This window comes from Medicago sativa, chromosome 1 (assembly GCF_051527215.1).
Source record: "Medicago sativa cultivar Bolivia chromosome 1, Bolivia_mono, whole genome shotgun sequence".
NCBI classification, from domain to species: Eukaryota; Viridiplantae; Streptophyta; class Magnoliopsida; order Fabales; family Fabaceae; genus Medicago; species Medicago sativa.
In genome coordinates this window covers 66,233,179-66,305,267 of record NC_140749.1, presented here as the reverse complement: position 1 = coordinate 66,305,267, position 72,089 = coordinate 66,233,179, and the positions used below count along the sequence as shown (strand labels likewise).

The 72,089-nt window shown below is 33.3% G+C and overlaps 3 protein-coding genes, 2 long non-coding RNA genes and 1 pseudogene across 8 annotated transcripts; 3 read left to right on the top strand and 3 right to left on the bottom strand.

Annotated features, from left to right (window-relative positions):
* Nucleotides 1-5,018: 5,018 nt before the first annotated feature.
* On the top strand, nucleotides 5,019-7,021 carry WDR5B (Transducin/WD40 repeat-like superfamily protein). The gene is made up of 2 exons (XM_085729319.1): nucleotides 5,019-5,813; nucleotides 6,536-7,021. The coding sequence occupies exons 1-2, from the start codon at nucleotides 5,154-5,156 to the stop codon at nucleotides 6,824-6,826; spliced, it is 951 nt and encodes a 316-aa protein (XP_085585445.1). The 5' UTR covers nucleotides 5,019-5,153; the 3' UTR covers nucleotides 6,827-7,021.
* Nucleotides 7,022-19,159: 12,138 nt separating this feature from the next.
* On the top strand, nucleotides 19,160-20,675 carry LOC146956527 (uncharacterized). 3 transcript variants are annotated; one of them, XR_015016530.1, is made up of 3 exons: nucleotides 19,160-19,321; nucleotides 19,849-19,960; nucleotides 20,134-20,675. It is a non-coding gene; the product is annotated as an uncharacterized LOC146956527 (long non-coding RNA). The 3 variants fall into 3 exon arrangements; XR_015016533.1 differs by having other exon boundaries at nucleotides 20,110-20,675; XR_015016521.1 differs by having other exon boundaries at nucleotides 19,849-20,675.
* A 757-nt stretch (nucleotides 20,676-21,432) lies between these two features.
* LOC146956526 (protein FAR1-RELATED SEQUENCE 6-like) lies at nucleotides 21,433-25,323 on the bottom strand (annotated as a pseudogene).
* Nucleotides 25,324-26,491: 1,168 nt separating this feature from the next.
* LOC146956525 (uncharacterized) lies at nucleotides 26,492-36,976 on the top strand. Of its 2 annotated transcripts, none has more exons than XM_085729328.1 (9): nucleotides 26,492-26,603; nucleotides 26,707-29,686; nucleotides 30,139-30,277; nucleotides 30,382-30,464; nucleotides 30,765-31,000; nucleotides 32,247-32,333; nucleotides 34,173-34,272; nucleotides 35,006-35,219; nucleotides 35,328-36,976. In XM_085729328.1, exons 2-9 carry the CDS (start codon nucleotides 26,885-26,887, stop codon nucleotides 36,506-36,508), a joined length of 4,842 nt encoding a protein of 1,613 aa, XP_085585454.1. In that variant the 5' UTR covers nucleotides 26,492-26,603; nucleotides 26,707-26,884; the 3' UTR covers nucleotides 36,509-36,976. The 2 variants fall into 2 exon arrangements, with proteins under 2 accessions (XP_085585454.1, XP_085585450.1); XM_085729324.1 differs by having other exon boundaries at nucleotides 30,136-30,277.
* A 6,687-nt stretch (nucleotides 36,977-43,663) lies between these two features.
* On the bottom strand, nucleotides 43,664-44,755 carry LOC146956524 (transcription repressor OFP16-like). The gene has a single exon (XM_085729316.1). It carries the CDS (start codon nucleotides 44,669-44,671, stop codon nucleotides 43,949-43,951), a length of 723 nt encoding a protein of 240 aa, XP_085585442.1. The 5' UTR covers nucleotides 44,672-44,755; the 3' UTR covers nucleotides 43,664-43,948.
* Nucleotides 44,756-64,907: 20,152 nt separating this feature from the next.
* On the bottom strand, nucleotides 64,908-66,576 carry LOC146956523 (uncharacterized). Its single transcript, XR_015020227.1, has 2 exons — nucleotides 66,473-66,576; nucleotides 64,908-66,328 (listed from the first exon to the last, which is right to left on the bottom strand). It is a non-coding gene; the product is annotated as an uncharacterized LOC146956523 (long non-coding RNA).
* Between the last annotated feature and the right edge of the window lie 5,513 nt (nucleotides 66,577-72,089).

Genomic DNA, 72,089 nt, shown 5'->3' with positions numbered 1-72,089 from the left:
ATATGACTATTATCAATATGATTGTAATTATAACAAAATATATTTAATAATTCCACCAACCAAACATTGCACAATTGTACCGATGATTAGAGCTGTAAAAAATGGGCCGGGCTAATGGACCGGCCCATTAGCCCACAATTTTGGGCCGGGCCTAAAAAACTAGCCCAAAAACACACTCGGGATTTATTTGGCCAAGCCCATTTGGCCCATGCAAAAATTGGGTCGGGCTGGCCCATCGGGCTTCGGGTCGGGCCATTATTACTATTTAATTTGATTTTTGTTAAAAAAATATATATATTTTGAAAAAAATTATCAATTATTTTAAAATTTATTAATAAAAAAATATTTAAATAAATAAAAATGAATGAATTTAGCTTAAAGTTTTAAATTTTTTTTTTGAATCGGCAAAATATTATTAACCAACAAGCCCGTGCAAGACGCACTAATAAGCTCGGGTGGAGAAAAAATACAAAGAAGGGGAAATCGGTTGTCATACAAACTCCGGCTCGAACAAAAACCCCTTTAAAAAACCCCTTTAAAAATTTTAAAGTTTTAAATTTTATAAATTATTAATTTGATTTAATTGAATGAATAATCTAGAGTTTCATTAATATTCAATGTTAATGTAAAAATTATTTACACTTTTATGTCCATCTAATCATATTTTAGCAAAAAAATAGTGGTGAGTGACTAATATATTAAAAATACATAAAAAAGATTGAATAAATTTTAAAAGTAAAAAATAAACGGGACGGGCCGGGCTGGCCCATGGCCCACACAGGCCGGGCCCTAGAATCTGCGGCCCAATTATAAATGGACTGGGTCGGGCTGGCCCATTTATGTAGTCGGGCCTCTCGGCCCAGGCGGGGCCAGCCCATTTGACACCTCTACCGATGATATGTGAGTTACAATCATACAAATTAAGAATGATTATATTTTTTTTTAGAATAAAACTGTCAAAAAGTTTAAATTTTAAATACTCTCACATCGGAGTAGACAGCGAGAAACCAATTGATGACTATATATATATAGTTTTTAATTTCAAATATTCTGAAATTTAATTTAATATAATAAAAAATTTAACATTTTCACATGAACAATCCAGATTGTACGAGGTGCGCTTTTGTGCAATGAAGCGCACATGAAGTCCCCTGTCTTGCTTTGAACGATGAGCATAATGGGTTAATGGGCTATCATGTATTGAGTCGGCTTTGCGGGCTAATGTCCAATCCATAATGAAAATTGCTCCTCCCAACAAAAAACGCTCATGTCCAACTGAATGGACGGAATTACCCTCGCGTGACTTAAGTCACGCTAGGTACTTTTAGCGTGAGTTAACTCACGCATGTTAGCTTTTCAAAAAAAAAAAAAAAAACTCACGCCTGTTATAAGCCAGCGTGACTTAACTCACGCTCTTTTTCCAACCTTCATCATTTTTCACACCATCATTTCACACTCTCTCCTCCTCTTCTACAACAATAATGTTTTTTCAACGTTGGTCTTTCATAGAAAGAGGCCTCTTTGAAATTTTCAGGGATTGTATGAACGGTCAATGGAGATGGCAATGCACTGCAAAGAAGTGCGGTTTGTCTGGGTGTCATGTTTGTTTGATTGGGTGCAAGGTTGACTATCAAGGTCTCTTCCGCGTTAGACAAGAAACATACATTACCCCAATCCCCTTCTCCCCCACCATCTATTTCTCCTTCCCATTCCCTTTACCCCATCACGCTGCACCACTAGAGGTTTAATTTTACCCCACTATAAGTTTAGCTTTAACCCACTAAAGGTTTAGCTTTACCCCCCATCGCCTCTATCTTCTTCTGAAGCATATTTAGTTTTACCCCAATCCCCCTTCCATAGACAAGAAACATATCTTATTGTAAATGTATCGATATAATAATAAAATGAGATTTTATGTGTATCAATTTTGTTCTTTTATTTATTTTTGTTTATATTTGCATTTATTTTATGATTCTGGCATCTAAAAAATATAATGTCTTTGAAGACTAATTAAACCCAGCGTGAATTCGAATAAAGTTGCGAATTGAATAAATTCGAATAAAGTGGCACAAGTACAAAAAATCAATTCAAAAAATACACCTTTTTATTTAGTTTTAATTTCATTTACATTACATTACATTCTCCTTAAATATATGTGGTATCATGATGATGTTGAGTTTAAGTTTAAGTTTTGAAAGTTTACTGAAAATCTTGGCATTGAAGTGACTTATACTTGGTGTAAAGATTTGCAGCGTCCTTTGAAAACTCAAAAGAATGGATATAACACATGTTGCATTCTACCTAATGAGTTGTACAAATTTTTCCATCAAATTCCCTCATATAAGATGAGCAGTGACAAACATGAATGCATTCCAAGAGGTTGCTTTGAACTTAATCCTACTGTCCTGCCAACTGACAAGTTTCAATTGACAGAGGAGCATGATCAAGTGCAAAACAACATTTTAGAGGTGCATTCCCTTATGTCCCACTCATCTTATATGAAGGAATTTGATGAAATTTTTTTTGTACAACCATTAGGTAGAATTCAACATATGTTTTATCCATTCTTTTGACTTTTCAAAGAGGCTTGCAAATCTTTACATTTAGTATAAGACACTTCAATACCAACATCTTCAGCAAACTAACAAGAATTAAACTTAAATTCCAACAAAATAAAGACACTACATAATAATGAGGCTACCTAAACATAATTTTCTTGCAGAATCAAACTTTTTGAGAATATCTTCAGGCGATCTCAGCAACGTAGCTTCCATCTCATTCCTAAAGAACATGTGTTCCTGATAATATCTGGAGAACATGCTCCTCACGCAGTAATCGTCTGTCATCATTATCTTTTCGGTCTGCAAATAATCGGGACATGCATACTGAAGGTCCTCCACCCCTCCTTGTGTCTATGGGATTGAGTCCTTGATTGATTTCGTTCAGTTGATCCTTCAGATTCTTTAGCGTGACATCGACCCGGACCTTGAACAAGTGAGGGTTTCCACCGTTGAAACGTACTTGAGCTTTGAACAAATTGTCCATTGTTTCAGATCTACACCATAAGAAATTAAACAATCAATGAAAAACTCATTCAAACATTTTATCAAACACTTAGAGTGTAAATTATACATAAACCTTAAAACTCATAACTACAACATAAACATGCAAACATCTAAACAATTAAGCAATATAAGTCATTTATATGTAAACATTGTATCATTTCTTGCAAAAAAAAAACAAAATTTAAACAAATCCTAAAACTAAAAAAAATCTAATTTAAGAGGAAAAATCTAACATATAAACATAAAAGGTTAATGGTGTTTGATTGTGAAAACTTACTTGTTATTGGAGTGTTGTTGGATTTGAACTTGAAGAAATTAGGGATTTGGCTGATTTGAGAGTGTTTTTGGAGATTTGAGATGAGAAATGAGGAAATGAGTTGTTGTCTGACCTTTAAAAGGACACTCAGCGTTGGCCTTCAGCATGACTTAACTCACGCTGCCTGAGTTAAGTTATGCTGGTTTAACATGTGCGTGACTTAACTCACATTGATGGCATTTTCGGAAGTTTGGTTGAGATTTAGCAAAACTAGTTGAAAGAGCATTTTTCATCCAGAATAGATCCATATATTAGGATTTATATGATTTACACAATATTTGTATTTGAATGGGTATACACAATTTCATATTACTCATCTATCAATAATCAAACAAATATATGACACACATGGTTTTAAATCATAGATATATATATATATTCATACAGTTAAACGAGTAGACAGAAAGATATCATACAACCTGATCCTATTATCTGTTGGAATTTTAGTTGTGTAGCCAATGGATCACATATATAAATTATAGCATATTCACAATAACATCAACAAAGATAGATCATTGAAAGATATACCTTTTAAGATTCGAGAGATTGTCGATGAAAACAAGTATGAGAGGAGTGTCTACCGCATCACTGTTTAGTTTTACATTTAGGTTTTCACCTTATGCAGCACTGCGTTGAATCATCTAATGGACGACGTTTAAATAGTTAAACGATTGAGGGTAAAACCTCACACCGGGCTTAACTAATTAGTCCAGCCCATCACTACCCATTTAAAAATAGTAGTCCAATTAAATTATTTATTAATAGTTAGTGCTTAATAACAATTGGCCATAATTTATAATATTAATAATGTTTAATAATTGATTTTGTCAACCCATAGTTGATTAATTAAAATAATTATTCCAACATATATGTCTTCGCTCAAGAGATGAATTTGGTTTAATTATGGGAATGAGGACACACTGGTTCGAATAAGTAATGTTGACGATGCAAAAAAAAAAGATTGGATTTGCACTGGATCGAATATAATCTATCAAATGAGCCGAATAAACACCGCAAAAAGACAAAAAAACAAACTAATGTTGCACTAAGACGACAAACAACATAATGTTGTAGTAAGACGACGAAATAATAAAAGAAAAAATAAATATTTAGGGAGATCAGTCAATCACTTATTTAAATAAAAAAGGAACAAAACGATTAAGAAAAGTGGTTTTTGTTCAAAAGTTGACCTTTAATCACTTTCCTCTATGGAAGAAGAACTAGGTTAGTTAGCTTAAGGACGACAACAAGAAAGACAGTCGTTTTACTTTATTCTTTTGATTATTAATGAAATACATTACTCCCTTTGCATTATATTATGTCTCTTTAAAGAAAAATATTTACATATTATTTTTTTTTAAGGAATATTTACATATTATTATTTTCTTTTTTGACAAAATAAATATTGATATTTATTCTTAATTTTTTTTTCATTATATGTCATTTTACGATAAAATAAAATATTAGTGTTTCTTTTGTACCAATATTATTTTCTTTTTTGACAAAATAAATATTGATATTTATTCTTAATTTTTTTTCATTATATGTCATTTTACGATAAAATAAAATATTAGTGTTTTTCTTTTGTACCAAAAAAAAAAATACTTATAGCCGAGGATATAGTTGTAATACTACCTACTACAAGAAAAGAAAACAACCATATGTAAGTTCTGTTTGGACTTTGGAACTTCGATTGAAATTAAACATTTAAGGGAATTGAAAACACAGAAGAAGAAGAAGAAGAAGAGACGAACATAGCGGCAAAGGAATCAATGGCGACGAGTACGACGAGTAGCAACAGCACCCCACCATACAAACCTTACCGTCACCACAAAACCCTAACAACCCACACGCGCGCCGTTTCCTGCGTCAAATTCTCCAACGACGGAAACCTCCTCGCTTCCGCTTCCCTCGACAAAACCCTTATCATCTACTCCTCCACCACTCTCTCCCTCCTCCACCGCCTCACCGGCCACTCCGAAGGCATCAACGACATCGCCTGGTCCTCCGATTCCCACTACATCTGCTCCGCCTCGGACGACAAAACCCTCCGTATCTGGGACGCTAACACCGGCGACTGCGTCAAAACGCTTCGTGGTCACGCACACAATGTTTTCTGCGTCAATTTTAATCCACAATCCAATTACATCGTTTCGGGTTCGTTTGATGAGACGGTTAGGGTTTGGGAAGTGAAGACTGGGAAGTCTGTTCATGTTATTAAAGCTCATGCTATGCCTGTTACTTCTGTTGATTTTAATCGCGACGGTTCGCTTATTGTTTCCGGGAGTCATGATGGGTCTTGTAAGATTTGGGATACAAATTCGGGTGCTTTGTTGAAGACTTTGATTGATGATAAGGTTCCTGCTGTTTCGTTTGCGAAATTTTCGCCTAATGGGAAATTCATACTTGTTGCTACTCTTAATGATACACTTGTGAGTTCTCTGTTTCTTTCTGAGATTTATATGATGGATTTATGATCATATTCTCATAGCTTAGTTTGTGCTTTTAAACTTTTACTTCATATAGATTGGAAATTTAGAAAATTTGTGGATGAGTTTGATCATTCTACTGTAATGCGTTTTTCTGAATAGAATGGAGTTTATTTTTCCATAGATAAGGGATTGGTATTTGGTAGGTATGATGTTTTGATTAACAACTTAATTAAGCTCTTATTGTAGAAGAGCTTCTTTGTAAGTTGTTTCTACAATTGAATAGAGAACTAGGATAAATTCGTATTAACATATGTGTAAAGGTGAGTTTGGCAGAATCATGCGGTGAGCTACCATGGTTTTGCAGAACCTATATACAGTGAGCTGCTGCGATTTTGCAAAAACTATAAGTTTTGCAGCTCTCCGTGATTCCAAACACATAATTGTTTCTGAGTTATTTTGGGAGCTGGATATTTCGTAAATTATTCTTATAAGCTCTTCCAAAAGTACATAAGATGAGCCTAAAGCAGCTCTTTCAGACATGTCATTAGTCACAAATCCTGCCAAAATTCTGTGGGTTGGAAACTATGATCTTGTCTAAGGTTTCGTTGTGTTGATGCAATGGTTGCTTCTGTTTTTTGTGTATTTTTACTAGCAGTGTTAGTTTGGTTGATTGTGGGTTTTCTTTGGTAATTTCCTTAACAATATGAAATTTCTTGATGCAGAAACTATGGAACTATGCAGCTGGGAGGTCTTTGAAAATGTACTCAGGCCATGTGAATAGAGTCTACTGCTTAACTTCCACATTCTCCGTGACAAATGGGAGATATATTGTTAGTGGTTCAGAAGATCGCTGCCTTTATTTGTGGGATCTTCAGCAGAAAAACATGATTCAGAAACTTGAAGGCCATACAGATACTGTAATATCAGTTTCCTGTCATCCAACAGAGAACAAAATTGCTTCTGCTGGTCTTGATGGTGATAGAACTGTGAGGATTTGGGTACAGGATTCTTGAATGATAGCAAAATTTTAGGGGGATATTGTCCTCTTATGGCATACAATCTGAGGTTGTCCCCAATTAATATGCTTCTTTTTTGAGTCTGAGGTTGTCCCCAGTTATTATGCTTCTTTTTTGAGAGTTGATGCATTATAGGGGTGCGATTGTTACAACACTATACGTTAATAATTAGAAGAACTTACATTATTTGCATTTTAGGGTCTATAATTATTACTTTAGAAAATAACACTGCACCAAAAATGCAATGCAAGTAGTTATGAGACTTCAGACAGGTATGGTCTATTTCAGACCCAAAAGTTCTGATCTGCAGAAAACAGAGATGGTTAGAAATAAATTTATTTCATCCATTGAGATCTGATGCACTGAAAAACTGCGATGATTAAAAATGAATTCACTTTCATCAAACTGGGTATTGGTTGCATTTGTGACAGAAAAAACCAGTGACAAAGAAATAGCCAAATCAAACAGATCCAGGAAACATTTCAACCTCCCCAATTTTTGCCAGGACAAAGAGAATAGACCAAATTACAGATCCAAATTTATTCTACTTTATTTATATCTTAATAATAACAAAATCAAGTTCAAGAAAAAATTTCAAATACCAAAAGGAAAGGAAAATTAAACAAAAAAGTAATCTCGTTATTGTTTAATTGCAATCTTGAACGTGTGATTTTGGTCCCCAATCTATTTTAAAGTGATTTTGGCCTTTTTTCTTCCGTTTTGGATTGATAGAACGGGGTGGAATATATCATAATAAAATGCAGAGAAATTGAACCAAATATAAATTATATTTTATGATGTGACAACGTTTCCGTTTCATTATTTCTCGTTGATGTCAGCACAAGAAAATGTGGAGACACAAACTCAACATAAAAAATAAATTGAAAAAACATGAACATCACAGAGCCTGAAAGTAATCATGTTCATTATAAATTGAAACTGCGGCAAAATTCTATGGTTTGAGTAGTTAATAGCAACTCGTAATCTTCAATATTTAGATTGTCATACGGTCTTTGTAAGTTCGCATAAGTACTATTGATCCCGCAAATCGCGCAGCACGAAGCAATTTCACATTGAAGTCTCGTTTCCATAAGGGTCCTTCTAAGTTCGCATAAGTTCTTCATGGATTTTTGAATTGATGAAATCGTTGAGGTTTTGAAAGAATGTATTTGAAAAGAATAGGAAAAATAGGGATAAAAGGGTAATATGTTAATTGTGAAGCTTCATTTCATTGCATATAGGGAAAGGAAAATCGAAGGTGCGCTTCACAATATTCAACAATGCAAACAATAAGACCATTATGTTTCATTTCACTCCATTCATTATTTTTGTAAATCAAACAATGTAATCTTTCAAATTAAGCACTTCATTTCTTTCCATTCAATCAAATACATTAATCCCAACATAGTCGTTGTGATTTGGTAGTTTCCTCCTAATTTTCTTTCAAATTTATCTTCATATGACCTTTTTTGTTGACGTGAAACTCAACTCTCGTAGTCAATATCACTTTTATTTGAAATTAAAGATTAAAAATTGAATAAATAATTGCTAAAAGTTTGAAACTAAATATTGATTTCATTCGCTCTCAATTGTACAAGTTGATTTTTGCAAATTTTTTTTTTAAATCTAGGAAAAGAAAAAAAAAGTCATGTTGGCTATGAAAATTAAGTGTCACATCAATAGCCTATTATAATTTGACCTCGGGCTATGGTATTGGCTATGCCATTAGGAACAACCACGGTTTCATGCTCTTTGAACCAACCATTACAGGGGAAAACTTTATGAAGAAACGGTTTAATACAACAGTTCAAACTATAATAAGTATTTGATTAAGATATTTGATTTATATTATATCACAATAGAAATTATAAAGAATCAAGGCAAAGAAACAGAGCCGAGCAAACACAAAAATTAAGATATATAAGAGATTTGGGTTAATACGTGAAGTTAAAGAAAATCAATTGGTTTACCTCAAATTGAATATCGGTTTCTTGTAAAGGAGAGTAAGAATGGGAGGAGAATAGAAGAATTGATCCCTTATATGAAGGATAAGTTCAAAAGGCAGGTCTTTATATACAATTCAAAACATAGTAAAAAAGTTCTATGAAAATGCTTTATGAATGTAATATTGTATTCAAAAGTTCTTAGAAGTGGTAGGAAGAAGAGAGGATGACTTTATTGTCCGTCGAATACTCAAATTAATGAAGTTCTTAGGTCGAGGGTTCTCGACGACTACTGGAAAATGAGGAGGACATCACTCATACCTTGAGAGACTGGCTAGGAGACTATCGAGGCCATGCTTTGTCAAGTTCAGTGGCGTATCCAGCACCCTGGACCAGAGGGTGCAAATTTTTTAACTTGTTAATTTACACCCACCTAAAAACACCGAGGTGTAAATTAGCAAGTTATGTCCATTTAATGTAATGTGTAAAATAACGTTAGAGTTAGTGTATAGAAATTAAACTCTTTTTCTTATTAATTTATAATTTAAACTACTAAATTTACATAAATTGTGCTACTTTTATCCAATAAAAAATTGAAAATTCAAGTATTTATCACTAAAAATTCAGAAGAGTAATATCATTTAATTTTATTTTTTTTACAAAAGTATTATCATTTACATTATATGCAATTAATCATATCATAAGAAAAAGAATAAAAGTAGAACTAGAGAATAGAGTAAAAAGATTCCTCTAAAAAAAGAATAAAAAGATTTTTTTTTAATAATATATATTATATAATTTATTTGTGAAGTTGTGACAAATGTGTTTGACTAGTGTAATGGATGATTAATTGTAGTAGCAGCCCCATCTTTATGTGTTTTTGGCTTTTAAGTGAAAATAAAAATCATCCAAATAGTAAAATAACTAACAACAGTTTAAAAGTCGCACTAGTATGCCAATCAATATCAGAGCATATGCGCACAAGTCAGGCCTAGTTTTTGGTGAGGTGCAAAACAAAAGTACCAGGGTGTGCAAATAGCCATAACTGTAGTATAATTGGTGTAAAATTTAGAAATCCAGGTGTGCAGGTGCACACCCTCAAGACCAGCTAGCTCCGCCCCTCAAGTTGGAGAAGATTGAAAGTCTTACCATCATGCACACCCTATCTATAGTCATATATAATTATCACAATTAATCCAAAATATTTTCTTATAGAAAACATGGTATGAAGAGCATTACTATGTTGTCATTTCCTCATAAGATGTTGTCCGTCTTCTTTGTCTTTTTCTTCAGATCAAACATTTGTTTATTTTCATAGTATACAGAGCATTACTATGTCTAACGGATTGACCTTTTTCTTTCCTTTGTCATATTAAAATCCGGCACACTTGAACACAAAATTGGTAGACAAATTGTTCCTTCATTATTCTTAGTCTTATTATCATGAAAACATTATCTTGTGGCTACTGAATTGCACGAAACTATGTCCTTAGAGCATCTACAGTGGTGGGCGTTTCACTTATTTAACACTGGAATTAATACGCACCCTCATTGTGGAGAGAAAATGTTTGGTGCTTACAGAGAAAGGTGGCTATATAAGCACCCTCTCTTTAATTTTCGTGGGCCATATATAATAAATTGTACAAAAAATCAATAAACTTGGTTGAAATACAATGACATTGAGTTATTAATATGATCTACTATTTATTAACTTTTTTCTGAAATGTTGGGTTGGAGACATTGGGTGCTTATTAAGTAATATCATTGAAAATTAAAAAAATAGATGATGTGTACATGCATGACCCACTTAAGCACCCAAAATGGAGTGTTATGTTGTAGATGTTCTTAGTGCCTATAAATTGGCATGCAAATCTGGCTTTCCTCGTCATTTTATCACTGTAAACACTTCAAAATCTCTTGCATTTTGTTCTTGCATTCTAAATAAGAATTCTAATTTATTTATTTATTTTATTTTTGTTTAACTTCATCACTATGGTGAGTGAGTAGTTCCTCTATTGTCTTGAAATTATATAAATTAATTCAATGATAGACTTTACATAATTCTAATTCTTTTTTTTATTATGGAACTTCAAGGTTCTAATCGAGCCTTATTGCTTTTAAAAAATAGGGTTAATTAAGTAAATGGTCCCTATAAATATTCATAATTTTATTTTTAGTCCCTACAAAATAAAATCACACTTTTTAGTCCCTATAAAATTTTCCATCAACATTTTTAGTCCCTATAAAATTTTCCATCAACATTTTTAGTCCCTATAAATTTTTCCATTAGCATTTTTAGTCCCTAAAATGCTTAAGGAAAATGTCACAGGGACTAAAAAGTGTGATTTTATTTTGTAGGGACTAAAAACAAAACTGTGAATATTTATAAGGACTAAAAACTTAATTAACCCTAAAAAATATCTAGGCATCAATCGAGGTACCGAAAGGCGAAGGTTGATGATGTACTTATGAGATTAGACAAGAACTTTAAAACATGATAATAGTCTAAAAGTCCTAGAGGTGATAAGGGGTAAAAGAACTCAATGGATTCTAACAATATAGAAACCATGTGAATATGAGGTTGCACGTATTGGTTTAGAATACACCTTTTAATCCTTGAAAAAGGACATTATGTACCTTTTAATTACTCCACCTTTAGACTTTGATTTTCCTTAACATTAGGAGGAATTGAGACTTGGTCGTTCATCATTGTGAGGAAGTCTAATAATTTCAAGGCTCTTTCATAAAAGTACATCTTTTCACAATAAAACTATCAACTCCTAAAACATTCAAACTATGTTGGCTAAACATATTAGAGAAATACTTTAGATACTCACAAGTCCTTGTGTGATGAAGAAAGAAACCAAAACTAATTCATACTTTTTCTCTCCTACGGGTCTGTATCACCACCTTAAACACTAAGGTCTTCATCCTCAAAACTTCCCTGATACATACCTTTTTCAGTGAGAGTTTGTTGTCAATCGTATAGTTGTTACTATTCTGATTGTTCTTTTGTTCAATATTGTTTTCATGTTCCATCCTGGTCGTCTTCCCTTAAAGATGGATTAATATCATCTAATAGTTGTGTGTCCAATGAAACTCCCTTAGTGTATAGTTGATTGGGTCATGGTTAATCATCCTAGTCTCCTCTTCACAGCTTCCAAAAACGTGCGTGGGATAGTGTTATCTATGAGCAATGAGTTCTTTGGAGGAAATGTTGTGGACAATACCGCTCACAATCTTGTGTCACAATATGGTATGTTCAGCATCCATGCATTGATCCAAACTGGATTCCATTCAGTTCACACAGAGTTTCAGATGATTTATTATGGGATTAATGAGTACTGGGACATTTGTGGAATGAATAATAAGCAGGGAGGTAGAGAAGTAGAAGGGAGCTGGAGGCTTGTTATTATTTCCATATTTATCTCAGTTACTCACAGCAATCTCTTCTCTGATGCCAAGTCCAGACTCAAAGGCTCTGAGTTATCAAGGACAAATTCAATTAGCCTGAATTATTTTTCCTTCAGCTTATCACAGGTGTATCATGTTGATGTGGGTTGCTTGAAGACAAATGATAGCAGAACTGATGCCATATCACATCCGTGTTATCTGGCAATCAAAGGCAAAATTAACGGGAGCGCGTTAGCAGGCTTGATGATTATTAAAAGTATTTTAATTAGGTTTAACGAGTTACAAGGTCAAATAGCTGAGTTTTGGCAAGTTTGTACTATGTTAAGGATTATAGAGCAAGGAGGGAGGAATGTGAGGCGTGACAGGAGGCTGTATGATCCTATACATAATACAAAACTAAATGCCTTTAAAGCTACAGATCTTCATGACTGGAATGTGGTCTCAGATTGGAAGTTAAGAAAGGAAATTTGGCTGGTCTATAGCTGTCAGTTTCATTCAGCGTCTGTTTTGCAAGGAATTAGAGGTGAATGGCTTTACTACACTTCCCTTTCTGTTGTCAAGACTTTACCAGACATTAAAAGTGAGTACCATTCTGATATCTCCCCAAATCATTCTCAGTTATTGGTTCATAATGTCCTTTTGTGTTTGGAAAGTGCATTAAAGACTCATTTACATTCTCAGCAATTAGAGGCCTCAGCAGAAAGCTTAAATAGCAACTCTAGCCACAGGTTTAGTCACTACCTTATGCCTTTCAGTTTTAAACCTGCAATCATTCTACTCCTCTTATTTACAAACATCACCAACGAAATTATGGCCTCAAACTACCCCCAAAAAGAATCCACTGATCATTCCCCATCTGAGCAAGGTAAGATCAATCCTGATCTCCTTGACTGCTGTCTAGTGGGGAGATGGCTCAGTAACAAACCCATTCTTTTTCATGCTACCCGTAACAGACTTGCACACCTCTGGAAGCCTGACCATCAGATGGATGCCTTCTTAACTGAGAACAACCGTTTTCTTTTTCAGTTCTATGATCAGGGTGAAATGGAACGGGTGTTACACACAGGACCTTGGCACTTTGATAATTACCCTATGTTACTAAAAAAGCCTCAGTTTGGTGAAAACTTGATCACCATGCCTATTGACACGATGGATCTCTGGATTCAAGTTCATAATCTTCCCTTTGGATTCATGACAGAATCTATGGGGAGCCTTCTTGGAAACCATGTTGGAAAACTGCTAAAATATGATTTTAACAACAATTATGGAACTTGGCGTAAATACATGCGTCTGAAAGTTTCCATGAATGTTACACAACCATTAAAACAATGCTGGGAATTTGAAAGAGATGGTGCTGATCCAGTCAACGTGGTTTTCAAATATGAAAACCTCGGAAACTTTTGTTACATATGTGGTCTCTTAGGCCACACAGATGGCTTTTGTCCCAAAAGGTTCGAAAAGGGCTTTGTAGAAGGACCTAAGCAATGGGGACCGAGTCTGAAGGCGGAGTTTCAAGGGCCTCAAGAAGGTGGTGCTTTTGCTAATCCTTGGTTGCGCAGACAAGATGCAGGGAGACAGGGAGGTGGACAACGACCAGTGTGCAGAAGTCATAGTCGTGTTGGAAGAGTTAAAATTGGCAGAAACCCGGTTTCGAAGGAGCTAGTCTTTGCTCAATATATTGGTGCACACAACAGTAACAACGAATGGATGGTTTTTAACCCTTTCAGCGTGGCTTTCAATGCTGAACCAGCCATGCAGGCTACGCCCCCCATATCTGTACCAACCTCGCTGCAATTGACTGATACAGGTGAACCATCTGCTGTTCGTGTCGAGGAGGAAGAAGATGAGGCTAGGATTACTCGATTGGTAAGGGAAGCTAGACAAAAAAATCCAATTCAGGTTATGGCAACACCCAACCCTGAATTGAGTGCTGATGTACCTGTGCTTATGCAGCATCCTACTGCAAATTCTGCTGCAATTCAAACCAATCCTAAGTTTCTGGGGATGCAAGGCTTGAATGTGTCAATGCCTATAAAAATAAGCACAAAAGAGGATGGCTTGAAGCAACTGAAGCGCAGCCGGGTAGATGATGGTGAAGCTGGTAATGGAATGGAAGAAGTTGAAGCTGTTCAGACAACAATCAGTTCTCTAGCAATAGGCAGTCCAGAAATTGTTATGAGAGATAATTGTCTGTTTGAAAGTGATAATGTAAGGGCAGGACCTGGACACCAGGCCTGCCCAGAAAAATGAATATCATTAGTTGGAATTGTAGGGGTATAGGTAGCCCGTCTACAATTCCTAATCTTAAATACCTAGTTCGGACCTATAGGCCGGACGGAATAATCTTGTATGAGACTATGACAAATTATAATAAAATTGAGGAGTTAAAGTATGCTTTGGGTTTTGATAATTGTTTCGCACCCGATAGAGAAAGCAGGGGAGGAGGAATTGCATTTTTATGGCACAAAGCTAAAAGCTGTACAATTTCAAATTATTCTAGAAATCACATTGATGTCGAAGTGGATGACCTTAGACATGGTAAATGGAGATTGACAGGCTTTTACGGTTTTCCAGAAGGTAGTAGGAGGAAGGAGTCTTGGAACCTGATTCGTCAACTCTCAAATCTTTCAAATCTCCCATGGTGCATCATAGGGGATTTTAATGATATTTTAACATCAACTGAGAAGAAAGGCAGGACAGATAGAGCCTCTTGGCTTATTCATGGTTTCAGAGATGCTATTCAAGACGCAGGTCTCACCGACATATACATGGAAGGCTACAATTTCACATGGTTCAAAAGCCTCGGCACAGATAGAGCAGTGGTGGAAAAGCTTGACAGAGCGTTAGCAAATGACAGTTGGTTCAACCTATTCCCAGATGCCAGCCTTGAATGCCTAACTGCTACCTCGTCTGATCATTATCCATTGAAGCTTTCATGTGTCCCCAACAGAAGCCGAACTGCTCAGAGGTCAAAATTTCGATTTGAAAATTCGTGGTTGGTGGAACCTGAGTTTAAGCCTTTTGTCCAGCAATGTTGGAATTCTGTTACTACTGAATCAATTACCGATAAACTCAATATATGCGCTGAAGAAATGTCAAATTGGGACAAAAATCATGGCAAAAAAACACGTAGAGAAATTGAGAAGGTACGCAGGAAGCTTGATCTGGCTCGAACACAGGTTACAGCAGACAACGTCCAACACTTTCATGAATTACAACGTAAGCTCGATACTCTTCTAGTGAAGGATGATTTGTACTGGAAACAAAGAGCAAAGACCTTTTGGTACAAAGAAGGCGATCTGAACACTCGCTTTTATCATGCAGCTGCCTCAACGCGAAGGAAAATTAATAAAATCGATCACTTGCAAGACAACAGTGGAGGAACGTGTAGAAATGAGGAGGGTCTGAAGAGTATTGCACGAGATTATTTTGTGGAGCTGTTTCAAAAAGGTTCTACTGTTCGAAATTCTGTCGTTGCCGCAGTTAACACAGTAATAACAGTGGAAGATAATGAGCTGTTGACAGCGCCCTTTTCGGTAGAAGAATTCAAGGAGGCAACTTTTTCAATGCAAGCGGATAAATGCCCCGGGCCTGATGGATTCAACCCTGGATTTTATTGCAACTTCTGGAATACGTGTGGGCAAGAAGTCTACGATGCAGGTTGCTCTTGGTTAGCAGAAGGTGTCTTCCCTCCTAAGCTCAATTCTACAAATATCACTTTAATCCCAAAAGGTGACACACAAGAGTCCATGAAGGATTGGCGCCCAATTGCGTTGTGCAATGTTTTGTATAAAATAATAGCAAAAGTTCTTGCCAATCGGCTGAAAGCGATCCTAGATAAGTGCATTTCAAACAATCAGTCAGCCTTTGTTCCCGGTAGAGCCATTCTAGACAACGCCATGGCAGCCATTGAAATTATACACTTCATGAAAACTAAGACGAAAGGTAAAAAGTTTGATGCTGCTCTCAAGCTAGATATCAGTAAGGCCTACGATCGCATTGAGTGGGACTATCTCAGAGACATAATGATAAAAATGGGCTTTTCTAACCGGTGGATCAAGTGGATCATGTTGTGTGTGGAAACGGTTGACTATTCTGTTCTTGTTAACGGTGAAGCAGTTGGACCAATAGTTCCTGGAAGGGGTTTGCGCCAGGGAGATCCCCTATCACCATACCTCTTTATTCTTTGCGCAGAAGGTTTATCAGCATTGATCAAGCAAGCAGAAGGACAAGGAGATCTACATGGCGTCAAAATATGCACCACCGCACCAATCATCTCACATTTATTATTTGCAGATGACTGTTTCCTTTTCTTCAAAGGCTCTACTGAAGAAGCCAATGTCATGAAAGGCATACTCGAAACATATGAAGCGGCATCTGGGCAAGCAATTAACCTCCAAAAGTCTGAGATCTTTTTTAGTCGCAATACACCTGTTGAGACGAAGTATGACATATCAACTATCATGGGTGTTCGTCAAGTGCTTGGTACAGGAAAGTATTTAGGGGTCCCTTCGATGATTGGTCGTAGCAAAGCTTCCACTTTCAAATATATCAAGGATCGTATTTGGAACAAAATCAACTCTTGGAGTAGTCGGTGTTTATCACAAGCAGGCAGAGAAGTTTTGATAAAATCGGTTTTACAATCCATCCCATCTTATTTAATGAGCACCTTTTTGTTACCAAATTCTCTGATTAAAGAAATTGAAAAAATGCTCAACGCTTTTTGGTGGGGGCATGGTAACGGCAATAGAAGAGGGATGCATTGGATGGCTTGGGAACGGCTAACGGTCCCAAAAAGCTATGGAGGAATGGGATTTAAAGGACTGAAAGCTTTTAACATGGCAATGTTAGGGAAGCAGGCATGGAAACTTCTCACTCAACCTGACTCTCTAATCACTAGACTCTTCAAAGCTAGATACTATCCAAATAGTGATTACTTTGCGGCAAGTCTTGGACATAATCCGAGTTTCGTTTGGAGAAGCCTTTGGAATGTTAAAGATGTAATTAGGAATGGCTTCAAGTGGAGTATAGGGACTGGCACAAATATTTCGGTTTGGGATCCCTCGTGGATCTCTAACAATTACTCCATACCTCATCCCACTAACATGAATCCAGTTATGGCAGCCATGAAAGTCTCGGACCTGCTTTATCCAAATTCGAAGGAATGGCATACAGAGAACATCTATATTCTGTTTGATAATATTTCAGCACAGCAGATCTGCAGAACTCCTTTATTCCCTTCAGTTCATCATGACAGACCGGTGTGGAAGTTTGAAAAGCAGGGTACTTACTCAGTCCGCAGTGCATATAGAAACATTATGGATGGAAACCAACTTGTGGTACAGCACCGAATAGATGGAAATTGGAATCAAATATGGCGCTGCAAGGCTCCTCCTCGCATCAAGAACTTCATCTGGAGAGTTGCTCGTGGCTGCCTCCCATCACGAGTACGTCTGCAAGCTCGGGGTGTGAATTGCACAACTCAGTGTCCATTCTGCTCGGATCAGGAAGACAGCATTCACGCTTTGTTTTCATGTCCGAAAAGCACTCAATGTTGGCAGCGATTGGGTTTATGGAATGATATAGCAGCTGTGGTGCTTAATCCAAGAGACATTGCTCCGACTCTTCTCGAGATTCTTGCCAGGATACAACAGACAAATCATGCACTCTTTGGCACACTTATGTGGAGTATTTGGAAAAATAGGAATAACAAGATTTGGAATGATATCTCTGACACATGTCAAACCATTTGCGATAGAGCTACTACCTTTTTAGCTAGCTGGATGAATGCACAAGAGGTTAAGGCTGCAGCAACCGCAAACACTGCTCGCCCTCCAATCGAAACATGGTTAAAACCGTCTGAAGGCAGGTATAAATGCAATGTCGACGCCGCTTTTTCAGAAAACATGGACAGAGTGGGTATAGGTATCTGCATCAGAGACGCGAATGGGGCTTTTGTTTTAGCTCGGACTGACTGTTTCTCTCCCATTATTGATGTTGACACCGGGGAAGCGCTCGGTCTATTACAGGCTATGGAATGGGTGAGAGATCTACATTTAGTGAACATGGATTTTGAGGTGGATTCCAAGACAATAGCAGATAACATCTACAGGAAGCAATCTGGTGTGTCAGAATTTAGTGTGTTAATTAGTAATTGTATACACCTGTTAGGCACTGATCTTATGAACTCTGATGTGAAGTTCATTAGGAGACAAGCAAATGGAGTTGCTCATAGCTTAGCTAAAGCGGCTCTGTCAGAAGCTAGTTTCCGTATTCATTATAACATCCCATCATGTATTGAACCCTTGATTGTTTATGAAATGCATTAAGCCCGTTTCTCTCAAAAAAAAAAAAAGTCCTTGTGTGATCGATTTTTATTATATGCAATAAAATCGTACACATGTGGGCTTATAAGAGGTAGCCTACTAGCAAAGACCGTGTGGTGAACCCCCCCGTAAACTATAATGTTCTTTTTCTCCGCCTTAATCTCTCTAGTTTTAGCAATTTAATTCAAATATTACTTTGTGGTCATTGAATAAAAAAAATTGATTTTTTTGAGAAATTTTTTGAACCTTAATAAACTCAAGAATCTTATTCAAATTCTGAACCTTAATATACTCAAGAATCTTATTCAAAGATTCAAATTTTTAAAATGGGTTATTAAATTTCATTAAAGAAGAATGTATAAACTTAGATAAACAAAATTTGTATCTTTTGTATAAATTGTTTTAGGGTCATGTTAAGGGCACAAGTTAAGGATCTAAAAAAAGAAATAAAACATAAATTTTGTATTGAAAAAGGTAAATGCTGGTGTGCACGACATAACAGTCGTGTGAATCACACGAGTTATGACATGACAACAAATTAGTGTTTGATTTTTTTAACTTAAAAAAAATAAAAATTATTGTTTGACTTTTTAACTTTAAGAAAGAAAAAAAACAGTGTTCTCTTTTTCAGAACCACCTTGCTCAACGTTCCAACGTTCCCAATCCAAACTTTAATCCACCAAACACTGTGTTTACTGTTTAGGATCGCAGCAGATGAAATGAAATCAAGAAAAAGGGTAATAATTTTTCTCAATCCAAACTCATCTTTCTCAATTCAAGAATGAAATTGATGAAGGGAAAATTTTAAGGTTTGCTTCAATTCCACTTTTATTCTATTGCAATTACTACATACAAAAGTTTGATTATTGATTTATTGTTATATTCACTACCTTCTTAGTACTCCATCGGTTTCTCTCTTTGATTTTCTATGTATTTTCTGAATTTTTGCATTGTAGTTGATTTTAAACGGCGTTGAATTTGTTGTTGGTTAAAGATGTGGCCAAACCTTATTCAAAAATTTATAGATGGAGGACTTTATGTCACTGAAACTATGTTTCTGGAACTTACATGAACCAGTTAAAGGTCAGGTTTTGTTTTCTTAATTTGTTCTATCATATTCTTACCATTTTCTTTCATATTCCTAAGCCTTTCAGCATTGCATTGATAATGTGTGAAGGAAAAGTTTGCATTGCTTGCAGCTTTAATTAGTAGTTATAAGAAAAGAAAACAAGTGTGTATGTTAAGCTGAATTGCTAATTGTTGAAAGCACTTAAATAGAAATAGCTTATTTTTCTGGGGTCTTCATTTCTAATTGAGGGCTTTAACTTCTTAACAGTGGTTAACCTCTTTGGATTCACTTCATTCCAGGGATTAAGTTCCAAACTGACAATGAACCATTTAAGGTAAGGTAACCTTCACCCCCGCTGCCTCATGCTTATGTCCTTAAGGTAAGGTGTTCTGAATTTGAATTCTGAGTTTCATTATCTTGGAATTATCGTGCATTGACAACGTACATTTGAATTGTTATTGAACTACTATTAGAACCTTGCAAAGACATATTGTTTATTTGTCTAGAAACTAATGGCAATTGTTACAGGTTTGTTCATTTTGTGCCAAATAGGTATTTACCAAGTGGTGTCTTTTGCTCATGTATTTAGAGAGGCGAATTCCAATGCAAACAAACTAGTCAAATAGGGATAAAAAATGGAGGGCATGTGGATGACTCTGGCATGTTTGTGTATTGCTTTTGTAAACGCCTATTGATGTAACAACATATTTGTATAAAAACTCCATATAATGTTGGTGCGGTAATGGTGCTTTTTTAAAGGCTGTTAAGTGGGTGGTGTGTATTCTTTTGTATGCTGCTGTTTTGCTGTTTTGGCTACGAGTATATGACAGCGTCATTGTTGTCCGGCTGCCGTGTGCTGTTGCTGGTCCTGGGGTGTGCAGTTGTGTTCTGGCCTGCTGTGTGCGTCTGGTTTTTCAGCTGTTGGGGGGTTTTTTGGGTCTGGTCTTTCCCTCCCTGCGTGGTGTGGCTGGGTGTTTTTCTGTTGTTTTGGCTGTACCAGTTTGGCGCACGTTTTTGTATTTCTGTTTTGGCCGCGAGCTTTTGTGTGTCTCGCACAATCTCGACGAGAATAAAATTTTGCTGTTTAAAAAAAATGTAAAGGCATATTGTTCTTATACATGCTAAACAAGTTGTTAATGTAAAGGCATATTGTTAATTGACTCATGTGAGTGGCCGTATCAAATTATAATGGTACACAACACAAACCAATACTATGAATTAAGTACTATTATTCAAGTCACCAAAATCTGAATGATGGGTTCAGTTTGATGGATTGTAAATGGCTGTTACTTAATCAGAGAACAAAGGTATAGAATGAAAAAAAAAAGGAAAAAAAGCAGAGAACTTATTTATGACAGTCACACAGGACTTGTTTTTGGAATAGTCACAACACTTGGATCCCTCCGTTATCAAAAAGGTGTCATGATCTCTAAATTGCAAGACATGTTTCTGTATTGCTAAAGTATATAACAAATACATAACACCACTCTAGGCAGCTAGCACATAACACAATCAAGAGCCTCATCACAAAGTAACAAACATGTCCACTCAAAGAGACATAAATATAAACCTCCAAAATGTGCAAAGAACAAAAGTGAGACTGAAGCTAAATTGTTTCAACACCAATAACATAAAAATCATCCAAATCAAAATATTATAATTCTAACATAAAATAAAGCTAAATAGTTGCTACTACATTCAATAACAGTACAAGCTGTAGATTCCAATTGCCATCCTAACATGTAAAATGTAGTGTCTTAATCAGTTAACACAATATAAATTTAAATAGTTTCTGCAAGTCTGCAACAATCATCTTCAACTCTCATCTCCCAAAGTGGTTCATTCATGTCCTCATTCTGATGGTTTATCAATCATATGGTGTTGTGCCTACAAAAAACACATAAATGTAAGAATTGCTGATTTATATTAAAACTTGACTAGATCACTAACATAAAGAAAAGAAGGAACCAATACCTCTAAAAGTTCTGAACATGTAATATTATGATTTATGCTTATTGAATCAGATACTTCCATAATATGAATATAAATGTTCAAACAAAAGTAAAGAGTGCTTGAATTTATTTGGACCTGATTTACTTCAACAAAATATTTTTGATTTGGATTGAAGGGAGCTAAATTTGCTTGAATTCTCTATTGTGTGCCAATCCCATCAATGATTTGAGATGTAGTAAACTCAGCTTTTTCAGTTTCTTGAAGTCTTGATAGACACAGACCCTGCCACCAAAAATATAAAATTAGACATACATGCTATTACATTTAACTAGAGAAAATAAACTTGAAAATTTTTAAGGTCACCTCTTCTTGGCTAAGAAAACTGTTCCTCTTTTTGTTTCTATTTTGAGTTTTCTTTCTTAAAACCTTCTTCTGCACAATTTGATCAACTTTAGAAGCTTTCCTTTTTGAGGGAGGACGTCCTTTACTTCGAGTTGTTGCAGGATCAAGAATTTTAGCCATCTGATTTTGAACTAAACTGTCTTCTTCTATAATGACAGAAGAACTTCCTTCACGGTTTAATTCAATTTTCAATTCGTTGATCTGACATCACTTTCAATAAATCATCTTCAGTATGTATCCCCACAGAAACAACTTCGTAAAAGGCATCACATGCCTTACCAACTAGTTGCAATTCAACATTTCCGGCTAAATGATCAAACCCACATTTAATAAGCGTGTGTCTCCGCTTAATATCCTTCCTCCACCTTGACAAAATATAACAAGACGGCACTGACTCAATTTTACCTGTGAGCTGAAGAACACAAAGGATATGTCTGGATAAAATACCTTTAAACTCAAATAAGCAGCAAGCACATTGTATTTCGAAGTCTTTCTCATTGAAGATTACCCTGAACCTTGTGTCTTTAAATCTATCATATACCTTTTTACTTTCTATAACACAAAATGTTGAATTCAAATTCTCCATTCCCTCTAAGAAAGCATTACAGTACATCATAGAAGCAATTTCAATTTAAAATTCTTTGAATTTTGCATTGGTAAATGCTTTTTGGAATTGAGACTCAAAGCCAAAAAGACTAATACAAGCAATTGTTGTCTTAAATGAAACAAAATTAGCCATGCTTTCCTTTTCAATTTTATCTTTCAACGCATTGTCATATTGTTCAACAAATTGCTTCAATGTTGTCTTTGAGCTCACATACCCATCAAAGAATGAATTCATACTTTCACTTCGTTGTGTAGTTGACATTCCAGCCCAAAATGTGTCTCTAACATACACAGGAACCCAACGATATCTCTCCTCAAATAGCCTTTACAACCATTCATTATCATGCAGTTCGTAACATTCAATCATTTTTTTCCACTTCTCCATGAAATCAGATATGCTCGAAGAATCATACACATCATCATGCAAAAGTAATTTGATAGACTCATAATGAGAATGACTACCCAACTTTTCCGGAACCTTTTTCATTAAATGCCACAAACACCATCGATGGCGAGCTTTTGGAAAGACGACCTCAATTGCCTTCTTCATTGCTCTATCTTGGTCAGTAATTATGGCATTTGGTGCACGTCCATGCATGCATTCTAACCATGTTTTGAACAGCCAAGAAAAGGTTTCCGTATCCTCATTCGACAATATGGCACAACCTAACAAAACTGATTGACCGTGATGATTGACTCCAACAAAAGGGGCAAAAGGCATGTCATATTTATTTGTTAAATAAGTGGTATCAAAAGTTATGACTTCACCAAAATACTCATAAGCAGCCCTACATCTCGCATCTACCCAGAATACATTTCGCAAATGACTTTTGTCATCCACATCCATCACATAATAAAATTGACTATTTTTCTTTTGCATTCTGACAAAATAGTTTTGAATAGCTTCAGCATCTCCTATCTCAAGTGGAAGCCGTCTTGCTTTGTCAATGTAATTTCTACAATCTTTTTCTCCAAATGTAAGATTATCATATCCATTTGCTTCAACAACCATAGATCGGAAATTTCTGCTTACATTAATACCAGCTTGATCATTAATATCTAACCTCCTTTTTGTATGAGGGTCCAAATTCTTATTGCATCTAAAATATCTAGATTTTGTTGGGCTTAATCCATGATTATGCTCAAGAGCAACTTTTGTAATTGTAATTTTTCCATCTAAAGACATAGACATATTTACTCTAGCCATACACTGTGCTCTTATGGTAGGATTTTGTTTCAAAAGGTTCTTTGAGTTACTCACATAGCTTCTTGCACGAGTACATCCTAGAGTAAAGTATTTTTTTTCCATCCTTTGCATTTTTTGAATTGATTTTAACAGTTCCAAAACCCATACATCTAGCACAGCTCTTGTAATATTTGGTAACTTCTTCTTCAGAACTAAATGTCATCCCAATCCTAGGTTCCTCACCTGCTTGAACAATATTTGCTTCTAAATTTTCATCACTATTTTCATTTATGTGATCAACCTCCTCTTGGACAGAAGAAGTAGATCCCGTTTCCACTAATGCAGAAAATTTTACAAAACACAAACTTAAATTAATCAACTAAATTAACAAGTGGATATAACATGATTTCTAAATATCTAACTAGATAAAAACAATAAAAAACCAAATTATTCTTACTTGCTTGTGGAATTGGCTTGTGGAATTGAATGTTGAAACAGGGGAATCAAAGTAAAGTGATGTTTGAGGATGGAGATGCAGCGACGATATGCAGTTATAGTTGTGCGGCGAGAACCATGGCGGTGAATACAACAGCGACGATGGTAGAGCAGACAACAACGGCGACGAAAGGACAAAGGTCTGTAGAATTGATGGTGAGATCAATCAATTAGTGGCGGTTAAACTGCATTTGGCGCTGTAAACGTGGGAGTGATTTGAGTTGCTTTTTATATTTAATGCAAAATCATTAAGAATAAAAAGGAGTGTGCGTGACTTTTACACTAAGCACGTGAGTCGTGTATTGTCGTGCGTTGAAATGTCGTGTGAAATAGCAATACTCATTGAAAAAATAAGTTTTTAAACTTTCAAAGCATTGAATGTACAATTTCCAAAAACTAGTTTCTACAATTGGCTTCTAAACTTGTGCCTTAAAGGCACAAGTTAACATGACCCAACAATGGGATTGTTAGGAAAGGTTTCATAAATTATCTTTTTTGAATCGTTTTTCAAAATCAAATTTCAAAACCCACGGTTAAATCAATTTACAAACAAAGAAATATAAAGAGATAAGATATATAAATATGATATTTATAGTGGTTCCTCCACACCGTTCTCGCTAGTGGGGTACATCCACTCCCAGAGACAAACCTTCAATGCAATTTTTATTGATTATTGAACACCAAATGTTTATGAAAATGTTTACACTAATATTGCTCTTTGAGATTTGAGAATTCAACAGCAGAACCCTGTCTTTCAACAATTTTTGGGGTTGCACATGAACCTTGGCACCCAAGATTCAAACCTTTTCTGGTAACCACTCTTGTGCAACCAATCTGATGGGCCTAATCAATCGAAGAGTCTCCCAAATCTTCCCATGGTCCGCTCCCAAAATCTTATTGGGTCTCATTCGATCTAAAGAACTCAGCCTCTGATCCTTTGATGTTTGTTGACATGTCGTCGATTGATCTTGAGGTGTTAGATGAGGAAACCCCACAATAACCCTAATTAGAGGTGAAAAATCATCTATTTCCTTTAGGTTTCAATTCCCCCTAATTGCAAAACCCTAGAATATCACAATCTATGTACAAAGAAATCCCATCTATGTAGCTCACAATGTCTCGATATTCACAATCAATATCAGAGAGTATAAAATAAAAGAAGAAGGTTTAAGACAATTGATTGTGAAAAATTCATGCTAAGAGTTTTTAACGAGTATAAAGCATACAAGAGGGTTTAAGAAAACTGATTGTGAAAAAAAAATGATGTTTTGAGAAGAGGTGAGATGTTTCACTTATATATGTATTGAAAATATGTGAGAAAGTGAAGTTAAAAATATGATGTAAAAAACATGAGTGAAACGGTTCACTCGTAAAAGTGAAACGATGCACTTTTTGAAAGCACTAAAAATCACATTTTTGAAAGCCGAGTGAAACAATTCATTATTTTTCTTTGGACAATGTGAAATGATTAACTTTTTGAAAAACATCAAAAATCACAATTTTGAAAAGCCAAATGAAACGATTCACTTAGACAAAAATATGCATATTTCAAAAACCAACTAATGTATAAATGCAAGGTTTAAACCAATGTCTAAGTGATACATATTGATAAAGATCCACCGCAAGTTTGACATTAAAGCTTCAACATGTAGCATTTACAAACTCACCACAAATATAAACACACACCTCAAATAAAAAAAATACTCGCCTTCCGCTTTTGATCAATATACTACTATTCACTATATGCGAAATTCCATCCATCTTATCTTTCATTTAAATAAAAGAATATCCGTCTCCCGCTTTTGATCAAAATACTATTCACTACATCTTATCTTTCATAATAGAGTTCTAATCAGTCCATCAACAAGAAAAATCACCTATTTTCTTAAAAATAAAATTTAAAATTTAAAGAAAACCAAACCAAAAAAGTGATTTTTCATACAATACATTAAAATATATCTAATCTACTTTTTATTTTTACTATTGGGAAGCCATAAAACATTCAAATATTAATTAAATGCCTCACTCTTTTATAGAATACTTTTTGTCTTAACTAAACATAATCATTATTTTTTAAATTCAAACCAAAGTAATGTTGAAGATTTACTAATTTTTTTACACATGTTAAAGATTTACTCGAGCATAGATCATGAATAAATATTTTCCACGTATTTACCAAAAAAGAAAAGAAAAAGAAAAGAAAAGAAAAGAAGAAGAAATCTCGTCTCGTAGTATATAATAAAATCTGAAGTCACACGGTTTCTCTTCAAATTCTCTAAACCTTGTTTTCTGTCTCTTCGTTTTCCCGAAACCACAATCTTCGAATAATGCGCACTGTTTTCTAGGTTTCGTTGATTTCTCTGTAACCGGTTTCACATTGGTAAGTCACGAAATTTTAGTATAATTTTTTTTGTTTGTTTTTGATCTGATTATTTTAATCGATTTTTTTTTCTAAGTTTTTTTGTGTTTTTTTTTTGTTACAGAAATGACGATGGTGTGTTTGATGTGAAATCTTGTACGGGAATCTGGTTTGTGTGAAGTGTAATTTGTGACTGTTAAGGTTTTTGAAGTTGAGAATTGAATGGGTTATCTGTGTTTTTGTTTTTTGTTTCGGTTTGTTTAAGGTTTGTGTTGTTTGTAGAGTTAGGGTTTTTGTTAGAAATGAGGGAAGGGTTGAGATCTCAAACTCCGGTGAGGAAGGGCTCTGTTGCTGGTGGTGGAGAAGTTGTTAGGAAGAAAAGGGTACGTGTTAAGAATGAGGGTTTGGTTTTGGGTTTAGAGGGTTTAGTGGAACCTACTGAGTTGAATGAGAAGGGTGAAGTTGAGGGATTAGTTTTGGGTGATGAGGGTTCTGGTGATGGGGGAGTTGTTCAAAAGAAAAGGGCACGTCTGCAGAGTGAGGGTATGGTTACGGGCGATGAGGTTTTAGTGGGACCTACCGAATTGATTGAGAAGCACAATGTTGAATGTGCAGACGATGTTGAGTGTGCTGGTGAAGTTGAGGCTTTAGTGAAGCCTACCTCATCGATTGAGAAGAAGGGTGGGGTTGTATGTGCAGGCGATGTTGAGTGTGCTGGTGAAGTTGAGGCTTCAGCGAAGCCTACCTCATCGATTGAGAATGGCGGGGTTGAGTGTGCAGGCGATATTGAGTGTGCTGGTGAAGTTGAGGCTTTTGTGAAGCCTACCTCATCTATTGAGAAGGGTGGGGTTGTATGTGCAGGCGGTGAAGTTGAGGCTTTAGTGAAACCTACCTCATCGATTGATAAGAAAGGTGCAGTTGAAAGGGCAGGCGATGTTGAGTGTACTGGTGAAGTGGAGGCTTTAGTGAAACCTACTTCATCGATTGAGAAGAAAGATGCAGTTGAATGTGCAGGCGATGTTGAGTGTGCTGGTGAAGTTGAGGGTGCTGTGAGAAGAGGACGTGACTTGGATTTAAATGTGAGTTTGTGTATGGATGATGACATAGCTGAGAATGGGGAGAGTAGCCCTCAGAGTTGTTTAAAAGACAGGGATATCAATGTCGAAGCTGAAGCTGAGAAGAAGGAGGATGAAGGGGTGAGTGGGGTTCGATTGTTGCGGTCAAGGTCAAAGAACGGGGGTGAGAGAATATCTTATAATGAAGAGAATTTTGGTGTCTTTTCTGGGAGTGATGGAAAACATGGTGTGTTGGAGAGGATCAAAGTCAAGATTGAAGAAGCTGATGAGGTTTTAACTGATGGTAACAAGAATGAAAAGGTTAAGGTGAAAATAGGTGGAAAGGGAAAGAAGAAATTGAAACGGAAGCGTGGGAGGCCTCGGAAAACAGAGATAAAAGAGAAAGATGAATTAGTTGATCAGCCACCGCGTAAGCTTGGGAGGCCTCACAAAACAGAGTTAAAAGAGGATGATCAGTTAGTTGATCAACCACAACGCAAGCTTGGGAGGCCGCGCAAAACAGAGTTAAAAGACCATGATCAGTCACCGCAAAAGCTTGTGAGGCCTCGCAAATCAGAGTTAAAAGGGGATGGTCAGTTCGTTGATCAGTCACCGCGTAAGCTTGGGAGGCCTCGCAAAACAGAGTTAAAAGAGGATGAACAGTTAATTGATCAGTCACCGCGTAAGCTTGGGAGGCCTTGTAAGACAGAGTTAAACGAGGATGATCAGTCACCACGTAAGCGTGGAAGACCCTTCAAGGCCGACCAACAAAAACATCTCATGACCGTGGCACATAATAGCAAAGGAAAGATGAGCCGTGAAAATGGTAAAAAAGTTTTAACTGTAACAGATAGTGCAAGTACAAATGAAGTTGATGATACATGCTCAGGGAGATCTTCTGGCAAAAAGTTAAAAGAGAAGAGATTTTCTCCTGTAAGGAAAAATAAACCACGAAAGGTTTTGAAAACTGAGAATGATGGGATGGTCTCGCCATTGGTATCAAATACTGTTAAAGCAGCTGTTGCTAAAGAAGGGCCAAGGCGTAAAGAACAGCAATTGGTGAGGGATAAAATAAGGGAGTGTCTCTTTGCTGCGGGATGGACTGTAGACCATAGACCTAGAAACGGCAGAAATTATATTGATTCAGTATATGTTAGTCTGGACGGAACTACACATTGGTCTGTAACCTTGGCGTACAAAAGGCTTAAACAGCATTATGAAGCCGGGGATGGTGAAGGTAAGTTGTACAAACCAGGATTTATATTTACACCCATACCAGTGGAAGATTTCAATAGACTAACTAGAGTAGTTACCAAGTCCAGAAAAGGAAGTAATGTTAAATGCGAGCCCTTTGAAGGAAAAGGTGGAAAGAAAGTTGATGGAGTTAAACGAAAAGAGAAAAAAATAAAACCTGATTCTGGTGCAGGCAAGGGTAAGTCAGTAAAGGGGAAAATGAAAAGGAAACTTGAAAGGAAACGATCGCTTCCTGAGGAGGGCAAAACAAATGTTACATCACCTAACAGGGATCGTAAGCGGCACAAAACACAGAACAAGACGCGGAGTACTCTGTTGGTTCGTGATGCTACAGAGGAGGTAGATTCAGAAATTAATGGATATGTGCAATACAGTGGAAAACGAACCGTACTTTCCTGGATGATTGATTTGGGCACAATCCTCCAAAATGGGAAGGTCCATTATACACAAGATAGGTTGGAAAATGCTTCACTGGAAGGTAAGATCACAGGAGATGGCATTCACTGTGGCTGCTGTAATGAAATCGTAACAATTTCAGACTTTGGAGCTCATGCAGGAAGCAAACAATCTGATCCTCTGAAAAATATATACACGGGGGAAGAAACTTCACTCCTACAATGCCTGTTAGATTCATGGAATAAACAAGATGAATCTGAACTTAAAAGTTTTCATTTCTTTGATGTTGCGGGTGAAGATCCAAATGATGATACATGTGGTGTCTGCGGAGATGGTGGAGACCTGATCTGCTGTGATGGTTGCCCATCAACATTCCATAAAAGCTGCTTGGATATAAAAGTATGTCTCTTGATGCATGGCTACACGGGTTACTTCAATTTTTTATATATAACTTTAATCGGTCTTAATAGAACTCTTTCATCGTAAATTTCTTACTAGGGTATTAATTTTAACTGTTATAAACTATAAGTTTGTCCTTTTCCCTTGGTATCAATTGTCTCATCACTGAAAAGGGCTTGAATATATGCTAAATTGGTGAAAAATTTGTTGGATTTGTTCAATATCTGTGCCTTTTTCTCTCTCTTTGGTTCTTGGTGAAAATATATATGCTTGTTGATTATTTTTTGCTTCTGAATTTTTACAAGATTTCATGAGAATCAATGGGAAAATCGTATTGTTTTTTTATATACTTCATAGTTATTAAATGAATTTGTGACATCTGCAAACTGAAATTTGTGCAACTTAATTATGTTTGTTCTGGAAAGTAAAGTGTCTATTCTTTTACGCAGAAGTTCCCATCCGGTGACTGGCACTGTGCTTACTGTTGTTGCAAATTTTGTGGGTTGGTTGGTGGAAGTTCAAACCGAGGTGTTGTCAATGATGAGTTTACTATGCCTGCATTGCCCACATGCCGTTTATGTGAGGAAAAATGTATGCTCTTACCTATATTCTTTTGATAGTTAAATACTTATTTCTCATGAGTAGCTGTGTTACTTCCCAGCTAGAAATGAATATGTCTCTTCTACCTTTTGTAGTTCACATATCCTGTGTTGATGCAAATGGTGGCCAGACCGATGATTCCAAGGATGCATTATTTTGTGGAAACAAATGTCAAGAGGTATGATCTATTTTCTTTCTTTCCATCCGCTCGAATTGCTCACTGTATGTAATTGGTTGATGCTAAGTTATTGTATAGTTGTAAGTTGTACTGGGCCGTCTTGATCACCGTATGTAATTGGTTGATGCTAAGTTACTGTATAGTTGTAAGTTGAACTGGGTTAAACTTTGACTTGAAACAGTGGCTATAATTCCAATGGTTTGTTAACTCCTGTTGATAAATATTACTTAATCTTTACACATTCTAATCATACTAACAAGCTTACATTTTTTCATTTTTATAATTTTTTTTAACCTCCAGTTATCTGAGAGACTTGAAATGCTTCTTGGGGTTAAACATGAAATTGAAGATGGATTTTCTTGGTCTTTTATTCGACGGTCAGATGTTGGCTGTGATCTTTCTCTGACAAATCCTCAGTTGGTAGAATGTAATTCTAAGCTGGCTGTTGCATTATCAATAATGAATGAGTGCTTCATGCCATATATTGATCATAGAAGTGGGACCAATCTCCTCCGCAGTATTCTATATAATTGTGGGTAAGATCACATGGCCTCTTTCTTCATATGAAAACATTATCCAGATCCTGCATTTGCCTTTGTAGATATTCCTTTAGTGGTTGCAATCTTGCATTTTTTTTTTTTTTTTTTATATATAGACACACACGCACGCACACATAAATATGCTGTAGTTTCACTCTCTTAGCCGCACAATAGCACTGTGCGAGCAGTTTCTGCCATTGATATGTGGGATGATTTCCTTTTGTTAAGACTCCCACATTAGATAGTGATATGACTTGAATAATTGTTATAAGTGGGAGATAGCCCTCATCATATGCTAGACTTTGGGGTTAAGTTAGGCCCAAATTCAAATTTTAAGACGATATCAGAGTCTATCCTAAACGAACACCCCATATAGTCCTGCAAAATTCACGCTCCAGATGTCCAGTTCTAGGTGTGAGAGCTGTGTGTTGAGAATCTCACATTGGACAGTGATATGACTTGAGTAGTATAAGTGGGGTGATGGGACATAGTGGGGTCTGGGGATGAAGATATTTTTGAAACACTCAGGATTTTTTTCCTGAATAGTTTAACTACCTACAAATTGGGGTCCTCTTGAAATATTGAACCCGGATACTCTGGATCGAGATGACTGTAAATAAAGCTGTTTCATTAGTTGAACACAGCCACTTGATTCATCCAAGTCCCACTTTAGAACGAGATAAGTCTTGAAAATAGTTTATAAAGTGTGACAACACTCGCCTAACAAGCCGGTTTGCAAGGATGAGTTGAACTCAATGCAAAACTAACATGATATCAGAGCCTAGCCATTAATTGTACTGGGCTTGAAGACATATATTGGGAAATCAAAGTCCAACATTGAAAAGAGATAAGGTGGGAAATTAATTAATAAAGGGTGATGCTTGCCTCTCACCTTAGAAGCTGTTTTGTAAGGATGAGTTAGATCTAACCCAAAACCTAAGATAGTATAAAAGATCCTATCCATGTTGTGTGTGAAGAGATAAGTCCTGGAAATATTATTCATGCACCAAACTCAATAATCTTGGGCATGAAGAGATAAGGCCTGCAATTAGTTTATATAGTGGCATTCTTCATCTTACAATCTAAGGATGAGTTAAGCCTACTGCCAAATCTGAGAACATTTAAGAAAATAAATGACTGTGTCCTAGTTTCATCATTCATGCATAAAATTTGTAAGTTAGGATAGATAACTATTATTCTCATACAATGCATGCTTCTTATATTCTTGTTATATCATTTTTAGGTCAAATTTCAAACGGCTGGACTATCGTGGGTTTATTACTGTAATTCTAGAGAGAGGTGATGAGATCATCTGTGTCGCATCTATCAGGTATTTGTCCATTGAAATTTAAAATTTGCTTATAAATGTTTGCATAATCAGTCAATATTTAACATATATGCAGGGAGAAGATTGAATATATAATTTATAGGTGCTGGGGGTGATTATTTAATATCCTATGCAAATGATTGGGTTTATTGGTTTAATGTCTAGATAATTATTTCAATTACCTTTCTTTTGAAATAGATGTGATATAGGTATATTTCTTGCCAATATGTAATTAATATTACCTTTCCTTAGATTATTGTAAATGGATTAATTAGTTGATTACCTAGAGTGGAATCTGTCATTGATCATGCGCACATGTCAAAAGTCAAAACATCATTTTATGGTGCACACATGCTGCTAAAAGGTCACGAGATAAGGTATGGAATTAACTAATAAAGGGTGATGCTCCTCACCTTACAAGCATGTATAGAGTATTTATGCTCCAAACTCAATAAAGTTGGGTGTGAAGAATCGAGGATAACTAGAAAACAGAAAAGGGCGTTTTGTAGGTTTGGTCCAAGAGGATAAATTTGATAGGACTTTGCCCAAAAAGATCATAACGTATATGTTCACAAAAGAAGGGTCTTCGTTAGCCCAAATAAAGGTAATACTCTGGGTTCAATCCAAGACAGTTTTTTGGGCGAATTTGACCAGAGTGAGAGTGAGGTGTCCTCCACTACGAGCTCTTACAGTGCACATGATTTCTCCCCTGCAAATCCTTTCGACATGTGTGCCACAGTTTTTGCGAGCCTTTTCGGTGTGTGTTATCCTTGATGCAGACCGTTCTGGTTTGTTCACTGTTTACTCTGCACAAGCCGTCTCCAAGTCCAGCCCTTTTGGTAAGATTTTTGATGCAACATGGGTCGAAGACCAAAGACAATAAAATGGATATGGGTTTGGAGCACCAACACAAATTGGAGAAAAGTTAAAATTTTGATTACATATTAAATTTTCGTTCAAAATAAAAATACTAATAATAATAATAATAAATAATAATAATAATAATAATAATAATAATAATAATAATAATAATAATAATAATAATAATTTATTATGAAGCATGGATACGGACACGGACACGACACAGACATTGACACGCCGACACAGCTAATAATTTAAAAACATCACATAATTCAGTGTAATTACAAGTGTTGATGTCGTACACGACACTTGTCCGACACCAGGACACGCCTAATCCGAGGAGTGTCCGTGCTTCATAGGATAATAATAATCATAAGGATAATGATAATGGTGATGATGATGATGATGATAATAATAATAATAATAATAATAATAAATGCATTACATACTCAGATTATAATGGAATTGTGTTGTAAATTCATAAATTGTCCGTCCCAATTCCGGTGGTGGTTACTTATATTCACTGGAGTATTCAAAAAATCTTTGGTGTGCACCGAACGTAACGAAAATGACGAAGTGATGAGCCACTTCAAAACTCAAAATTGAAGCTGGTTTTGATTTTTGAAAATTTCAAAATGTAAAGCAGAGAACCACTCCGAACGGCTCCTTGATTATTTGGAATTCAATTATTGGGTTCCTAGCAGCCCTACTATTGCAAAACCTTCATAATGTACCAATAATACCTGTTGGTAGGGTGTAACCTTATTTGGTACTTTGAAATACTTCTTTTGTGAATATCATAATCACGACGTTTGTCCTTGATTTTCTCTGCTAAATCTAAATTTCCCTTGTATAGCTTTACTTCGCTGCCCAGTTAGCAAATGTGTAATCTAATTATACTTTGTGAAATATTTTTTTTAATTGATGGGAGAGAGTGTGAATTTTATTCTGATGGTTTTAGTTTTGTAATTCATCAAATAGGATCCATGGGAACCAACTTGCAGAGATGCCATATATTGGGACCCGCTATATGTATAGGCGACAAGGAATGTGCCGTCGGCTTCTAAATGCCATTGAATCGGTAATTTCAGCATTTTTATATGTATCTTCAGTTTTAGTTGCACATAATTTAACTTGCTCATATTGAATTCATTCATAACCATTTTCATTTTTTCCTTTTCCGTTTCTGCAATTACACCCTTTAGCCTATACCTTTTGTTTCTTGGTTAACCTTGTTTCTGTCACATTTTGCAAAAAAATTGATCTGAACTGGTTTAGCTTAGGGGTGGGCTACGGTTTTGGCTAGCTACTGAAGCATATGACATTTGACAAGGCTGTTATATCGATTCATTTTTGCTTTTTATTTTTAGAACTAGAGAGTGGAGAAAATGAAAGTTGAACTTATTAAGTAGAGCCGTCTAACGCCAGAGAGGTTGAAACTACTGAGAAAATGTCCAAAAAGGTTATATGTTCTGCACAGACTTTTCTTATCATTTCGATTTAGGAGGCAGTTTATGGGCTTAGTGTGAACTTGGGAGTACGTGCCCATGATGAGGTGGTCACTGTGCTTGTTTGCAATTATTCCAAGAATGGTAGCTGGGGTTTTGTTTTAGAAGTCTTGAGAGGAAATGATTGGGGTGGACCAAAGGTAGTATGTGGCATAGTAAAAAGGAGTTTCAGCGTTCTAATTTGAGGGAAATAGTTAGTCTAATTGTAGGATAACGAGAAAGAATCATGCTGCACTTTTACATTATCTGTTTCCTTTGGATCTTTCATTTTGCTGACTTCTGAACTCATTCTCTGATTGTTATCAGGCACTCAGTTCTTTACATGTTGAGTTATTGGTCATACCAGCAATATCAGAACTCAGAGAAACCTGGACCTCCGTTTTTGGGTTTGAGCCACTTAAACAAACAAGCAAGCAAATAACAAAGAACATGAATCTGTTGGTATTTCCTCATGTAGATTTGTTACAGAAGAAGATATCAAAGCATGGAATTGCTAATGAAAATTTGATTCATACTGAAGGTACGTTTTCCTAGATGCTTATTTGGTTATATATGCTTGGAGATCTAAACCCTTGTTGTCCTTTTTCTAAGTTTGAACTTGTGTTTTGCATAATGCAACTTATTGCAGTTTCCAATCATCAGAAGAATCTTACTACATACAAGGTAGCATGTCAGGATGGGGAAGACTCATCTGGATCCGATTGTTGTCCGAAAATTGAAAAAAATATATCTGTTGAATCTGGTTGTCGGCAGCTTGAGAACTCATTGAATAACACACCTGACATTACTAGCAACACCATACAGAATAGTGAATCTCAAAAAGATGTCACATGTTATGCTGCATGTCAGATTGTTAATGAAAAATTGATTGTGGACAACAAGATTTCCGACAGTTGTGAACTGAGACTTACGACTGACTGTGCTCAACCGGGCTGTATTCGATCAGAAGTATATGCTGAATCTGACAATGGCTGTGGCTCTCATTCTAAACCAGATGGTGATAGTGCTTCTGGCGAAGCAGGTCTCACAAACAACATCTTGAGGCACGTTGAATCACAGAATACTACCAAAGACGTGCCTGTTAATTGTGGAAACAACTCTAGTGTTGTTAATGTGCCAAATGCTGACGAAGCAGAACTACATTATTCCAAAACAATTGATCTCCAGACAAAAAAAAATCCTGGAGATTGCTCATCTATTCTAGTATCTTCAGGTATTTATGACAAAATTGCATATGGTCTCAATGAGACGAATAAAGCATCCAGGGAAGCTGGTGCCAATTTCCTTCCTGCTGATATCGAACTGATCCTTGATGATAAGCCTGGTTCTTATTCTAGACCCAACGGTCATAGTGCCCATGGCGAAGCAGGTGTTACAACCAACGTTTTGATGCACCTTGAATCCCAGAGTATTACCAAAGATTTTCCTGTTAATTGTGAGAACAGTTCTAGTGTTGTTGGTGCTCCAAATGCTGATGAATCAGAACTATGTTACTCCAAAACAATTGATCTCCAGACAAACAAAAATCCTAGAGATTGTGAGAAAATTGCAGATGTTGTAAATGAGAGGAATAAAGCGTCCAATGCAGCTGATGCTGATTTTCTTCCAATTGATCTTGAATTAGTTCCCAATAATAAGCCTGGGATAAAGGAGTCTTCAGAGCTATCAGAGGTTAATTTGCAGGTTGATCAAACTGAATCGAGTAACGCTAACACTGCTTCGGGTGCGGCTCTGCACTGTACATCTGCCGGCAGTACTTCATGTGGTAGTACTGAAGGGATAGTTCTGTCAAACCAGGCAGTTGAGTAGGTGATATAGCAATGCATTTTGGAAAGGGTCACAGGTATGCCCTTGGTTTTAATTCAGGAGGGCCTCCCTTTTCTTAATGCGACACGAGATTTGTCTTTGTAGCAAAGTATTTTGTAAAAAGTTGTTAGAATAGGGTGATCTTACCTATAGATAAAGATTTCTGGAGGTTAGCTCCATTTTTTGGAGGGTGGAGGAGCTAGGGGAGGAACAACACCATGGCATGAGGCTCATGTATTTTGTTGCTCACGCGGTTATTGCCATTCGGATGTGAGGAGTTGACCATTGCTTTTGTTATAAATATCGCTTATACTTTCTTTGTTTTAGGCGTTGCATTGAATTCTTCATTATTAACTTTTTTAGGTTGTAGAAATTGACATGATCATTGATGGTTGTGAATGACTATGAACTTTGTACCTTAATTGGCAATGACAAATGGAAAGTTGAAATTTGAGTTTAAAGTTATTTTCAGATTCTAGATGGCAACCTTTATTGTTTCCATTTTCAGGGGTTACATTATGTACGTTAAGGATTGGCAAGTCACTAAATAAGGATTCTATAAATTTTATGTCTCTTTCTATCTCTTTTGATTTGCTTTCTCTCCATTTTAAATATCATCTCTTCTATTTTATAATTTTTTTGCTTAAAATCACCCTACCTTTTCTGCCTAAATGGTAGAAGATTCGAATCCCTAAATTTTTCCATTGGATATTATAATTTTCAGATAAATGGTTGGAATTTCGAATCAATTGTTTAACAAAATTGCAGAAATACTTTATCATCTTTGCCAATTCACCCAGCTCATGTTTCACCGAGAAAAGATTGTAGACTGTTCTTAACTATTTGCCACGTGCGAGTGTTTCAAATTAGTTTTGATCCATGACGGACTAACTTATGAAATAGTGAAGAATTATCATTATACAATATACTAGGATTTGGATATGTTATTTCGCCACACATTCATAAAAAATGCACATCATGTAACTATTTAAAAAATATATACTATTTTCCCTCAAAAAAAAAAAAAACTATTTAATTGTTATTTTTTCTTCATTTTCTTCTTGTTTCCTGTGAGTGCATCCAAAATATGTGTTCATATAAGAACTATTGTTTTCATGATATGATATATAGACCAAAATTTATTTGCTCTCATGCATCCAACCCCTTCTGTCTCAATGGAAACTCTCTCTATCTCTTGTTAGATGCGAAATTTTAATTTTGGTGTTAACAAACAAGTTTGCAATGCGAAGAGGTTTGATTCAACATATGCTGGAATAAAAAAAGTTCCAGAGATAGGTTATTTAATTTGAAACTAGCAATAGATAGACCCGTGCTAAGCATGGGGCTCGTGCTCCGCACGGGCTAATCCTTACATCGCGATTTATCTGTTAAAATACATTTACAATATTATTTACATTGAGAAATAAGAAGAAAAAATTAATGCTAAAGATGAAGATAATAATAAAAACATTGAAATAGTTGTTATTAAATATTATAAAGTGGTAGACTAAGAATATGTGAAAATATTAGAAATAATAAAATCACAATAATGATAATGGGAACGTTATGATCCCGTGATTTTTATATGTCATTAACAAATATTTGTAATTTTTTTTAGCATTTTTTTATTTTTATATGAATTTATAAACAATAAATATGTATATCGTGCAAGATTCTTATGTCAAATTATAATTAGTAAATTATAATTACTCCCACTATTATTTAGAAGATACAATTAGGCATGACAATGGTGAAGGTGGGGAAAGATTTTACCTTCCCCGTCCACATACCCTACTATCATATACTTACCCGCTACCCTATCCATATCCAACAGGGATAAGAAATCGAATCTCATCCCCGTCTCCGACGGATTGGGATATCTCCGCAATGGATTTTTTTTAATAAAATAAAAGTATTTTTCTGCCTCAGACGCAATGTTGCAATGCATTATCCTGCAAGGAAATGACGACAATAGATCATGGCTATGGTGATGGAGAATAGAGAAAACTCTGAGAAGTGAGAGTCATCTGATAAACTGAGACTTTGATTGTGTGATTGAAATGATTTTCTACATTCAGGACGAGTTTGGTTATATGTGTTCGGGGTGGGTATACTTATATCATCGTTATTCATCCCGTACCTGTGTTTTGAAATCGGGGAAAACCCGAACCGAGTCAAAGCGGGGAAAAACCCGTCAAATTGAGTTTGGTTCAAATGGGTACTCGTGGGTATGAGTTTTGTTGCCATGTCTAGATACAATACATAAAAAAAATCAATTTAACTAATTAATATGTGACTGATTGTTGTCCTATGTATGATTTTGTACAACAATATTAGTTAGTGTCTAATTAATTAGAGAGTAACGTTTGTCTTGTGTTTTTTTTATAGTCATTCTTTGAAAGGATATAATGATTAATAATGAATAACGATTAAAATAATAATTTTATAATATGACATTAAGATAAACCAAAAAAATGTATTTATACAAAAGAAGTAATCTTGAAGATGTGTAATTTGATGTAAAGTAGTTGTATTTCTCATAATAAATACTAACCCCGTGTATAATTTATAAATGAGAAAGATTTTGTAACTCTCCCAAAGTTATGTTTTTTGTGATCATTCGATTCGATGTAACTCTTTCTTTTCTGTTCAATTGGATATAATATAAATTGAATGTAAACAAAAAATTGGATATAATTGAATAAATTTAGATGTAAAAATATGTATCACTAAGAAATAGTCCTATGTTTTTTTCTCAAAAAAAAGTCCTGTTCCTTTTTCTTTTTTATTTCCTCTTTTTTTCCCGTGTTTTTTTAAGTATCGGTATAAAATGCTTCTTCTATATTTTTTATATTATTCATAAGTGAAATGTATTTATTAATGTTTTTTATTAGAAACACATGATGAGATAAAATCACATGTACATCATAAAGTTTATTTTTAGTAAATGTAAATTAAATATATAACAAATTTGTTACGAATTAAAAAAACGACATTCAATAATTTATAGATTTTTTTTATCATGATAAAAACCACCTCTTTAAAAAATAATAATTCAAAACCCGTTTTGTTACAAATTAAAATAAAAGTCATTTTGATATCTATTAATTAAAAGAATTTATAAAACAAATCACGATTTATTTTGTTTGATTATTGTAATTAAAATCATATGTTTTAAATAATTTAAATTGTTTGGATACAAATATAAAAAAATAGATTTTTTGTTACAAAACTACATTAACTTTAATAATTAGAGAAAGATTAGCTTTAATAATTAGAGAAATATTAACTTTAATAATTAGAGAAAGATAATAGATTGTAAATTATTTTTAACTCTTTAGATATTTAGAAGTTAAATTATAGAAAAATTTATTTTGAGTTTGGTTGTTCTTTAAAAAAAGATTAAGTTAGAGTGTTTTATCAAATGAGTTTGTTTTAATTTGTTTTTAAGAGAGAAAATATAGGGGGAGGTTGAAGCAAAAGACACAAAAGGATATAATTTTGATGACGACTCAAAAAATTAAGAAGGGGTAAGATTGTATTTTTGGTACACATTAAGTTTCACAATTAGAGAATAGATAATTAGAAAATAAAAGATTAAGATTGTTTGTTATTTAAAAAAGATTAAGTTAGTGTGTTTTATCGAGTGAGTTTGTTTTAATTTGTTTTTAAAAGAGAAAAAATAGAGGGAGGTTGAAACAAAAGACACAAAATGATATAATTTTGATGACGTGTCAAAATATTAAGAAGGGGTAAGATTGTATTTTTGATAGACATTAAGTTTCATAATTAGAGAATAGAAGAATAGATTTGCTAAAGCTGCCGTTACGTAACAAAAAGTTTAGGGTAGTTTATCCAAAAATAGATTTTTTTTAAAGGAGAGAGAAAAAAAAATAAGTGTATCCAAATAAATTAAATTATTTTTTAGAAAGAGTTTTTTTTATTAAATAAACAAACGTAAAATAGATTCTGATTTTTTTTTTTATATAAAATCTCTAAATTTTTTTAAAGGAAAAAAAATCTCTCTAAATTATTCATTGTCAAAATCACTTTTATTTTAATCTGTAACAAACGGTCTCTTAACTTTTAAAAAAAAAATAGATTTTGTGTTAATTTTTTAGGAATTTTAAAAAGAATCTGATGCTATTTTTGTTTGTTTCCTACTAAAAAACCACCTTTTTAAAAAAAATGATTCTTAACTAGTTCATGTGTTATGTCATTCTTTTATTTTAAAAAAATAGATTTTTTTTTTAAAAAACTAATTCTAATAACTTTTCATTTGAGTCAAAAATGATTTTTTTAAATATTTTTTTAATATTCTAAACAAACACTCCAAAAGACAAAAGTATTTTTTTTACGTAAAAAATAGATTTGTTTCCTAAAAAAATCCTAAACAAATGCACCCTTTATCGTGGAGTGGTATGTAAGATTTTAATTTTTATACTTACCATAAAATAATTATATTGCAAAACAATATCATGCCTTGTAGGCAAAATAATTGTCATCATGACCAACATAGTTATTGTATAGTTTATAAGAACTTCTAATGTATATTAGTTTTTTCAATTGTCGTTCGATTTTGAATCGTTGAGTTATGAGGGGGTGTGCCACTAAGTTGGATCTTGACATTGACTAAGAATAACTATATAAGTGAGTTGAACATCTTGTCTTCACCAAAAACTTCACGACATTGGATTTATGGATCACTTTATTTATATGTTGTTCAATCTTAACTCGTCTATCAAATGTAAGACTTTACCTCACAGTTGTGATGTTGACACATCACAACATTTCTCCCTCAAGTGTGAAAATCTTAGCGTCCTTAATTCGACACAAAGAATCACTCCCGCTCCCCTATATAGTTGAACCAGACTCCGATTCCACTAATGGACCATAAGGGGAAGACTCACTCGGTTGCATCGACACATTGAACAAATAGCAACCACACAAGTGAGATTGAACACCACATCTTCATCAAAAACCTTAAGACATTGAGTTTATGAGATCTTTCACTTATATGTTGTTCACCCTCAACTCTTCCAAGTAATGTGAGACTTTAGCTCACACCTGATACATCACAACATCTCTCTCAAGTGTGAGATGATCCATGTCCTTAATCCTACACTAGAAATCTCTCCCGCTCCTTCATCAAGTCGAACCAAACTCTGATACCCTTGTTGGACCACGAGGGGGGACTTCATTGGGTTGAACCATCACATTGAACAAATAGCAACTACACAAGCGAGTTGGACATGATATCTTCACAAAATACCTAAACTACATCAAATAGCATGCTAAGATGATAGTAAAAGAGAAAAGAAGAAAGTAAGATACAAGCTTAAAATATTTATGACAAATGCATTTTGAGGATTTTGAGTTAATATATGCAGTCTTGACCTCCTTGTTTATCATATATTGGACATTGCAAGACTTGTTCAAGATGTAAAACTTAGGTCAACTCCAATATTTTATAGAGACTAAAAATGCTGATGGAAAATTTTATAGGGACTAAAAAATGCTGATGGAAAATTTTATATGGACTAAAAATGTTGATGGAAAATTTTATAGGGACTAAAAAGTGTGATTTTATTTTGTAGGGACTAAAAACAAAATTCTGAATATTTATAGGGACTATTTACTTAATTAACCCTTGATATATTGAAAAACCATTGATCATAAACCAATTAATTAATTATAGGAGACGAACAAAAAAAAAAAAAAGGAATCGGCCACAAGATTCTCTACATACATGATGATTCTATGCATTACACTAAATCTCTTACCCATCTCAATCACAGACTTGAGCGTAAAAGTGTTTACAAAATACGTATGCCGTTAAGAGCTAACTCCTCAATGGATTCCGACCAAAAACCTCCATTATCAAAGCATTTCTTCCATTGATCAACTATCACCTAAAATACTCTACCTCTAATGATAAATGTGAATTCTGATCGGAACATGAGTTGTATATATCCATACATCTAAATGGAAAAATGGAAATAAAAATGAATGAATCTTCAGCGTGGCTTATCCCCCAGGTCATCAGCATCTCATTAAAATAATATAAGAATCCAAATACAAAAAATGAAATGAAAATGAAAGGGGGCAGAAAATCGAGATTCCTTGATTATGTCTGTTTGTCAATTTTTTATTTTACTGATTTTTCATTTGGCTCTTTCTCAACTCTCTGAGCATCTCATGATTCTCATAGTCTGGATGCATCGATTCTGCTCAATCAAACAACTATTAACTAATGAGTTTCGTTTGTTTATTAGTTGAGTAAGATGAATTTTCCCTTTCCACAGCCCAACATGTCAAATATATTATAACCACTAATTAATTAATTAATATTATTACTACCAGCCATATTAGACTAGTGTTATGAACACATTACTATATTACCAAGAATTTGAGTAATTAAATTATAAGTGTCATCAAGATCTAAAAAGAGACCAAATATTTAGAAATTACCACTTTACGTCTTTTATGAAACTAATCCTTCAAGATAACTGAAATCCAAAGTTGATACATTTCAACTATGTGTTTTTGTATGGACCGACCATAGATCGAACCCTGGACCAAATATCTGAATTTGAATTTGACAAATGTGACCATTCACCAATGTCATAACATTATTAACATGTCATTTTATTATACATTAATTTGATCACAGAAGTCCATCAATTTCACATTTCTTTAAATTAGCGTGACACATACTCCTAGTCATATTATATACTAGTATAATGAACACATTAAAGGTTTTCCTTATTGATTGCATATCCTAATTTCAAATCAAAACTATACTACTAATAAGATGCTCAGAGGTAACCGAGAAAAACGAACTAGTGAATTATAAGTACCCCACAACAATAAAATTAACGTGACTCAAGGCCCCAAATTCCCTGAAAGGTCTTTGTCCAAAGCAAAAACAAGAACTATAGTAGGTTATATTTATTTATATAATAAAAAAAATATTAATAATAGGTAAGATGGTGATAGATGAAGTAGAGGACCATGGATGCAGAAGTGAGGGGACCAAAACTTTGATTAGAGTTTCCCCACCTTCAAAGGAAAGAAACCAAAAATTTTTAGTCACACGTACGTACTATACTCAAGTACTCACTTGTTAAAATTAACCAAATTAAGAAAGAATCATCGTGGATGAATGGAAGTAGCAGATCAATTTATGATGATGAGACAAATCATTATCTGCCATCCACGTTACATGCATTTTTTATCATTTCAATTTACAACTAAAAAAATCCAAATTCTAACACCTAGACCATTAGAATCATAGTTCTAAATTGTGGTCTGCAATTGCAGTCGTAATATAACAATTTTAAAGATCTCTGCAACGGTATCACAATTGGGATGGCGGTCACATTGACCATTTTTGCTTACATTTTATTGCAGTGCAACCGCAACTGCAATTTAAAACCATGACTAAAATGACATGAGGGTTACGAGAAGATCGGCAAAAGCACCAAGAATGAACTTGTGAGTGTTCTTTGGGTTGAGAGCAAGGTAACAAAGAAGCAACTCATGCAAGATGTTCCAATTTGATTTCACATCCATCAACTCCGGTCGCGCCTCCACCATCTCTTGCATCGATCTTCTAAAATCCATATAAGGATCAGGTGAGTAGGTCGGTACTGCCACACTTCCGTTGAACAAAACCTCCTCTTTCTCTTTCTCCTGTTTCTTCTCACGCTCAATACTATTGGACTTATCCATTGGTGGTACCGAAGAATGCTGAATGCAATCTGTGTTTGTATATTCAATTAATGAGTTGGAGCTACCGGGGGAGGAGAAGAAGAAGCGTTGAGAGGCGAAGGCTGCTGCGAAATCTGCTGGCTCAGGTTCGGGTTCAACTTCGAGTTCAAAAGAGGTTGATGTAGTAAAGGTGGTAGAGAGTGAAGAAGAGCATAAAGTGTGGTCTGAGGTTAAGGAAGGGTCATAGAGAGAGTTGAAATTCTTGATCATAATTGACGGGGAAGATGCAGATGTAGATGAAGAAGGTTTGTGATGAATTTGATGATGATGTTGATGTGAGGAAGCTGCTTCACTGATAGTTGTAGAAATTGGACTTGTGGGTGGAGATTTTGATTCAAGAGTTGAATTTGAAAAACATAGGTTGAGGTTCCTCAGATTTCTTGTGTTTGGCATGTTTCTATGTACTACGTAAAATGAAGATGTCAATATTCAAGAGGCCCTTTGCTCTATGATAATGTATGTATATATAGTTGGAATAAAATATGTACATAAGAAAAAGAAGTCCTCATCAAATCAAATAATGATAATAAGGCAAAATTGCATACGTCCTTTAAATTATTTATTTGTAGGAAATATCCTCTTCAAGTCATTTTTTCATCTCCTCAAGAAAAAAAGGAGTCATTTATTCATTTGAGTTAGATTTTTAAGTCTCAATATATGCACCATTTCCTCATTTTTTACTTTTCACTTAATTCCATCAAAAAAATCTGATAATAATAATAATAATAATAATTTGTCTATAATGTTGTTTGGACACGTAGAGAGAAGACCTATAGATTAAGTAATAAGGAGGGTGGATCAGATGAAAGATAGTCATGTTAGAAGAGGTTGATGAAGACTTAGAAAAACTATAATAAAAACTAAGGTTATGCTAATTGCCCTTATGACACATGTTAAAAACCAAAAAGTAGAAATATTCGCTCAAGTTTTGTGCGTTCCATTTATTACATATTCAACAATTAAATTCAATGCGCACATTCCAACAAAAAATTACTATATTTGATTCATTAACTTGTGCCTTAAGGGAACAAGTTAGCTTTTCCATAAAAACTATTAGAAAAATTTAGAGATCATTAATAAGTTTGATTCAAATATGGTTTACGATAAAACATTATGACGTAATTTAATCCATATAGCCGACTTCACTTGATGGGATAAAATTTAGTTGTTGTTGTGGTGGTGATGTGATAAGTTCAAATAGACTTTAATTAAAATTATATTTTCAAATGATTTTTTATTCAAAATTTAAAAACCTGAATTAAAATTAATTAGGTTTCTTCAACGTCATTCAATTTTCTAAGTTTCTCAATATGCATAACAACATACTAATTTCGATTTTACTAACAAGAAGCTAAACATTTTGATTAGCAACACTTGTTGAGTTCAAATGATATATGATTTGACTATGTTTATAAGTGAATATAGTTTTTACTTTATAAGTCGGTCTTGTATATGTTGAGTTAGACCTTATTCAAATTCTAATATAGTATAAAAACTTATTTAAGGTTCGTTGAACACTTGCTAACATATTACCATTATATAACAACTCAGGATGTCCGACGATGAGCATGAGTGATTTGTTGAGTGTCTAACATTAGATGAGGTAACATCTGACAATATATTTATAAACAAAATTAATCTTATCTTTACAAGACGGTTTTGTAAATGTCGAGTTATGTCTAATTTGTCTAAATTGTAATAACATCAATTACTACGATATGACTCAATTTATTGTCCTGATCATGATCATCATAATTGCTCAAAAAATCGCAGATACAATTTTGCCTTAAAATAAACAGCTTAACATATAACCTAATGCACTTCTAGTTCACTATAGAGATCTTCTTGATGTTTTAAGCTTCTCTCGTGAATCAAATATATTATTAGAGCCCATGACTTCTTAAAAAAAGTATCAGATGAGCACATGATTTAAAAAATGACTAGCTCATTGTATTGAAATTCTTCCTTAAAATACGGTGATGAAACTTATGTTTAACATATAGGAGTAGTTGAGTGATGTCATAAATAAAAGTATGAAATTTAAGGTGTTAATTTATGATGGTTGTTAAATAAAATATACATTCTTGTCAAAGAAAAGAAAAACGTAAGATATACATTTTATATTACAATTGCATGTGTTGAAAATGGACACTGTTTCTTAGACTAATTCCTCACTTTTTTTCTAAGGAGCGTAACTACACGCTCCAATAATCTTTTGCCAAATATTTCATGCAAAATATGACGAGAATGTAATTGGGAAGTGAGATCCTAATAATATTTATACATCAATTTTTTTTCATGAGGTAAATTAAATAAATATTTAACTTGAACCTTAACTTATAACATGTCGATACAAGGTTAAGAGAGCGCGTAAAATGAAAGACTTGAATTGCCAAACAATTCGGTTTTGAGTATACCTTTGTTTGGGATGAAAGCAAGCATGCACATGGGGAAGATAACAAGAGGTATCAAACAAAAGGCAAAACACAAACAAGTAAAAAAATCATTAGACAATAAAACCAATAATTATAATCTTCAAGTGATATTATTATCTTTTTTTGACAATTCAAGTCATATTATTCATATCGAGATGGTTTCATATCTCATAAGAGAAGAATAAAAAAATATGAAATGAATGAATGTGAGAAAACATTAAAAGAAAGCTAGGATTCCAAATAAGAAAAGACAATCCTATAGTGCACCAAGATACTCATGGTTGGTCCATTTCATGCAGAGATCTACTATAAAATCAACACACATGAAAGTGATGTATCATACTCTATATATCGTTTCATTGTTTATGAGAAACATCGCAACAATGGCTTTGTCTCAAATTTGGTCCACCATGAGCTATTTAATTAATAGTGTGATCCATGTATGAGTTTATGTGTGTTGTCATTTCTAAATAATTTTCTGATAAAAAAAGTTACCACCATATAGCACCATAGCACCATATTGTGAATTTGCCATGCAACCTATATCACGGTTTATAATAATGGTTTCATATAATTATAAACTATATGAAAACTAATCTTTACATGATATCAAATCCGTTATAATTCAATTTGTTATGTTCCTATGACATGCAATATGTTGTCGTGGTTTGGCTATAAGCCCTCTCTATAATTTCCGTATTATTGGCCCCTACTTTCTCAAGTTTCTTTGAGATACTCATTCTTTATTAAAACCGGCCCCTACATTAATATTTGATTACTTATGTACTTGACTAGTACCGTGTTGAATTTATATATGAACTGCATAATCCACCTAGGGAATCTGAAATGAATTCTCATACTCTTGGCTGTTCGATGTAAATCAACGACAACGAGATCGTTTAACAACATGAAACTGATTATTTGATGTAAATTGTCCGATCTTAAATTAACGATGAAAATCAATTCTTACATGAAATTTCGTAAACGTGCAGTTGTAGGAAAATCATTTTCTCATATTTTGACCGAAACTTTTGAAATAATCATTAACTATTTGTTCTTTTATGAAATTTGGAGGATGTGTTTGTCACTCAACAATAAAAGTTGCTTAAATCAATATTTTGGTCTCCCAAATCGTAATAGCTGGACAATTTAATATTTAAAAATTGCAAAATAATAATTTAGTCTTTTTAAAATTCAAAATATCAATTAATTTAGTGATTTAGTCACCCTAAGAAAACAACTTTTAGAAAAACATATGAAAAAACTACAAATTAATCTCTTACTGAATTAAGATAAACATATTGAGCCTTTACTTGTAACCAAAAAAATATTGAGCCTTTACAATTATTATAGTAAATTTAGAAGAAAAAAATTTAACTTTTTTTTTAATGATAAAAAATTACACTAAATTGGTTGAGACGTTCTTTAATTTAAAGATTAAATAGTCATTTTGTAAATTTGAGACACTAAAAGTTATCTTACTCTTATAATTTCAATCATCAAAATTCTTGCTTACTCGTTAAAATTTTGATCATTAAGAAATTACATATATAAAAGAGAGACTAACTATGACGTAACAAAAAAAAAGCTTTTTGACTAGAGAATTGGCTTCAACCAGACATCATTGTCAATAATTGTGACAATAGTGCATGTGGAATATATATATATATATATATATATATATATATATATATATATATATATATATATATATATATATATATATATATATATATAATATATGGATTTGCTAGAACACACCCACTAGTTTTTATGTGGGAGTGTTTTAGCAAAGCTACACCTTAGGGTGTATTTAACCACTTTTTAGTTATTCACTTACTAAAATACTCCTTCTAAAAAGTAAGTGGGTGTATCCTAGCAAACCCCTATAGGATTTGCTAGAACACACCCACTTGTTTTTGTTAGAAGGTGTGTTATAGCAACATACACCTTAAGGTGTATTTATTAACTTTTTAGTTATAACTTGCTAAAACACTCCCACATAAAAACTAGTGGGTGTGTTCTAGCAAACCCCATATATATATATATATATATATATATATATATATATATATATATATATATATATATTTTTAACCGAATACCTCTTATACCTTGAAATTTGTTGGGTATCTTGAAATTTCTTAGGTGTACATAAGAAATTTGTTGAGCCTTTATAATTATTATAGTATATTTTTTTGTGTGAACTGAATATCCTTTCAGTAAATTCTTTTTTTTTTAGTCAAGTCCTTTCAGTAAATTCTTAAGTAACTTGAAATTTGTTGTGTACCAGTACATCATAGGCATAATTTAGTTAAAATTTAATTTAATTTTTAAATAAATTAATACAAAAATACGACATATCATTAAATAATTGGATGATAGATACATACTCAATCCAACTTCAAGGGTATCATTGTGTTCAACAAACAATTCTCCCTTGATCAGAACCTTTGTTTTGATGGAGTTGTTGGAAAATCAACCAAAGAATATCATCACACAAGAAGCAAAGAATAAACAAAATACAACTAAAAAAAAATGAGTTCAATTTTTGCACATAATATTGCAAATTCTCTCAAGCCATACAACTACAAAGTCTAATTACATCCAAAAAACTAGAGTAATTGTGATGAAGAAAACTCAAATTAACTGTCCATAATTATAATAACTCTCATCGTCTTTTTTCTTCTTACTATTCAATTATTCTATTAACCGTGACAATCATCAAATCAGAAGATAAATTGTTTAGAATGTTATTAGTTAATGGACAAAACCTTTTGCAGCATTTTAAAATCTAAAAACTAAGTACATAATAATTAGTAGTTTATGAATAACTAAATATTTATTCAAACAAAATTAGGCAGCCTCTCCTGGATGATAGCTTTTTCGTTTTGAACTTTGATGCGAAACAATATCGATTTTCCATCCTCAAATTATTTATCCTCTTCTGGCGGTGCAATAAGAGTTGTGTTATTTGAACAACTATTTTATGACAACTTATAAAACAATTATAGATTTACAAATAAAATGAGATATTAACACAACAAAACAATAAAGAGAGAAAGTAACAACATAATTAATATGAGTATGAGAAAGAAAATTGCCACAAAAATTGTCAAAATATAATTGTACAACTATCATTTATCGTGCAATAATACTTTAAAAAAAAATTGGAAATATGAAATCAACTTGAAAACAAATTCGAATCTTCCCTTCGTGAGCTGATCAGAGGATGAAGGACAAGCATCTGGCCTTAAATATTTTATATGTTTGAGAGTTTCCATGTATTTTCAAATATTATTAAAAAAAAAAACATTTTCGTGGGTTCTGAACAGAGTTTACAACACTAAGGTCATATATAATAATATGGTAGTTGATGATATAAATATGTTACATGACCTAATTATTGTGCGTTTATGTGACAGACAAGGGTCTTGGCTAGTCTTGCTCAGTCAGATATGAGTATGTAGCATTGCTCTACTGAATCATATATTATTAGTTCAAAATCGACAGTTCTATCTGGTTGAGAAGAATTATTAATTTCTCATGTGATCGTGAGTTTAAGCATCAACAACTCAGACACCCGGCATGCATATTCGTACTTGCTTGTTCTCTGGCTCGATCTTTTCTCTAGCTTTAATTTATGAGCACATATAATATTAATATTTTCAATAATACTAGTTTAGAGACCCGGCGTTGCCCGGGTTAGATATTAAATAGTAAGTTTTATAAGTTTGTGTACACGAATACACATGTAAGTATATTAGATTGAATTTATTTAAATTTACAATTATAATAATATCTTAACAATATATATAAATGATGAGATGAATGTCCAATGCAAGAATAAAAAGTGTAACAAAATCAATAATGAATTATTCCAAGTGGTAAGAGTTTTGGGTCCCTTTAAACATGTGGTCGTGGGTTTGTTTCGTGGCCCATGCGTATGAGAGAAAAAAATCGATTGAAAGGGAATAAAATTGGTGTTTGGCAAACCTGAAAAAGGAAAAATGTTATATGAAAAGAATGTTTGGGGTTTCTGCTTGTGCTCAAAATATGTAAATATGTGATTAACAAAAATTTATTTATTTATAATTAACATTTGCATTAGAATATGCTACTAAAAGATAACATAATAACTAATTGAACATTTTTTTTTATCAAAAATAAAAATTAATCGAACCTTTTTTTTCCTCAAACATAAAAACTAATTGAATGATACAGTGCTAAAAGATTAGTAATAACTAATTGAAGTTTCTTTTCCTAAAAACAAATAAACAAATTGAAGTCTTTTAATCATAAAATAAGATCATACATGTAAACTTTGTTGAAAGTATTATGTGTAGTTTGTTGAGATATTTCTGCTACATAAAATATTAGAAATTCAAAAAAAAAAATTAAAGAAAATATTGAGTGGATAAGATCAAAATGTTGTTGAGATATTTATGTTAAATAAAATATTGGTTGTTAAAAATAGAAAAAATAATAAAAATATTGAGAATGAATGTGGAAGTGACACGTGGCATAACAAACCTTACTTTATATACATACTATTGATTTAGAAATAAGGACTTGAAATAATAGTATAGGTGTTATCATAAAATGATAGTATAAGTGATTAATAATATTAAAACGCTACTGGTGAAATAATAATATTTTATGACCTGAAATATTATTATTAAAATCAAAACGCTACTGATTAATAATATTGAAACGAAAAGGACTTGAAAAAATAGTATATGTGATAATAGTATAGGTGATTAATAATATTAAAATGCTACTATTGAATCAAAAAGAGAAAAAAAATAGTATAGGTGTTAGTTCAAGGATGTGAAACAGAAACAATAGTATAGGTGTTAGTTCAAATACCTGAAACTCGTAGGTGTTTGTAATGGATGCCAACAACAATAGTTCAAGGACCTGGAAAAAAATCAGTAAACTCACTCGTAGGTGTTAGTTCCCTTTATATTATATATAAAAATAAAAATCTATGCATAAGTAAAAGTAAAAGAAACAATAGTATAGGTGTTTGTCAAACCTGAAGAAAGAAAAGCTTAGACCAAAAGAAGGTTTGAGTTTCAGTTTCTGCTCAAAATATGTGATTACGTGATTAAAAAATTCTCCTTTATTTATAGTTAAAAAAAACAAACCGAAGCCTTTTTTTCCTCAATGAAAAAAACTAATTGAATAATATGGTGTTAAAAGAGATAGTAACTAATTGAAACTTCTTTTCCTAAAAAAAAGAAATATTTAATGGATAGTATTGAAAGTATTATATATAGTTTGTTGAGACATTTTGGCTACATAAAATATTAGGAATTAAATATAAAATTAAATAAAAATATTTCAGGTCTTGAAATATTATTATTAAAATCAAAACGCTACTGATTAATAATATTAAAACGAAAAGGACCTGAAAAAATAGTATAGTTGATAATAATATAGGTAATTAATAATATTAAAACGCTACTGTTGAAACGAAAAGGAAAAAAAATAGTATAGGTGTTAGTTCAAGGACTTGAAACAGAAACAATAGTATATGTGTTAGTTCAAGGACCTGAAACTCGTAGGTGTTTGTAATGGATGCCATCAAAAATAGTTCAAAGGACCTGAAAGAAAAAAAAAACAATCAGTAAACTCACTCGTAGGTGTTAGTTCCCTCTCATATTATATATAAAAATAAAAATCTAAGCATAAGTAAAAGAAACAATAATATAGGTGTTTGTCAAACCTGAAGAAAGAAAAAGCTTAGATCAAAAGAAGGTTTGAGTTTCAGTTTCTGCTCAAAATATGTGTTTACGTGATTAAAAAATTCTCCTTTATTTATAGTTAAAAAAAAACAAATCGAAGCCTTTTTTCCTCAATGAAAAAAACTAATAGAAACTTCTTTTCCTAAAAAAAAGAAAGAAAAAAATAAAGGAAGATTTAATGGATAGTATTGAAAAGTATTATATATAGTTTGTTGACATATTTTGGCTACACAAAACATTAGGAATTAAATATAAAATTTAATAAAATATTTAGTGGATAAGATCAAAAGTTTGCTGAGATTTTTATGTCAAATAAAATATAGATAAAATATAAAAATATTGAGAATAAACGTGGAAGCGACACGTGGCATAAAAAACCTTACTTTATATATATACTAGTTTAGAGACCCGGCGTTGCCCGGGTTAGATATTAAATAAGTTTTATAAGTTTGTGTGCACGAATACATGTGTCAGTATATTAGATTGAATTTATTTAAATTTACAATTATAATAATATCATAAAAATAAATATAAATATTTCAAAAAATAAATAAAAATAAATATAAATGATGAGATGAATGTCCAATGCAAGAATAAAAAGTGTAACAAAATCAATAATGAATTAGTCCAAGTGGTAATAGTTTTGGGTCCTTTAAACATGGACTATTACTTTCCCACCATATTGCCTTCTCCCGCGCCCTGTAAAATTTCTAAAAATGCCCTTGTGCATTCCGGATTTTAAAATTTGGATTCATGTTTACTATTTTGGATTTTATAATACGGACAATTCTTATGTATAATCAGCCATCAGACTCTCTCACATTTCAATAGTTTTGAGTTTTCCTTTTAAAAACAACAAAAAACTAAGTAAAAAATGCTAAAAACCTGTCAAATAAAATCATAAAAATATAAAAAATAATACCAAAAAATTCTAAAAATCAAATAAAACTAATGGAAATTTTTTCGGATTTTTCTGAGCATATGAAAAATTAATAAAAATGAAAAATGGGTCTAAACGATGGAATTTTGGATTTTGAGGGGCGGAGTCCCGTAAGAAGTCCCTTCTATGGGAGTCATGGTCCTTGAATTTTTTCTGATTTTCTGGGGATGTTTCGGAGCAATCCGATTAAGTAGCCCGAAAACCCGATTTTTGTTAAATAAAATATTGGTTTTTAAAAATAGAAAACATAATAAAAATATTGAGAATGAATGTGGAAGTGACATGTGGCATAAAAAACCTTACTTTATATATATACTATTGATTGATTGATGTTTAGTTTGTTGAGATAAAAAATACCGAGTGCATAAGATCAAAAGTTTGTTGAGATATTTATGTTAAATAAAATAGAAAAAATAATAAAAATATTGAGAATGAATGTGGAAGTGACATGTGGCATAAAAAACCTTACTTTATATATATACTATTGATTGATTGATTGATGTGTAGTTTGTTGAGATAAAAAATACTGAGTGCATAAGATCAAAAGTTTGTTGAGATATTTATGTTAAATAAAAATAGAAAAAATAATAAAAATATTGAGAATGAATGTGGAAGTGACATGTGGCATAAAAAACCTTACTTTATATATATAATATTATTGATTGATTGATGTGTAGTTTGTTGAGATAAAAAATACTGAGTGCATAAGATCAAAAGTTTGTTGAGATATTTATGTTAAATAAAAATAGAAAAAATAATAAAAATATTGAGAATGAATGTGGAAGTGACATGTGGCATAAAAAACCTTACTTTATATATATACTATTGATTGATTGATGTGTAGTTTGTTGAGATAAAAAATACTGAGTGCATAAGATCAAAAGTTTGTTGAGATATTTATGTTAAATAAAAATAGAAAAAATAATAAAAATATTGAGAATGAATGTGGAAGTGACATGTGGCATAAAAAACCTTACTTTATATATATACTATTGATTGATTGATGTGTAGTTTGTTGAGATAAAAAATACTAAGTGCATAAGATCAAAAGTTTGTTGAGATATTTATGTTAAATAAAAATAGAAAAAATAATAAAAATATTGAGAATGAATGTGGAAGTGACATGTGGCATAAAAAACCTTACTTTATATATATACTATTGATATATATATATATATATATATATATATATATATATATATATATATATATATACACACACACACACACACACACACTATTGATTGATTGATATGGTGCTAAAAGGTTAGATAGTAATTAATTGAAACTTCTTTTCCTAAAAAAAAAAAAATTTAATGGATAGTATTGAAAGTATTATATATAGTTTGTTGAGACATTTTGGCTACATAAAATATTACGAATTAAATATAAAATTAAACAAAAATATTTTAGATCCTGAAATATTATTATTAAAATCAAAACGCTACTGATTCATAATATTAAAACGAAAAGGACCTGAAAAAGTAATATAGGTGATAATAGTATATTACTAATCAAAACCTATGATATTGATTATAATTATTGCACTACTTGTCTTTGTTTGTTTGCCACTTGGCTTCTGCATGTGCAAAACTTTGCAAGTCCTATGTTAGTACGAATTATTGGAAATCAGGTTGCAAGTCCTATGTTAGTATGAATTGGACAGTTACGCGTTGAAAAGATAAGCTACATATGATCATGCTAAAAGAGCATAAGTGTTTTTAGCCAGTCTCGATATCGGTTTTGATATTATTTGAATCTTTTACATTTTGCAACTATAGGGAAGGCTAGTGTTGAACATAAGTATGTTTGCAATTGATGCAAATTGACGAATGATATTAATAATAATGGTATATCGATTAATAATAAAAATGCTACTGTTGAAACGAAAAGAAAAAAAATGTATAGGTGTTAAGGACTTGAAATAGAAACAATAGTATAGGTGTTAGTTAAGGACCTGAAACTCGTAGGTGTTTGTAATGGATGCCAGCAACAATAGTTCAAGGACCTGAAAGAAAATAAAAAACAATCGGTAAACTCACTCGTAGATGTTAGTTCTCTCTCATATTATATATAAAAATAAAAATCTAAGCATAAGTGAAAGAAACAATAGTATAGGTGTTTGTCAAACCTGAAGAAAGAAAAAGCTTAGATTAAAAGAAGGTTTGAGTTTCAGTTTCTGCTCGAAATATGTGTTTACGTGATTAAAAAATTCTCCTTTATTTATAGTTAAAAAAAACAAATCGAAGTCTTTTTCTCCTCAATGAAAAAAACTAATGGAAACTTCTTTTCCTAAAAAAAAGAAAGAAAAAAATAAAGGAAGATTTAATGGATAGTATTAAAAGTATTATATATAGTTTGTTGAGATATTTTGCCTACACAAAACATTAGGAATTAAATATAAAATTAAATAAAATATTTAGTGGATAAGATCAAAAGTTTGCTGAGATTTTTATGTCAAATAAGATGTCAAATAAAATATAGAAAAAAATATAAAAATATTAAGAATAAACGTGGAAGCGACACGTGGCATAAAAAACCTTATTTTATATATATACTATTGATATTGATTGATTGATTGATTGATGTGTGGTTTGTTGAGATAAAAAATACTGAGTGCATAAGATCAAAAGTTTGTTGAGATATTTATGTTAAATAAAATAGAAAAAATAATAAAAATATTGAGAATGAATGTGGAAGTGACATGTGGCATAAAAAACCTTACTTTATATATATACTATTGATTCATTTCAATTACCACTGGGATTCGGAAAATTATATTATCAAGATATACAGGAAGATCTCATCATGATTGATGCTGAATATAATTATATATAGATTACACTTACACGGTGTCTTTTAAAACTAAATTAACTTTGTTCAACTTGGTTTTCTCCAACTGTCAAGAATTTGAGTTGGAAGTATGTCAACATTATAAAATTGATTTGTAAAATGAGGGATGTCTTTCTTTATAATCTCTAGTCAAACTTTATCTTAGAATTTGGATTAAACTTAACCGTACATTACAAGAAAACCGATTTGTAAGATGAAAAATACTTCTATTTATAAACCCTGGTTATGTCTATCTTTAAACTTCGTGAGACTTGATTTTTCCAATACAACATAAATTTGTAACTAAGACTTCTGTTGGAAATGAAGTGTGCGCGATTATGTCCGACATCGACTAGAAATGAAGGAAATATTGGATATATAAGAGAGGAGACTCATAAATCATTTGCCTTAAGGTTTTGGGGCAAGAGTGTGGTGTTTCTCTCTTAGCGGGTCCTAGACGTTTAGCCCATTGCTGCTCCCCAAACTTCCCAACAAACGTCTAGGACCCGTTAAGAGAGAGACACCACACTCTTACCAAAAATCTTAAGGCATCAGATATAGGTGTCTCCTCTCTTATATATCTAACGTTTCCTACATTTCTAGTCGATGTGAGACATAATCACTCACACTTGATTTCCAACAATCTCCCCCTCAAGTGTGACTCACCCACATCACTAGTCTGATCCACACTAGGATCCCGCTCCCACTCCTCCATCGAGCCTAATCAGGGCTCTGATACCAGTTTGTTGAGGATTCTGGTGAGTGTTGGAAACGACAATTGACTAAATGTCTAGGACCCACTAAGAGAGAAACACCACACTCTTGCCCCAAGATTTTGGGGCATATAAGGAGTATCTCGCCGTTTTGAGAGTCAACAACGCCCCCTTCCTCTCGCAGCTTAGGGTTTCTTATATTCCCTAGAGCCGCCGCCTCCCCTACTTTGGTAGTGATTCGTCCACATTTTAGATGTTGTTTGGTTCGGTGTAATAGACACCTTTTTTCCTTTTTTCTTCTTCTTTCTTTCTTGTTATCCCCCTTTCCTCTTTGTACAATTTCTGTCTTGGTGATCTTGTAGTTACTGTTTGTGCTTGTCATCGTTCGTTTTGCCTCGCCTCCACCCATACCTCCCTCCACCGGAATATCTCCCTCCTCATCTCGTTTTGGTCATCTAAGAGCTGGATCCAGCTGATAGAGTTTTAGCAAGTGTACTAAAAACGATCGAAGTAATATAATAAAGTTCGTTTCCACGAGGACCGTGTTAATCTTAAGTAAACAATAGCGTTAGGAAATAAGACGTGTACAGTTTATTTTAGTTTGCCCTAGGCAGTAAATTTGGTTTGATTCATAAAATTTAATGACAGAAAATAGATTTGTTTAGAAAATATAGAGAGAGATGAGATATGACGTGTAAAGTTTATTTTAGTTTGCCCTAATCAATCCCTTGACTTAGGACCCTCTTCTCAAATTACAGTCCATAATTCCTTAGGTGAGCTAATATTCTTTGAAGGTTTTAAGAACGTTAACCTAATATCACAAATAAACGATTATCCATTCCTAGACTAACCCTGTTTATTTGAACAATTCAATTAGGTCTAAGTTGAAAGCTATGGTCAGTAGTCATTCATTCTCACGAATTCATGTTTATATTTGATCAGGATATAAAAAGAATTAAGAACAATTGAATTGAATAAAATTAGATTGATATTCACAATAATAGAGTTTCACAACAACATGGTTCAATTAGGGTTACATCAGAATGATCTCAGACCTAATCTCTAAGAGATTTACCTACTCATAATCGAGTTTACAAATAGCATAATCAATGGAAGAATTAAAACATACATGAACTGATAAAAGGTTGATGAAATCGCCCTCCTAGCAGTCTTCAGGTCTCAAAATCGCACTTTGCTCTGTCCAAATCTTAACCCCCGTATTTTGCACTAAAATTATCTTAAATAGGCAAAACAGCACGCCTAATCGTGAAACGATTTAAGTAAACCGTGTCCCGATTCTTCCTTGAGTAACAAACTTCCCAAATTAGGGTTCCCAAAATCGTGTAACGAAATAGCCTTTGTGACACGTTTCCATCAATGTCGAATGCATGTTTTCTTGAACTCCAAATTGTGACACGTTTTTCAGCAACCGTGTCATGATTTTACTTCCTTCACTTTCTTCAGTTTTTCTTGCTTTAAGCTTGCTTGTGAACTCAAAATATCATGAATAAACACTAAAAATTACATGATGACAAGATGTCATCACCAACCGGATCTTCCTCTAGTACATAAGAACCTCCCCTTTTTTGTCACCCCATGTCTTGAATAATGTTGTTTTTAGTTGTCTGTTTGTTTTACCAGCTTTCCTTTCTGCTAGATCTAGAATTTCTTTTTTATCTGTTGTTGACTTCATATGTTTATCCTTTTGTTTTGGATCTAGATTCGTTTATAAGATCCACTTGGTTGCTGTTTGTATGTGAGTTGGGTTACTTGCCTAATATCAATTTTGCAGGTTTCTCATTTTTGGGAGAGTTGTGGAGTCCAAGCTTTGTGGTGCATGCTGCTCTTTTTTGGAAAGAGATTTATGGAATCCAAGCTTGGTTGTGTAGGTTCAGAGTTAGATGCTTGTCCAAGGCTTAATTCTAAGAATTTCACTTTGTGTTGATGTTGTATCTCCTTAGCTTCCGGTGGTGTTTTGTTTTGTTGTTCTTTATATCGTTTTTCTGTTTAGGATGTGGTAGTGTATTGGGTCTTTGCTGCCCTCTCTAGTGGATATTCATTCTTAGCTAAGGTTATGTTACCATGATATGTTAGATGTATAAGTCAGGAGGAAATCATGTCCTTAAGAGATGTATTTGTTAGATTTTGCAGTAATTCTGTACTTTACCCCAATAGTGGGTAGTTTTTCTACACATGTGTAATCTCTAGCTTTTAAGCTATTATTGAATGAAATATCATCTTTTCGACCAAAAGAAAAACTTTTATTAATATTTCTATTTTTTCATTTTACAAAATATGTGTTTATTTTTTTGTCAAAAAAAAAATATGTGTTTATTTTAATTTCCTAATAATATGTAAGACTCTTGAAAGAGGAGAAAATGGAATGTTATATATGTAGCGATGCTGCATTTTTGAAAATGATGAACTTTTTTTTTTTTTTTTTTGTGTTTTCATTGTTTTTTTTTATAAGTGCACACAATTATTCATTTCAAAAGTCTAATATCTTCCTTGTTTTTTTTTTAATAATAATATCCTCCTTGTTAGCAAGTATTATTTCTTTTTTTGAATAATTGTTAGCAAGTAAAATTAATACATATCATGAAAAATTTATATAATTTTTTTCCCAAAAATAACGGGACCTAACTTGTTTTTAAGGAGAAAATAATGATCTAGAAGTTTAAAACTGATTTCAATATGTTTGAGATATTTTTTTTTTGGAATAATAAATCTGTGTTGAAAATGTAGTATATGATTTAGAGTTTTCTCTCTAAATTTTGGCTTTTAGCTTAAAATAATTTCATAAATCTCATTTATTGTTTTAGCAGATACAATTATTTTATTTTTTTGAAAGGGATAAAATTAATTTTTGAAAAATCAGTTCTTTAATTTTTTGAATTGTGACCTATTAGACAACCATTCCCAATATAAATAACACGAGCAGTAAATGACGTTAGATTTGAACCCCCACTGTTGGTAATCCTCTCAATATTTCTTAAATGAATGGTATGTTTTAAAGCAGATCAAGATTGAAAATGAAGAAAAAAATGAAAAAAATTCTAATGGAAAGAATCCAAATCCTAGTAACGTGTCATATCTTGTATGAAGTGTGTTAAATTATAATAACATATTTGTTTCAATCAAATGTATGAGAAAATTTGAAGAACATAAATACTTTTTATTTTAGAAGGATTTGAACGGACATAATACAAACCACGAAAATTTTAAAAAGGAATAAAAACGATCCTACAACTTCATCATATAAGATATGTCCAAGATTAAAGAGCCGCATAAAATTGTGTCAAACACAAGTTTTGAGTTGGGAGCTTCCGCAACTACAAACTTTCTTATTCATGCTTCTCCTCCGGATGTCATCGATCTTCTTAAGTTTGTAAGCGAAGTTCCACTTTTCTATCCTTACTATAACCTTCTAAGAGAGTAGTTTTGTTTCGATTTTTTCCTCTTGTTTTTTTGTCTTTTGTTTTGTTTGATTAGCCTTGTAATAAAAATTCATGATTCAAAAGAACCAAAACCAGTCCAAACAAGACCAGACACAATTGTTAACTGCCACCAGAAGTATAGGTCCAAAAAGTTAATTTTGAATCAAAGCTAGGCAGCCGGATCAAACTTTAGTGTCCATGCATAAACTATTGCCGTTCGGATTTTTCCTACTAGATAGGTAAATTTGGAGGAGTGCAGTTTTCAAGAAATTAGTTGAAGTACAAGTATATCTCATGTAAAAAGACTGGAGAGTGGGTCCCTGTTTTGATCACTATTAGACATTTAACTCATTATGATTATGATGATGCATGCATCCGTAAGATATTTAAGGAATATCTTTGTAATAAAAAAACTACAATTCAAGTAAAGTGAGGTAGTAAAGGTTTTCTCGAAAGTAGAGGGAACAGAAAAGTGTAACTTCACTTACAATCCACAAACTAACCTTACTGGTGGACTAAGACCTCTCAAATTACTCACGTATGAGAGAATTGGTAAGGAAACACAAACTAAAATATGGAACCGTTAATAAACAAGTTGTTTTGATCATCTTTGCTTAATTGTTTGGATGAGTTAATTGGTAACTAGTGAGACTTTATTATAGTTCATCATCACATGATATTTTTAAAGTCTTTTTAGTTTATTTCTTGAGTGCTTTTTGAATTCTTGAGTGAATTGAGTTGTTTGTTGTGAATTTTTCAATAACCATATAAATCCTCATAGTGTGGTTCTCTCTTTTGTTGTAGCCTTTTTCTCTATTCAGCTTGTATTCTACACATGTGTTTAGACGGGCACAAGTCCGCTATTTTTATTGTGCTAAAAGAGATAAATTATCAAGATACTATTCATGAAATTTTAATTTTGATTAAAATTATACGTATATGTATTTTGATTAAATTGTACTAACAAAGAGGAATGCTAACAATATGTGTCCCACCAAATCATGTGGGTCCCATATAAATTTGGTGGGTTCCATGTGAATTTTAACCAATTAAAAAGAGTGTGTTTCTAACATTTCTCAAGTAACAAATCATGCTTATCTTTTTCAAACATCCACAAAATAGCAAATAACTTAAATTCTTATCTTTCTCAACGACACAATATTTTTTTTTTTTGGGGTTAAATTAAGAGCATGATGAAATGAAAGAGAATAGAAGGTGTCCCAACTAGACTCTTATCCTTTGTCAAGTGTTCATATATACATATATATATTATGAAAAAGGGAAAAAAATATATAAAAAGTTTAGGGGGATATCAATTTAACCCCGTAAATCCGCACAAAAACCCAAACGCGTAATACATATATTTAAAATAACACAAGCGGATTTGCCTCTATTTAATCCTAAAATTAATCAAAGGTCTACAATGTGGTGAATGAACCGACCATCAATATGAAAGTTGGTCCACATATCATCAACTCTCTGCAACGAATGGCAGCAAACTAAACGAATATTTCGAGTCCCACAATCCTGGTCAAACATAGTTAATGATGAGGATATCATATCATTCTGAATCAATAACGAGAATCGATACCAATATTAAGAGGGATCGACGTGGTGGCAACAGAAGAACTACGAAACCTGCAGAACTAAACATATTTGAAAAAGGATCAGAGAATCAAAAGGCAATAACACCAACTATGAACCGAAGCCTAACCAAAACAACTCCTACACCAGTGTTGGATGTGGAGAGATAACCATTAGAAAAAAAAACCCACAAACACTGAATCTAGATGTCTCCATATTTTGAACTTAATATTGCGTAACCAGACATACCCATATGAGGTTGAGCAACCAAACTCGAACCATTTTAAGGGAAATGTAGTGCGGCGTCGATATCTACCAAAGAAAACCTTAACCCATCGACATGGATGAGGCAAACACCAAGAACTTGCATATCATGAACAAAAACCGAATCTTAACTGAACCAAATCAAAACCTTGTGAACGAGGGACAATGATCTAGTGAGATATCTAATGAGCCAAACCCGGGTTTACCAAGAACCATCCTGTAGAAACTGGATCCACTCAAACCATAACTAAACCTTGCATACGACAGAGGATTTCGACGATGGACAAAAGATGGGGCATGATAAGTGTCAGAAAATAGTTAAATAGAAAGTGCATTTTAGACATTTTGATTACTTGTTTTGCAAGTTATCCAATGAAAAGCTCACAAATATTAAAGAATCATTCATTTATGCTTTCTACATTTAATACCAACATTTTGTGTAGGAAAATGCATACCTGGACACGCAAAAATCAAGGAAACATGAAGAAATGCAAAGGTAAGCTCGCCACAGTGAGCAGATCTCACCACAACGGGAAGTAGTTCCAGAGACTAGTTTTCAAAAGATCAGAAATCTTGCCCGGGCGAGATCATAAAATCTGCAGAAGTATAAAAGCCTCTTCTTCTCATTTCAGAAACATTATTATTATTATATATTATGTCATTTTAGGGATAGAGAAATAAGGAAAAACATAGAGAGACCCTCAATGAGCAAGGAGCACAAGGATTAAAGGGATTCACAAGATCATTGAGACATCATGGCTTGCTTCCATTCCATCTCTTCTTTTCTCCTTGTAAGGTTACCATGACAATGAGTAGCTAGACTCTTTTTGTTGGGATTAAATGTAATCAACTCTACTAGTATGTATTCCCTTTGATTATGATGTTGTTTGATTTTAATTATCTTATGATGTTGTGGTTATTCTTGTTTTCCATTACAATCTTATGGGTTTGAATTGTCATTGAAAAATACTTTTTGAATCTAATGATAGAATAATCTTCTATCAAAGCTTTTGTTCTAGACATGGAATTTAGGTTTTGATAATCACTTTGAATATTGGAACCCAAAACTTTTGTATCGTTTAATAGCATGGGAAATCGGCAATACAACGATACAATCGACTATTGGATCGTTTAATAGTTTGGGAAATCGACGATTGAACGACCCAATAGAAATCACGACATCGTTTGGATACGAATGATGTGCTAAGCAATATGCGATAATGTCGGTTGATAATTAGAATCCGCAACACTAATCCGAGAATACTTATAAGTAGGTTGATGAAGTTTAATCCCAGCATATTCATTTCCATGTTAACTCTCATACTGTTTAAAATTTCATAGTTTTTTTAGTTTATAAAACAAAACTTATCAACACTCCATCACTCAGAACGATATCAATTGTTTAACGGCTTAGAATATCGCACTAGTTCATGTGGAGACGATAAACAAAAATACTTACTCTTGATACCACATCAGGGCATGAACAAAGGACCGCCGAAGAAGAATAGGGGTTTATCAGTGGTATGGAGGGTGAATCTCATCGCACCACCAACATGAAAGGCTATATTTTGGCGGTGAAAGAGGTGGATTTTGGAGGAAAGAAGTGGTCGGTGGAGGGGCTGTGTGGTGGTTTTGCTAGAGGTTGAAGAGAAAGAAAAGAGTGTATGTTTCCGGTGGTTTAGTGTCACCAATAATATATCAATTTTATAGAAAATTTATTTAAAGGTATGATTGTAAGTGACAAAGCCACCCAAAAAAATAATACATCCACTTTATATATAGTATATATATATATATATATATATATATATATATATATATATATATATATATATATATATTGTTGCCTCAATGACGCGAGTGATGTTATAATATATATGACAAAGTTATGACAAAGTTTTTTTGAGAAAAAATATATATGACAAAGTTATCATACATAGTTAAGTATTTTTCTCATGTCTCATGCCAATTTATATCATCATTTTTAAAATGTATGAATTTATATTCTTTTTACACTCTAAGAATGTGGCAATATGCATCTCTATTTTTTTTTATAACATATGCTCTATTTTTTTATTAAATGAAGAGAACTCTAACTCATCAATATGATAGTTCTTGAAAAACATTCTCTACTTGAGTTAAAATGCTTTAAAAGAAACACTCTTATCTGAAATTTCATTTATTATAAATGACATTAAAGTTTGTGTTTAAATTGTTACGTTATATTTAATAAGTACAATAAACTATCTTGTAAAAAAATAGGACAATAAACTATCTGTAAGAAATTATGTAGAAGTAAAATGTAGAAGAAATATGAAGACTCAGATTCGAATAATATATTTAATAAACTACATTAAAGTTTATCTCTTTTCAAAGATTGTTTAAATACATACTAAATGTAGAAGTAAAATAAATATTTAACCTACATAATATATTTCATTTTATTTTGCTATTGATCAACACATACTCAAATAAACACACATTGAGATAGAGGAAATATGAAGACTCAGATTCGAATATGGGATTCCACACATAAACTATCCGCACAATTAAACCATTAGAGTGTAACAGCTCACACATTGCATTTATATATTACAGTAGCTAATTATAATCATGTAATAAAATTGTTGTTTGTGATATCTGCTATAAGAAAATGAATGTAAGAATACTTGCATAAGATAATAGTGCACTTTTTCGCTTGTCATAAAAATTGTAAGACCAGAGAATCAAACTTTTAAGTAAATTATAAAATCACAAACATTATGATATACAAATGAAATTATATGCTTAGAAGTGACATAATTATTTTTCAACTTAATTAGTATTTTTTTTATATAAGCCAAGAGCAAAATGACATCAAAAAGAATAGTGTCCAACTAAATTGGTATCCTATTCTAGTCTCTTGCCAATTGCTCATATATATTATTAAAAAAAAGAAAAAATTACAGGAAAAACTGGGGGACATAAAACCTGACACAGTCAACAACCCTAACGGGCAAAACCAAAAACTAAAAAATAAAAATCCCAAAAGTGGATTCAACCTTAAACATTTGTAACAATTAAGCTCAGGTCTAAATTTGGGCGAATGAACCGATCGTCAACACGAAATCGGATCACGTACCATCAACTCCCTGCAACAAAGACAACAAGCATTGACAACTCTTTCGAGTCCCTACAGTACCACGGACAAATGCTTGAAAATGGGGGTGAATTCGACCGCCAACACGGTAATTAACGAATTCACGCGCACCAACTCATCTTAATTAGCCATTTCTGGCGCACATTAAGCGAACATACAAACCCAGTCGAGGCACATTTAGGATGGCATATGAACTCGACCGCCAACACGGTAACGAATATAGCACATCCACAATTTATGGTGACAAACGACGCAAATTCACGGCCATTTCTAGCCACACAATCCAAAATCGATCGCGAGACCGAGTAAGATTTTTTGAAAACGGCAACAACCAAAGCATGCCAATCCTTGCAAAACTGAAACGTGAAGCAAGCGAACCTGCAGAGAAACCAGATATGCAACAACCGTCCAAACAGAAACCACCATCGACACCCACCACAACCCTTGCAGACTGCAAATCAAAGAAAGCGAGGAGGGTTGATTGTGTTAGAGCAGAGGTGGCCGCAGGAAAGAATGGTAGATCTCACCTTGATTGTTGAAACCAGACGACCCAAACCACCAGCGGTGGTTGTTGAAAATAGACAGCCCAAACCACCAGCGATGTGGAGGACGTCGGCGAACAAGAACAACCTCCCCAAAACAATCGATATAAAATCGCCGAGAGATAAGGGAGAGGGGTGGTGCGGAGGGCAGCAGCCGCTCATTGCACCACCATCTATAACAGCTACATGAGAGAAAAGAGTGGAAAGAGGTGGTAGATTGGTGTGGCGGCTTGGTTTGGTGAGGTGAGGTGCGACTAGGTCGAGAGAGAGAAAGCAGCTCCAGATAAGAAGCAGAACCGAATTTTCTTAATTAGTATGGTGATGCCCATATGTCACAAACGTTATCTTCGCACTTTATATAGAGAGGATAAGGTACCTTTGGACAATCATCGTCAGAAACACAAGAAATTTGAGCTGCATTATCAAATAAGAGAAAAAAAAATCATCGTTACTAAAAGGTGATTTGATATTGTGTATAAGAAAAATTAGAAAATTTAAAAATTGTGTGACAAATTACATAATTCTAATGGTTTCAATAGGAAATAGAGTAATTCATACTTCTAATGGTTTCAACGGGAAATAGAATAAGAAAGATGATCAACACATAAAATAAAATTACGATTTGAGTCATATTTTTTCTCCTTTACATGTAATAATTATAACATGTAATAATTATAATTATTTTGTTTGTTTTATAAGTAAAAATTTCTTTCTTTGTTAACTTCAATTAAATAAGTTTTAGCACTTAGGAGTTGTAAGAAGCCATTTATAAAATTGAAATCAATGATAAATATCTCTAATTAATATGTTATGTTTATCTCTATAGCTCACTCAATTGATCACTTAACCTTACTAAATATATCACATAAAAATTATGATAATTATCAAACTATTTTTTTTTATTAAACTTCATTATGTGTTTTTTTATTTATATTTTAACCTTTCGTAATAGATAGGGGAAAAATCCCAAAAGAGAAACAACATTAGTTAATGATAAAAAAAAAAATTAGTTGTGTAAATAATGAATAAAAGAGGTGACATCATATTTTTTTATAATTGGAATGACCAGAATGTCATGGCTGGATCGTCTGTGAAAAGGAGTCACCACCAATTTTTAGTTCTTTACGGAAAAAATGAAATAAAAACCTAAAAGATGTTAAAAAACCAATTCAAAAATCGATTAAGAGTTGGAAAAGTGTTATCTCCCTACGCCGTCCATTAGAAACAATTGTCTTATAATTAATTGCATATGACTTATAATACTTTTAATAGTATTTATTTTATATAAAATGAAAGAATAGACATAACCAATAGTAAACCATTTACATTAATTACGGGATAATTAAATGTTTTTATATTTAATCTCATAAGGGAGAGGAAGGTTTTTTTCATGCATATCCTTGGGAAAAATAGGAAAATCGAATACACATGTAGTTTTTGTAGAATTTTTTTAAGCAAACGAAAGTGTGCAGAGAGATCTCAAACTGCAGCGCCTTGAAAAATATAAATAGAAATAAAAAGAATAAAAAAGAGGGGGGGACATAAACCAAAACCCTCGAGGATAATAAAAACATAAAAAGACAAACCAAACTAGATAAAACAGTCAGAAGCTAGAGGAGCAACATTATACCAAATTACTAACGAGGCGAACAATTGGAAGTCCCGACCTTAAACCCTTTGCTAGTCTCATAACGCTGCTTTAACTTGTTCTTCTTTTTCTTTGGTACCACCAACTAATATTGTTGATTTTTGTCTAAATCAACAATATCTTCCTTCTGGCCCATGTTAGCCCATGAATCACTCAGAAAATCCATAATTTGTTAGGAACAAGCCCTAAAACGTGCATGTCATGAATAACATTTTCACTAAATTTTGACAAGTTAGAGTCTGTCACCACTATAGACCTACCAAGATCTTCCTAAGCATGATCTCTCGCTACCACTTCCTTGTTTAACTCTTCACGAAAGAAAGTGTCGACTGAGTTTGTTGGAGTAAGCCCTAATAGCCAATCTATATTGATTGGGTTTGGCATTGTATCATGATATTGATATAAATATATATATTGTGAAAATATAAATTATAAGGCATTTCTTTATTGATTTTGTTTTGTTTCAAAATAATAAAGTCCCTATAATAGTTAGTCCGTTTAATGGAACATTAAGTATAACTTAATTGTGAGACCCCGTTAAACATAAGGAAACGATTCTTAAAGTATCCGTAGTCAAGCTTTATTGAGAAGTGGGATATCATTAAAGCATAGAGACTATTATGTGGGTAGACTGATGATCACATCTCACAGATCATGGATAAAGAGTTATCAAGTCTTCACATAGATATAAATTTTAGGAGTAATATTTATATTGGATTGACCCGCCGTGAGAATACTACATAGTAAGTTATGAAATTGTCATAAGATATTCTCACAATGATAATAGTGTATATCACTCTCAGAACTGAAACCACTATGATCCCTAGATGTGGACTCAAGTGCTTTGTTGCCATTCTAATGTTGTCTGTAAAAGGATAACCATAACGTTGGTTGATGGGTACTTGATAAATCATGCTGAGGGACATGAGTGTCCTAGATGGGATTTGTCCCTCCTCATAAACAGGAGATATATCTTTAGGTCTCTTGATGAAATATGACTGTAAAACTGCATGGCCATGCCGAACTAAGTCAATATAAGATATTGGACTTATTCGTTATTCAGTTTATTTCGGAATCAAGGAATATAAACATTGATCTATATAAGGGTGACAATATCTATGCCTTGGGATCAATAAAGATATCGAGACAAAGGAGTAATTATACACATGAGTATTATCATGGAAAGGTTTCGTCAGATCACTTGACATTCTTGTCACTTGGGTAGCAATGATGTGTTGCTAGATACCGCTCATTGTTTATAGTATTAAATATTAGATTTAATATTATTGCCAAACGTGACTAGAACCTATAGGGTCATACACAAAGAACAGTCAAAAGAGAAATATAGAAGTATGACTTATATAAGGGGTGCGTTTAGTAAATAGCGCTAATTAGTTAGCAAAATTACTAAACTCGTTGTTGCGCTTACTAAAGCCCAATAGTGACTTCTGACTTGCAGAGCACACTAGAAGTTCCATAACTAGAACTCTAGTGCTGAAGTTTTTGGTTACAGGTTTTTGGAGTAACCCTTTTTCTCTGCACTTCTGATTCCTTGGCTAGCACCGAGTTTTGGAGGAGCACTGTTCGTGTGGACTAACTAGAGGCATCGCTGCTTTGCTTTGCTCGTGATCAGAAACAATTCTACTACAAAGGTTCTGCTCTTCAAGAGGTAAATACATGAATCCTTAAATTGTTTAAGTATGTGTTTTATTTGTGATTAATGATTTAATCAAGATCCGTTTCAATGGGATTTCTTCCGCAAAGAGGATTAAATTTTTTGAAAAACCCCTCTTAAATCCCTTCAGTGGTATCAGAGCTTCGGTTCTGATTGAATCATTAATTCGAATCTAATTTCACTTAGTTAATCATATGATTTTGAGAGGTTTGAATGAGATTTAAATTCATTAGTTTTTGTGTGCAATCGGTGATTGTCATCTTGTATATATGTGATAAGTACAGTTAATTTTGTTTATATCGTATTCGAATAAAAAAAAAAGGTTATCGCAAATTTCAGTTGCATCAGATACGATTTGTTTTGGAAACTTTAAATAATAATTGAGGAGGACGAAGAGGAAATTTGATTTCTATGTTCATCTCTTGTAAGATATATGATGCGAGCACAGGATCCATTTGCAAAGCTATTATCATGCCACGTTTGGATTTTGGAATTGTTTCAAAACAATCATCTTTAGAAGTTGTTCTAAAATTAAGCATGTCTTTGGTTATATAGCCTTTATGGATCGGTTAATAAACTCAATTCGGTTAATTCCAATCGGTTAAATCCAATCCGTTAATAATAATAATATTAAGTATTAATATTTTAGGCTTAAATGCACTTTTGGCCCCCTATGTTTCAAATAGTTGCGATTTTAGCCCCCTAAGAAAAAAAATGGATATTTTGACCCCCTATGTTTTGGCCCTATTTTGATTTGCTGATTTTGACCAGTCAACGCCCATGTGTCAAGTCACTTTGCTGAGGTGGCATACATGTGTGTAATTTTTATTTAAAAATTAAAAGAAAATTATTTTTGCAATTAAAAAAAATAAAAAAAAGGATGGAATATATTCCCTGCCTCATCCTCAAGCCGCACCACTGCCACAGTCTCCCTGCCTCCAACTTCACCAGCAAATTACTATCCAGCCTTCTCCTCACGCATGTTTGATGTTTGTAATATTGTCTCAATGACACTACTCTCTCCACTTCACTCTCCCCCTCACCCTTTTCCTCGCACCTTAAACCCACACCTCCATTCAACACCAACACCCCCCTTATCTTTCTCTTCCTATTCAACCTTCAAATTCCCTACTCTTTGCACCACCCCTTCTTCCACAACACACCACCCTCTCCCTCCCAATGAAACCCTTCTTCAACTCACCCAATCCTCTTCCTTCGATTCCATCACAACCCTTCTCAAACAACTCAAATCCTCTGGTTCCGTCCCAAACGCCACCACTTTCGTTACCCTTATCCAAAGTTTTACCAATTTCCATGAAATTGAAAACTTGCTTAAGATATTGGAAAATGAATTAGGGATTATACTAGATACCCATTTTTACAATATTGCCCTCAATGCTTTGGTTGAGGATAATAAACTTAAACTAGTTGAAATGCTTCATTCGAAGATGGTTAATGAGGGTGTTGTTCTTGATGTTTCAACTTTTAATGTTTTCATTAAGGCTTTGTGTAAAGCACATCAATTAAGGCCTGCAATTTTGATGCTTGAGGAAATGGCAAATCACGAATTGAAGCCTGATGAGAAAACTTTCACCACGTTGATGCAGGGTTTTATTGAAGAAGGTGATTTGAATGGTGCTTTGAATGGTGATTTGAATGATGCAGGGTTTTATTCCATCCTTTTTTTATTTTTTTAAATTGCAAAAATAATTTTCCTTTAATTTTTAAATAATAATTACACACATGTATGCCACCTCAGCAAAGGGACTTGACACATGGGCGTTGACTGGTCAAAATCAGCAAATCAAAAGAGGGTCAAAACATAGGGGGTCAAAATATCCATTTTTTTTCTTAGGGGGCTAAAATCGCAACTATTTGAAACATAGGGGGCCAAAAGTGCATTTAAGCCAATATTTTATTATTTTAAATAAAAATTAATTAAATTGATTGATTGATCAACATCATATATGTGATATATGATTCTAATACAACATCATTATATGTGATATATTGATGATGTCATTCGTTCAATAGATTTTATGAAATTGATTGTGAATTTGTAGAGAATTCGTGAGATTGAGCTTCGATATCCGAATATCCAATTCTGGTGAAGCATCAAAGATCCGGTTGTCCATGCTGAACAAACAATTGTTAAAACTATTGATGTTTGATTGTCGTATTAGGGTACCTAACTATACAACAGTTGTATAATTATGGTTGATCAATTGTTTTCAAGAAGATTGTTGTGACTTTGAACAATTCGTAAGATTGAGCTTCGATATCCGAATCTGGTTAAACATCAAAGATCCGGTTGTTCATGCTAAACAAACAATCACTGAAACTATTTATGTTTAATTAATTTATTCAATTGGATAAAGGTAGTAAATTTAAAATATCATGATTTTGAAAAAGTTTCAATATCATATTCGATTTTTGAATTTAGTAATAAAATATTTGCTTAATTTTAGCACCATAATTTGTTTTGGAAACAAAGTGGTCACCCAAATAAAGCAGATTTAATTATAATAATTATTGAGTGTCAATATTACTATAATTAAGTAAATAAAAATTCTACCTTTTGGATTGTCTTTCAAAAGTAGTTTGAAAAGGTAATAAACGATCCTAATTTTTTTCTAATTTAAAAGAATCATGATTTTGAAAAAGTTTCAATATGAGATATGATCTTTTAGATTTGGTCCTGAAATTTGCATAATTTAATTTTATTTATGACCCGATTGATTTTGAAAATAGTTTCAAAAGGAATATATACTTATATATGAATCAATTTTATATGACATATATCTCGGTCAAAATATTATTTCCAAATCTTGATTGATTCTTAAATTATTTAA

Coding starts and splice junctions, on each gene's coding strand:
- LOC146956524 (XM_085729316.1), bottom strand. CDS start 44,671: ATGCCAAACACAAGAAATCTGAGGAACCTCAACCTATGTTTTTCAAAT.
- LOC146956525 (XM_085729324.1), top strand. CDS start 26,885: ATGAGGGAAGGGTTGAGATCTCAAACTCCGGTGAGGAAGGGCTCTGTT. Junction 29,687..30,135: donor AAAGCTGCTTGGATATAAAA/GTATGTCTCTTG, acceptor TCTTTTACGCAG/AAGTTCCCATCCGGTGACTG. Junction 32,334..34,172: donor ATCTGTGTCGCATCTATCAG/GTATTTGTCCAT, acceptor TTCATCAAATAG/GATCCATGGGAACCAACTTG.
- WDR5B (XM_085729319.1), top strand. CDS start 5,154: ATGGCGACGAGTACGACGAGTAGCAACAGCACCCCACCATACAAACCT. Junction 5,814..6,535: donor CTACTCTTAATGATACACTT/GTGAGTTCTCTG, acceptor TTCTTGATGCAG/AAACTATGGAACTATGCAGC.